General features: G+C 32.3%; 1 protein-coding gene across 1 annotated transcript; it reads left to right on the top strand.

Annotated features, from left to right (window-relative positions):
* The first annotated feature begins 21051 nt into the window (after positions 1 to 21051).
* Positions 21052 to 53279, top strand: LOC139497520 (adhesive plaque matrix protein 2-like). The gene is made up of 13 exons (XM_071285747.1): positions 21052 to 21493; positions 22914 to 23021; positions 24588 to 24701; positions 25471 to 25584; positions 28384 to 28632; positions 29524 to 29637; positions 30566 to 30679; positions 31069 to 31182; positions 31965 to 32078; positions 41376 to 41467; positions 47119 to 47245; positions 48427 to 48584; positions 53196 to 53279. Exons 1-13 carry the CDS (start codon positions 21052 to 21054, stop codon positions 53277 to 53279), a joined length of 1944 nt encoding a protein of 647 aa, XP_071141848.1.
* Positions 53280 to 72089: the final 18810 nt, after the last annotated feature.

Genomic DNA, 72089 nt, shown 5'->3' with positions numbered 1-72089 from the left:
CTTTCGCTTTGTAAACAACACCGCGATAAAATTCTCGATATATCTATGCTTAGCGAAGACTCCAAGATGTACACAAATGGCTGTTTAAATATGCCTCCCACGTAAATCCACATGTATCGTAACCTATGTGTAAACGGTTGTGGATTTCGCTGTGTTAACAATTATAATTGAATAAAACCCTACAGAACATTTATTCTGATTCTAATGCATAACAAAAAGAATTTACACATTAGAGAACGGAAAAATGGACAAAAACAAAACAAATTAAAATTCCGCCAAATTCCAGTAATGATTTTTGCGCATTAACGTCATTTTAAAACATGACGTCATACGAATGAAAACGTCCAAGCTGAAGGTTTTTCTATTGCGTTTACCTTCTAAACTCGGATACAATTGCATTAAAATAAAGTATTGACGTAGGTGATGCTTTTTTCTGTTCTATTGCAATATTCGCACATTTATTAATTTCAGCAAGTCAACATGGCGGCTTCTTGGTTACACAATGTCAACAGTGAATTTGACGGTAGCTTACGATAAAAAATGCAAATCTAAAATTGCGAATGTTGGGTTTACTGAGAAGTAAAAAATGTAATCACATTTTTTCTAGCGGTTAGTTAAGAAATCATTCATGCAGGTTTATTAGATTTGTTTTACATTTATCGAACAGTGGGTAAAATAGAACAGCCACACACACGGTATACCCATCATCGCTTCAGTTTTTTAATGATCGTATTTGTCCTATTAGAATCGAAATAATTCATGGAAGCCATAGATTTGTTGTAAATTTACACATGGCCGTGATATTCGTTAATTTTATCCCTCGCTAACGCTCAGGATAAAATTCGAATATCACGGCCCAGGCCATGTGTAAATTTCCAACAAATCTATGGCTTCCATGAATTATTTCTTAAATAAAACAGGATATGAAGCTTAAGGTTAATCATGTGGTATTTCAGTTTTTATTGCCACTCTTAACATTTGACAAAATTGTACATCCTCTACTAACCACGGAGCGTTTAATAGTTATTGCTGTCATTTAAATTCATTCATTGTATAGGGCAAATTAAGTCAAGAGATTTCTCCCACAGAACAGTAGCTCTTCTAAGTGTTCTTTATTCTAAAAGTAGTACAAACGATGTCATGTTATAAATAATGTAGGTTCAGGTTTGTTTGCTTTATACTACTTTAAACGATACACTTTACAAGTGTAATTTTACCGATTTAAAAGTGACAGTAATAAAAAGTATCTGAAAAGTAGACTTGAGACTGTTAAACCTTAGTTTAATTCCGTAAATAGATGACTTTAACTCAAATTTCATTATAATTCAATCGTTTTTAGAATGGCTTTTAATTTCAAAACTAGAATATTCAAGAAGAAGAAGAACAAAAAAGAGAACGTTTGCGTACACTGGCAACACCATGGCTAACAATTAAATTGACAAACGGACAAACTATTGAATAGTACTTAAAGTTCAACATAGAAAAATTACAATTAAAAACGTATTAAGGAAACAGAATTATCTTCTTTTCATCAAGAAAGATAAACGGTGACACACTGAGAGTAGTCTTATACTAATTTTCAAGTAATAAATATAAAAATTTTAACGCACGTGTTTGCAGGGATTAAAAAGCCCTTATAAGGGAGAAGATATGCCAAGGCTATCTCCGAATGTGTGATTATGTGTCAATAAAGTCTACACTTATTAGTGTATATATCTTTTTGAGTGAAGCTGTTGTTGGCATTGTGACTAAAACATTCGTTTAAAACAGTCATTTCAGGTCAATTATGTGCATTTTGACATAAATATTACGAAGTACTGATATAATAAGAGACCCTTGAAATTTTACTGTTCAGTGTGTATAACGTGTTAGTTCATCTATCAAATTAATCAAGTTTGTTTATTTTCTTAACATCAGAATGTAGTAACTGCTCTTATCGCCCCTTCGTTTTTAGTGTGGGTTTTTTCCAAGTCGACAACATAAGTAGTGAAATCTTGAAACGATTATCGTACGAAACTTGAGGAAATAACCTATCTTCTATTATTTATTTCCTGTTAACGACCGATGAAGGCAATTATTGTATACTGTTATTATTAGTATTGATCATACACCATTAAAAATAGGTGGCGTTAATACAACTGCTGTATCTTTATTTTTGGTACATTATTTTTTTTAACAATTGAAGTATGTTATTTGATAGATTTATACCACTTTGTAGTTTCGAGAAACCAAAAAAATGGGTTTTTCATGCATGTCAATTCAGCAGTAATAAAATGGAAATTTTACTTTGAAAGGACGATTTTATTACTTGTAAAAATGGAAAATTTCAACATTCATGTTCCTTATTTTTATATTTTGTTGTAAAGTTTGTGATACCGTTTTGTTAACACTTAACCTTGTATAAATGGATACTCTGCAACTATTTAATTGACATGATTGAATAATACATGCCAAAATGATTATAATCTTTTAAGCCTAAATAAATAAGTGTTTTGTGGATTTTTCTTCATATTTTTGGGGGAAGGAGGAAGTAAGGATTTTTCCTTCTTTTCTTTTTATGTATCCAAATCTCATTGTATTACGTATATTTGAGTTTTTGCGTTCTTTTTGAATTATAATAAGATCTTTTGCTATATCAAATTTATTCTTATCATCGACTAATGCAAAACGAAAATATTGCAGTTTTGTATTCTTTTGCTCTGGATATACCATACATACCCTCCTTGCCTTTGAAATCTGTTCAAATGACTTTTTCATGTTAATTTATTTTCCAAATGTTATTGTTGTCTTAGATTACGGCAGTACATGTTTGATTTGTTTGCCTGATTTATTTCATTGTAAACTTGTAGACTTGGCTTTTCAAGTAATTTCCAAGTTATGGCGTGATCGTAAGTTTCCCTGGAATTCTTCTCTAACTAGTGCTAGGGTCCGCCTAAAAATTCAGTTTGTGCACTCGGTATTGAAGAACTCATGTGACTTTAAGAAAAAACAATAGTAATAAAATCTCTATTCCGTTCTTTTTTGTGTGTGTGTTTTTTGTTGGGTTTTTTTCCTGTGCATATAATGAGTTTGTCACAAATAGATATCCCGTATCCTTACTTCTATCAAGTGTAATTTTTTTTCAATATTACATTATTGCTTAAATACTTTTTGGATTTTCGTGTATAAATTCAATCTTTGATACCCGGGATAAATGTGAACGACAATTCAGTTGGCCAGTACAAAATTCATGTATTTTATCCAAAAAAAAATGGAAACAATGGATTTTTTAAGCTATTTTTTTGTCATCGATTCCGGAAACCCTTTTTTTCTTTTCGAAAATTATATGCAATACAATAAACTATGATCATTTATGTTTTACTTTATAGATTCACCATGTGAAGGAACTGGTTGTCTGAACAATGGAACATCTATTGTGTCGAAAGAAAACATAGTGTGTAAATGTATCGATGGTTTAGTGGAAGAAGATGCGAGAGTGGGTATTAATAAGTGTCTTATTTTATGTTGACGATTTTTATCTGATGCTTTTAAATACTTGATCATAGGGCTAATAGTTCTGACAGTAAAATCATTTGAAGTCTACGGATTAATATTGCAAGTGATAAGATAAATCTACAAATCTTAGTTCATTCCCGTATAAGTCATTTCTCATTGCACTATACGCTTACGTTGATATTCTTTTAAATTGTGATAAAATGAGGACTTGTTCTGATGTACAGTAGTTGTCGTCTGTTCATGTGGTTCATACGTGTTTCTCGTATCTCGTTTTTATATAGATTAGACCGTTGGTTTTCCCTTTTGAATGATTTTACATTACTAATTTGTTGGGCCCTTATAGCTTGCTGTTCGGTGTAGTCAACAACAACAATTTTAAGCAATAAGAATGATATGGTATTCCAAACTTATGAATGATGAGCCTTAAGGTTGCGTTTAGTAAATGTGTTTTGGATATTCATTTTAACGTTTTGTTGGGGACTTTTCGTTTTGGGGATCGCGTGGTTCGGTGATTTTTTTATTTTACTATTTTTCCATCTACAGTAAACTAACGTTCAAATGAAACAATTCGATTTGCAAATTTTCTTATTGAAGTAAAACTTTATTTACATTCATTTTATAACTCGTTACAGAAAATTATATTAAGCATATTTATTGCCGAAAATAGCTTTTGCTAGTGGTCTAACAGACATTAAAAAGGTATATTTTTGGATTAGAATTCGAATGTATATGTATCACTGGGTTCATAGAGGATGATTGTAAAAGTATTCATTCTGCCTAATAATGACATGTCCTTTAGTGTAACTTAGAAATCTATTGATCAGTGAGCATTTCTGTTAAGGTGATACCTAACACTACAGGGAGATAATCAGCTAAACGTTTTAATAAAGTTGTGTTGTAAAAGGAATATTTATCTTCTCAATGATCAAAATTGGAGTTTGTCAAATTGCTATACAACCAGTGTATTTTTTCTGACAAAACGGTTGGTTCAAACAAATTTAAATTTTTATATTTTTATCAAAGTCTCAAAGTAAATACTTTGACGAAATTTTATGAAAATTAAACAAACCAAATTAATTTTAGTGAAAGTGTTGGCTGCCACCTTAAGGGCAAGGTTTGGCTAGCCAGGTTCAACCCACATTTTTTTTCTAAAAATGTCCTGTACTTAGTTAGGAATATGGCAGTTGCTATCAAATATTTCGTTACTATCTATGTTACATTACCGTGTGTTTTTGTTACACTTCATTGTTTCTGTTGATATTTTCCTTTAATGCTTGATTTGTGTGCCTCGGTTTAAGTTTGTAATCTGGATTTGTTTTCTCTCAATCGATTTATGGCTTTCTAACAGTGGTATAATATTGTTGACTGCTATCCGAATGTTAAGTGGTGCCATGCTACTTAATGCCATCTTTTCGTTAGCCTCTTTCTCTTCTTTTCTCAACGTATCTTTTAATAACCACAAACGATATTTAATGTACCACACTATCTTAAGTAATAAACATGTTTAAGTTTGCCTTTATTATTGTTTGAAAAATCTGAATGACAGATTTAGAACCTTAATTAATTGTCGTCTGTATTAATCCAGATAAAACAAATTCTTCTGTTGCGAATTAACACTGCGTTGTCGTGTTTAGATCCGTTTTAATACTTTAATTTTGTATTTGTATTCAGGTCCGAAATATAGTTTTCGAGTACAAAAGATTATCTACGAAATACGTTACTTGAAACTGAAATCAATATAATTATATTTTCATTTGATAGGTATTTCTTTTACACAATAACCATATATTGCAAAAATAGTTATGTATTGAAATATATAAACCCTTTTTTTGTTTTCTTATTTGTTTAGGTGAGATCAATAATTAAAATGAAAATAGTTAAATTTTAGCTGAATGCAAATTGTGAATTCCAAAACTGAGAATGGAAAATGGGAAATGTGTTAAAGATACAACAACCCGACCAAAGAGCAGACAACAGCCGTAGGGCACCAATCGGTCTCCACACGGAGGTGTTCTTCATCTGACCCCTAAAGAATATGTATACTAGGTCAGTGATAATTGACGTCGTACTCAAATAATATACACAAAAAACTAACATAAAAAATCAACCAAGACTAACAAAGGCCAGCGGCTCCTGTCTGTTGATAGGCGCAAAAATGCGACGGGGTAAAACATGTTTTTGGAAATATCAACCCTCCCCCTATACCTCTAGCTAATGAAGACAAAAGCAGTTACTGAAAAAACAGCTCCAGACCTCAATGAAACTGATTAAACGATTACGTCTTCATCATATGAATATCAAGTACAATCCTATTTTGGGGGTTTAGTATTGTCTCATCATAAAATATATAAAAAGAACATAACCCGTATCATTCTAAAACTGGTTTTAGAATAAATGTGTGTTTTTCCGATGCAAAGACCCTATAAGTGAATTAATTTTGAAAGCAAACAATACAATTTTTGATGATCTGACAACTGTATCGCAACAATATCCCTACTTGATAAGGTTTGTTGTAAGGTTTTGTTAGCTTTTTATGTGACTGCAGACAATTTTGTGTTTTGTAAGGAATATTATCAACATTAAAAATTGGATGATGAATACCTGAATGTATCAGATGTCTGCATGTTGAATTATATTTAAGAAATAATTGATGCCAGCTATACTTTATTGTAGTTTTAACATGGGTAGGCATTATATTCGTGATTATTTTTGCCAGAGCGATAGCGAGGGCTAAAATAACACGAATATAATGCCTACCCATGTTAAAACTAAAATAAAGTATAGCTGGCATCAATTATTTCGATTCTGATTAGGACAATTACGGTAATTTCTATGTTCGCTGTGTATAAGTGTACGATCTTCGTGTAGGCCCTTCCATCAACCTCGCTGTCGATTTTTATCCAACTAGTTCAAACCAGTTTAATTTCGCAAAGTTGTAGGTTTCTAAAATTCAAAATTGAAACAGAAATTAACAAATTAATTTATCAGCCTAACTAAAACAATATTTGAGTCACAATATAACAGAAAATTTATATTACAACAGTCTTTTCCTTTGAGGTCAATTTCTGACACGCACATTTTCAAGTCAGTTGTCAATGGTGGTGGACGCACAAGGAGAATCGGGTAGGTCTTTATTTTACTAAATTAATCGTAAATATTTCGCCGGTTAATAGTGTAGCATTGGTAAATATGTTTATATTTGATAGAGGATTCCTTGATAAAGTTGTGCTGACATTTGAGACTTGGAAGGAGGGGCCCTTTGACAGAGATCCATTTATACTTGCGGTGGCTACACCTTGTAAAGTTGATCAAAGGGCACGCCTTTGTGCATCTGACGATTTCAAATGCTGTATTACATGATGATTAAAATTAATACTGGGTGACAATCTTGTTGCATTTGTAAAATGGATTGGAAACCTTGGTGGTATATTGGTAATTACGCCTATTTTTTTTTTATAGGAGAATGGGGTTCGATTCCCTGCTAGGGTCAATCCATTAAACCATTTTATCAGAAATATATGAAACAATTTTGTCATTTCAGTACAACAGTAATAATAACCTATACTTGATTTTATATTTTATCATCGGAACATATGTTTCAATGAAATTATTCTATACAATGACATGCCTTTTTAAAAGGAGAGATGAAACGTATTTTTCAGAGGGATGGGTTTTGAAGTTAGAACAGCCAACATGAACGATGCGGTATCTAGGTCAAATATGTCAATTACGAATTGTAACACATTGTTGTCATTGTAAAAGTATAAGGAACAAAATGTGTATCATTTTAGTGTTTGAAAGTGGTTTAATTTAAGGAAATACATTAAATGCATATCAATTTGACGAAATTCATTTTTCTGCCGTAGTCAATATACGCATGTGCAAACTAATTTTATTGGATAATAAAGTATGGTTTCTTTACAAAGCTTAAGAAGCACGTCATATTAGAATTACAAATGATGTCCTTGTACCGATGATAAAATGAGGTTTACAATAAGTTCTATTCGTTCGTGCATGATTTAACCTTGTTATATATCTGTATTAATATTTAATCTTATGCAAACATATCCTGCTTTCACTTTTAATTCGGATGTATCTGTAACACTCAATTCATTACAGATTACAAGTACGACGTTGAAAATAAGCTTAACCAAACCTGTTTTCTAGAACAGGACTTGTGGAGTGATGATACAGATTGGATTCGTTGGCGGGTATTTGTTATAATACATATACACTTATAACCATTCATAAATTCTGCCTCATCGATTCGTTCGAATTCAGAATATTTCTAATATATCAACATGACTAAATAAGAGGAGGAAATAGGTTGGCTCGCAATAACTTATAATTTTCTGAAAAACAGGAATGCACAAAGATGATTATTCAAAATCCGTTGACTTTTTCGATTGTTTCGGTTCTAATGCATCCTTAGCTTTCTATATTGCCTACTGAAGTAAAATATAAAAAAGCACTACAGATGTAATAGCACCATTGGTTTTCCCTTATTAGTCCTTGTTCAATTTGCACTTTTCAAATTTTCGTTCAGACTTTCTCTTTATTTTAAATACAGAAATAATTCGCATGTGTGAAGGTTTTCTTTTCAAATACTATAGTTAAAATTTGACATAACATTTCTTTGCATATAAGAACATAACCATCACTGGCAGTCAACTTGTCAATTTTTAACCTCTTTTTTTATCTGTCTATCAGCTTTAGAAAGCATGTAAGCTGAAGTTTCCAATATATTCTACAGAATGACCAAATGATAAAAGTGTTGTGCTTTTAAATACCCAAGATATATGTTAATCATCCATTTATTTTACTGCAATAAAATGTAAGATTGATTGCCTCAGTGTTCAACTGTGAATTAAATTGAAGGGAATATTTATATTTCGTATTTAACCAGATGTAACGTACTATGATTTTGTGGTGTAGCAGCCGTAGAAGAATCATATTTTTACAACCTTTTGTAACTTTTTTTAATGATTTTTTTTATGTTACAGGATAATACGCCATCATCTTCTACCGGGCCATCAAGGGCTGCTGAGGGCCTATTTTACTTCTATTTTCAAAATTATGGCTGTCAGTTTTCATCAGAAGCAAGATTTTTTTCCCAAACTTTGGCAACTTGTAAAGTGCATTTGATGTTTCCTATTACTGATCAAAACAGAAGCATTATGATATACGCTCTGTTCTTTCTGCCAACACGTCTAACAAAATATTGCGGCTCTTTTTGGTCTTTTTCATTGAAAATTATATATTTGAGGATATAACCTTTCGATTACAAATGATATACTCTAAGTTTATCACAAAAAGAATATGCAAAATCATCAAAAATATTTTAACACCACAACAGGACACACAAGCCATCAACACCCGATTTCTAAAAACAATATAACAGACACCAAAGAAAACTACAAGTTTTTTTTCGTTATTTTTTTTTACATGAATAAGACCGTTAGTTTTCTCGTTTGAATTTGATTTATATTGTCTTATTGGGGCCTTCTATAGCTGACTATGCGGTATGGGCTTTGTTCATTGTTGAAGGCCATACGGTGGCCTATAGTTGTTAATGTCTGTGTCATTTTGGTCTTTTGTGGATAGTTGTCTCATTGGCAATCATACCACATCTTTTTTTATATTACAAGTTCAACATTGTCTGACTTAGTTTGTTTCATAACATATCTTTGAAAAATTTTACCACCGCACAAACCCTCCTGGGTTTCTATCTATATCATAAATCAAATAACTTTAAACATGCGATAAATAAAACTGCTTATTACAATAGAGTGCTTGGAGCTACTTACGAAGATTTGAATTTATGAGGAAAGTACAAAATCAAAATAATGAAGTATCTTTTAAAACTTTTGTTGAAACGTACATTTTTTGTAAAGAACAGATATTATTAGAAAACGTCATATCATATCAGTTTTTCTGAATACATCATGCATGTAGAACTTGCTGGCGAACGATGTGACGAAATGCCAAGTTTGAATTTTTAATTGTCAGTGTTTGGTTTATGAATGGTATATGTTAAACAAAAACAAAACTTTCAATCACGCTAACATTATGTTAATTTAAATCAGCTTTATTCGAACATATTCTAGATAACGTTTACATTTGGAGGTGTACATATCAAAGCATTAAGAACAAATTTTGCCTTACAAAATACGGAAACAAGCTATTAAGCTTTCCATTTTTAAGCTTGGTTCTTGTTGATCAGCCCCTTCTTTACTTTTTCGTTTTGTGAATTTGTCTTTGTTGTCGTTGTATTTCGTTTAATACCAAAACATATGTCCACAAATGCTGTACACCAAAAAATTTAGGTTTCTAAATAAACAAAATTGATTGTTATTCTTACCTGTTCAAGCTGCATCTTTTTTTATCAAATATTTCATTGTTGATCGAATTTGTGAAATTAAGTGCAGATTTTTTAAATATTCCGCAGATAGTTAACCATTTATTGAAGTTTTATATGTATTGTTTTATTCATGATTATGAATGTTCCTCTGTTCCTTTTGCCCTTCCCTCTTTAAAATGAAAGAAAAATAACAGTCGATTGTGGTAGGTACAAATACATGTGGATCTATTATGTGCATTAGCATGAATTGCATCGTAAACAATCAAATGAAAGATTAGAAAAAGATATTAACAGGAATAATTTGCATATCTACGACCAGCGCGATTTTTTTTTATGAAAAATTACAAAACAGCAATAGCGTCATCGGAAGGAAAAATTCGAATACAATTGTTAACATCACGTCAACTTTATAAATAGTTAATCACTTTCAATACATTTGTATGACTTAAAACTGTACTTTGATTGATGTTTTTTTTCTACGTATATTATCTTAACAATTAAGCAAGAATTCAAAATGATATCAATTTGTTGAACGATATCAAATTAATACATTTACTATAACCTACAAGTTAGTTCAACAAGGTTTCTTGTCTTTTTTTTTTAGTTTTAAACAGTTATTTATTCAATACGGTTTTAAGCTTGAATAAGAAGAATTGAATACTATTTGGTTCTATTAACGAATACTTTGAAAGTATCCAATTTACACTCTTTACATAGTGTGAAGGGATATGAAAAGCATATCATATTAATAGTCTCAGAAATCGAGATTTTGGAATTACACTCATTAATCATATACATATATATAAATTTACATTTCAGAAGGAAGAAGACCTAGATGCTTCAGATGCCTGAAGTTTCTGTCTATCATATGACAATTGTCTGTTATTTTATTTTCATGGTTCATTGCCTGCTTCATTAAAAAAAATAAACAGCGTTTTTCAAGTTTAATACATACTTATTGCTAGCAATATGATGTCCATCGGGTAGGGTTCATCTATTTCTGGCCCTATCTTTTTAATCATTGATAAAGGTAAGACTTACATGATCAAGTCCCTATGCCAGATACTTTCAGCAATAAGAAAACTATATTTGAAGTATAGAATGATTGTAAGGCGTACAAGTCTGAGAGTCACGTTTCAACTGACATTGACCTTTATTTCATATTTTATTGTTACACAATGAATTATGATTATTTTATGGTACAATTTTCTGCTTCTTTAAACAGCATTGCCACTGTATTACTGTATGGAAAGAATGTAAGGCGTACATATTTAACTGGCCGGTTTCATCTGACCTTGACGTCATTTTCATGGTCTATTAAGGATGTTAACTTCTATGTATCAGAAACTATTAGTAAAAGGTCAATTGTATTTGGTTTAATGAATGATTGTAAGGTGTTCATGTCTATTTGGTTGGTTTGATTGCAAAATGATAAGTAGTTTTGATGTTAAAAAGATGGTAACATGTACTATTCCACTGCTGGGATTCATCTAAACCTTGACCTCATTTCGTGGTTCATTCGTGTTTTTGCGATTTGTTGTTTTTCTCAAATACTATAAGAAATGGGTCAATGATAGTTGTATTGTGATTGTAAGGTGTACATGTCTGTTTGGTTGGTTTAATATAACCTTTTATAACCTCTTAATTTCATGAATATCGTGTCAATGATAAGATTGTGGGATTTTATCTGCATCTCAGATACTTTAAGCTGTAAAACCACTATAATTGAATGAAATGATGGTCAGATGTGCAGATCTGTTTTTCGGACTGTTGCTTGGTTTTCATATAAAATTGATAATTTTATGTTAATGTGATTCTTGTGGTAAACATTCATATAACAGACTCTTAACATAAATGCGATTATAGATAAAGCAGGCGTAACATTCCAACATTATTTACCATACTGATTCTCATTCGTTTTTATCTCATTTCTTTCAGGTTATAACAAATGTTTGTCTTTTAACTATCACATGTATGGATCAACAATTGGAAAACTATCGGTATATCAGGATAAAGAACCAGATTGGTACAAATCAGGAAATCAAGGCGACAAATGGCATTTCCAACAGATTTTAATTTTTTCATCTATTTCAAGGGTATGCAATTGTTATTTCAAATGACTATTAATATATGAAAAAGGATAAGGCAAAACTGATTTTTATTTTATCGGTAATCAAATCATGTCGGAAAAAAACTATGTTGTCGTCAAAATCCGTATAAACTCGTTTCCTCCTACCTTTGATAACGCATGGATAACTTGAGTTGTAATTACAAAAGATAAATTAGTCCAGGTGAAATATTTCAGAGCAAACGTCAATTGTTAATTTTAAAAGTTCACTTCATATTTTAATCCAGTGTTCATCGGTAATATTTTCCCTATACTTGTGGATATATATTTGTATTATTAAATGAGAACACCTAATTTTTCTGTCGCTCCCCTTCTTTCCACATTAAACTTATTATCATGCCCCTGTGTCTTATTGGCACTTGAAATCCTAAAAATTGTCTGACTCAGACTAAAAACCATAGCCTCCCCCTTTCAGTAAAATGGTTGCTCTCTTCAAAAATGATTTATGCAAGCCATAGTGTTGTTGGTTATATTGGAATTCATCCCGAGTGTAAGCACAAATATAACGACCCAGGCCATGGAAAAATAAAAACAAGTCATGGAATGTAAGATTTTTTTCTATTCTTATATGGTAAAGTAACCTCTTAGAGATTTCTAAAAAGTCAACCCCTTATTGAGTTTTACGCCGTTTCCAGATTTCAGTAAAATATGACTGTTTTAAATGGTGAAACATATAATTTTATTGACATCAATTCATGTTTAAGATACTTTTGATACCTTTCCTGAAATTTGCCGGTGACAAAATCTTTTTTTTTTTAATTTATCCAACAACAGTTTGTATACGTTCAACAACGCTCTGAATCTCCGCGATTTGAAGGTGGGTTATAGTGTTTTTTATTCTAAAAGGATAATGCGCTGTACTGAAAGAAATCAGTTATATGAAGAAAATTTTAAAAAAAAATCATTATTTGACTAAAATATGAGAGTGATCCAAAATATTACACGGGATTTTTCCTAGGAATGTGATAACCCAAAATTTAGTTATATTAATAACATGTATAAGTCACGCATTTTTGTTTTATTTTATTATTTGGAAATTTAAATAAATCTTAGAAAATGGTTTTATATTTAAAAATCCAACAGTAAATGTATTACAAAATTGATTTTCAGAACTTTTTATCTAGGAAATAAGACTTTTTTCTTATTTTTTTTTATATATTTAGTATTCTGTTTTTTTTTATAATTAAGAATTTGCAGGAGTGTTCGAAATACATTAGTTGGTTTTTTTTTTGATTTTTTGTAAAATAGGCGACAGAAAGATTAATACAATTCTTATATTGACTTTTTTCCTTCAACAATGTATCCTATAAAAATATTGTCATGAACTGGATTTTCTTGGACATACAGTAAAATTGGGGGGTTATTTTTACTTCCGAACAGAATTTTCTTTTACATGATCACCCTAAATTATGGATTGTTGTTCAAGGAAAACAAAAAACCCGAAGTACATATCATGAATTCAGTTTAAGGCGAGGTGTACTCCACAAATTTTTTTTTTAATTTACATGTATATTCTGCTTGTCAAAGTACATTAGAATATAAAATGAAATAGGGGGAAACCGTTTTCGTTTTTCATATACAAGATGTTTAAACTTACAGCATGATCCGCCAGAAATACAGAGGATACATGTATATAGGGAAAATCATAAAAAAAACGGCAGATATATATTCGTTGGTTAACTGAATAGTTTTTTTTTATATCGAACTACGATTCAAAAATAAACGACGAATCAAAGATAAACAAGGAATCCATTGATGCAAAGTACGTTCTAAGCAACCGTGCTATTTTTCAAGCTATATCCTCTTGAAGTGCCCATTTTAGCAGAAAATTAGAAAATATTCGACGACGTTATTGATGTCTACTTAAACGTCACCACAAATTTTATTCTATTACGATAGTATACCCATTGTACCGTACAGTATCGCAATCGAAATCGTGGGTGTGTGTAACACATTTTCCTTAGAATTGGAAATGCTAGGAAGTAAAGCGTAATCGATTTAAAAGGAAGTAAACTGAACAAAAAAACTGTTTAAGGGTATATCTGCTGCCCAAAATAAATGCAAATTAGCAAATAAATATACTGCAAGTGATAGAAAGTTACTGCATATACTTTAATTCAATATTTTATTGATAAGCCATGGTTCCACATTATTTGTTTTCTTCTATATATATAATAATTATGAATCGAATATCGAGTTGTCCATTTTAGCACAAAGTGATTTTATACATATTTAAAAATTCGATTATAATATTGGGATCGGGTCTTTTAAACATCACTATTTCCGGCGCTATTTGAGGTATTGCATACTAAACCCATTATGTTTGTCAGGTTCACACACTTGCACGTGATTGTACAATTTTACTTGAAAAATGTCCTGTCTCGATCGCTTTTCCTTTTCTTTAACTACACGACAAAGCATACTAAAAGGTTTGCTGAAAATTCAGTAACAAAGGAAATATTCTATTGTACCATTATTTGTTAAAGGACTTGGTACGATAAGCCCCGTTTTGGCCCCAATATTTTCTCATTTTCCATATTTTGTTTTGGAAAGATACTTATCATGTTAAAATATTCCCTGATGAACTTCAAATTCATAGATTTCATCAACTTGGTGAATTGAGGGGATTAACTTTCCGTTATTTTTCAGATATTGTAATTTTAATTGCCTTTGAAGTTACAATGATTTTTTTGTTTTTAAGTCCCTGCGCCAACATGACCCAGATTTTTTTTATACCAATGTCATTCTCACTGCTTTTGCTGTTAAAATCACTATTATGATCTCCGGCTCGCGTAGGCGTACGCTATTAAATTGCATGAAACACAGGCCAAAAATCGTTATTTTCACAACTTATGGCGGTTTTGGTATCGTTCATACTTTTCTCACAAATATAAATTATACTAAAATGTTCAATTGCATAAAAAAACGGGACATGCCAACACTTTTCTAGTTCAACACACACATTTACATGTTAGTAATTATTCGTTATCCTAAAATTAACGCTACACTGACAGTGGCACTGAACTATGACTTTTCAAATAATATTGCGGGGTCAATTCTGGCTTGATTTTCACGAGCATGATACGACTAACAGCAGAATTGTGACAGGTTTCTTTGTTTATTTTTTAACAAGTCATTAAATTATGATTTCCCTTTCATGTGTCCGTTTCCTGTTCTTGAAATAGGGAAGATAACTCGCGTAACTTACGACGCACGTTTTGTATTCCGAATTCCGCTAGAGGCGTGCAATTACGTATGATTCGCAGTAATATAAGTTGAGCTTTTGTTATCTGGTTACCTCAGATTACTTATAAGGTTTTATATTTGTGTTGAGCAATTGACATTAATCTTGAAATGAGAAGATTGCAATTTGGTAATTTGACAGCTCCTTTTTGATGTCAGATAAATACGCAGTTTTTTTCACTTTTTGTATAGAGGCGACCTAAAAGGGTCAGGTATACTTGTTACTTTTTTTTAATGCAAAATTGAGCCGTTTTTTTTTTATTTATTTACATCGGATTTGAACGCCGTCTTCTACTTTGATATTGTGGTAACATTTTTCTAGTACATCTACCTATGAATACTGAGTAAAGTGGTTTGTAGTTACTACTCCCAAGTATTTCGTATTTTCACCATTTTACAAGGGAATACGATGGCATCAGAACGAAATGGTTGATTCATACATACATGTATATCATTTCATATTGAATTCAGGCGAAATGTATCTTAGTCTAGCATGATATAAACTGAAGTTGGTGAGTACTGAACATCAATACTATCTACAGTGAGGCGTGTCAATTGGGTTAATTTGTATATAAAAAATATAACTTCAAATTTAACCAAATCCGTAATACATTACGACCTCCTATGGTTGAGCAAAGAAAGATCAAAATCAAGTTGAAATAGTGCTTACATTTTAACTCTATTGGTCTGCGTAAAACAAAATATCTGAAATAACCACAAAAAGTGATAAGGGATATTTTTATCTTTTAATAGTCATCATCGAACCAAAAAAATATCCAGATCAGAAATTTTAACGCTGAAAAATCTCATCTTTTCTTTCCCTTAAACCTTTTGCTGATTCTCGCTTCATTTAAACGCATTTTAAAACATTCTTTCGAAACAGCAAATCAGTGAAAAGTTTCTGTATCTCCCATCTCAAAGCGTGAATTTCGACTTAAACGTTGTACTTATGATATTTTCAATTTTGTTTTAAACTAGTTTTATATTTGTTATATTTAATAGTAATTACCTTTAGTTGTAAAACCTGTTTTTGCAAACCTTGTTATGCTGTTCTCTGTCTCTTAGGTTACTTTTGAAGCACGGAGGGGAAATCGTTCTCAGAGCGACATCGCTATTGTCAATATAACGATTACGCCAGGTGTATGATGATCTTACACTTAAATAATAGTTATTGGATGACTTTATTGTTCAAATACAAAATTTAAATCCTGGTAATCATGGTGAGTTTATTCATTTCACGGAATCTGCCATCTGAGTATTTTCTTTATTTCATTCATGATTTTTTAATTTTTTTATGAACAAATGACATGTGGTATAAAAGCTAGGGAGACACCTATTCAATAGAATTAAAATAATTTTAATAAAATAAAATTGAGAATGGATATGGAGAATATATCAAAGGAACAATTACCCGACCAAAGAGCAGACAACAGCCGAAGGCCACCAATGGATCTTCAACGCAGCGTAAAAATCCCACATTCGGAGATTGGCCTCAGCGGACCCCTAATTAAAAATGAATACTAGTTCAGTGAAAATGGACGTCATACAAAACTCCAAAACATATGATTGGACACAATTTTAAACAAATATATACAAGAATAACGTTTATTTTCGACATATATCTTAAATGTCCCTTTGATATAATTTATATTTCTTTTACATACCCTAATTGGCTGCTTTCTTTTTCTAGTGGATACTTAGTTCAAGAGAAAATCATCCGCTCAGTAGCATACATTGCATAACATTACTAATATCTAACAGATACTGGCGCGCATGTAGATCGATATAAAAAGGCCAGAAACAGACGTAACCATTGACACAGTGTCGTCGTAATTGACATGTGTTTCAAAATTATACGGAATGAATAAACCGTGAATATGGCACATTCAGATCCACATACAATGAAAATACAAATTTCGTATAGGGCCTTGTTCAGTTCTACGAAAAGAAATGGTTTACTTAAATCACTTTGAAAAACATTGTCTCATTTCCAAATCTAAAACAAAAAAACTGCAAAACTTTATTAACAGATGCTTAATTTACTAGAAATTTTAGTAACAAATCTTAAAAAAGCTATGATGATCTGAATTGTAAATCATTCATTCTCGTGTATGGATTAGTGGACTGTATATGTTGGTGAAACAAAAGGATGAACTTATGAGTGTTTGTGAAGCCATATATTTTGTTTTATCGTTATTTAGTGCATTTTTCCATTGATCTTTTTTTTTATTATTTTTCATATCATGCTACTCGCTTGAGATGGAAAATTATCGCTAGAAACTAAGGAGGCACATGGCGTTGCTAATGAAATTGACATGAAATTGACACGTCATAGGTTAAATCGCGATAAACAGATTATCATTGGTAATCTCAACTCGATTGTTTTTTTCGCTTGATCCGGGACATCAATCTCGTTGAGATGATTAACGATTATCTATAAATAACTATGCATTTGACATTCACCATCATTTAGATCGGTACAACCATTTATTCCTTTCTATGAAATTTGAATCATCGAAAATATATGACTAACAATCCTCATCTTGCAACACCTTTCCGTAAAAACGGAAGATGAGGATTGTTATTCATGTGGTAAATTGTTTTGATGACACGAACTTGCATATAAAAAATGGAATGATCTGACCGATTGAATTGTTGGTAAATAATGCCAGCTATTATCTCGACTCTAAAGTTCGGAATTGCATTAATTTTTTTTTTATTCTGTGGTGTATGTCGTTGAATAGGTTTGTTGTTATTCTTCGGTTTGCATGTTGTGTCATATTATATTATTTGTTTGTGCGTTTCTGTTATGAATGTTCGTTTGAGTGTGTGTGCTTTATTTTTAACGCGGAGTATTTTACAACACTGTCATAAAGAGGGAGGTTTTGCATGCCATTAAACCAGGTTCAATCCCTTATTTTTTTTCTTTATATGTCCTCTACCAAGTCCGAAATATGGCAGTTATTGTCAAACAGTACCGTTTTTATGAGTGTTTCTGTTTATTTTTGTTGCACTTCGGTATTCCTGATGTTCCTTTGGTTTTCCTCTTATAGTTAATGTGTTACCATCGATTTTGGTTTGTAACCCGGACTTGTTTTTTCTATCAATCGATTCATGACTTTTGAACAGTAGATTACTTCTGTTGCCTTTATCTGTTACCAGTTTACCACAAGTTCGCATTGGAAACAATGAAAAGGATAAAAAAAACATTTACAAATTATCTTTTCCAACCAAGGTTTTATGCCAACAGGTCGACCAATATTCTTCATCATACACCAATTCTCTGGACATGACCTTCCTACTGTGCCTATAATATCTTATACCTATATCAAACCAATTGCAACTAAAATGTTTAATAAAAGCCACGTGTTGAATGATATTAATTTTGATGACTTAATGTCTAACCCCGATGACATTACTTCAATACTACCGCGGCTAACTGTTTAAGGAAGTCCTAAACAATGTCAATTTATCTACGAAATCAAATACCATGATGATCGAGAGCATAATCTAATATTCAAAAACATAACGTCAAAAAACTGAATGATTCAGTCCAGGGTGTGTCCGTGGAATGAACAAAAGTAAAAAAGAAGACGTAGATACTGCTTTCAATGGATTAAGGTTGTGTAGTTGGCAAAAAAAAATACACTCACCATATTTTGAATTGTAACATCGCTGTCCCCGGTTAAGGGAGAGTTTGTTGCCCGCTAACATGTTTATTCATGCCACATTCTGAATTTGCATGTTCCAAATCAGGACCTTATTTTTTGACAGTTGTTGTCGTGTATTGCAGTATATCATAGTTGTATAACCGTAATATTTTTTTTTAAATAGGCTATAGACTTATGACTCGAATTTGACATACACAGTCATCTGAGTACCGAAATCTATGACAAACGAGACGATTTTAATTTTTGAAATTATCAATTTCTCCCACCTTAGTAGCAATATACCAACTTCACCTGCATATGGGATTTACATTTCCCAAGTTATTCGATATTCAGGAGCTCTTATTCAGACTTTGTAAAACGTCACCAGTGTCTGAGCAGAAAATTGATGAACCAGGGGTATGTCAAAAAACGTCTCGTCCTTCTTTTAAGTTCATCGGAAGGTACCAAGACCATGTTGATAAATATTCCGTATCAACTTCACAAATAATACATGATGGTCTTGATGTATAGATTCTGATTACTGACTGTCATTTAAAAGCGTGTTATATTGTTCTTTCATTTGTCTTTGTTCTATTATTGATATTGCTATTACTCTTGGTCTGTTTTCTGTGATATCCATTAGACGTGGCTCGGTTTTTTCATTTTTGCTCGTGTGTTTTGTATGTGCGACTTTTTGTGTTTCTTTTATTCATATGACGTGACTCTGTACTTTAATAGATCCCACCAATTTGTTATTGTTCTAATATATGTCATTATGTTATTGTTCTATTAGAAAGTTGAAAATACTTTGAATGACAAAATTATTTTATTCGCGTCGGGGTATTAACCATATATGGATTAATTCTTAAAAATACTAAAGAACTTCTGGATATTTTTTAATGTCGGTCTGTTTCTGAAATTCGTTCGAACATACTTCTGATATTTGAACCCTGTCAACCACCATTCCTCAGGTGCAATTATAATTTTTTTTTTGCAAAACATTCAACGGCAAAATCATTTTATAATTTTTTTCATATGAAACGTTTACATTTTTTTGACGTCAAACACGCGAAGCAATGCATATGGTTTTGAAATTTGAAAGATGCTTCTCTGGTATTCATGATGAGTTTATTTGGTGTTTTTTTTTTTTTAATATTTGTTTGTTTTAAGATTCTAACACACTGATGACTGCTGTACCAATATTTTGACTATACTACCTTTTATAAAAAAAAAAAAAGATGTGGTATGATTGCCAATGAGACAACTCTCCACAAGAGACTAAAATGACACATATTAACTACTAGAGGTCACCGTAGAGCTTTCAACAATGGGCAAAACCCACACCGCATAATCTATAAAAGGCCCCGAAATGACAATGTAAAACAATTCAAACGAGAAAATTAACGGCCTGATTTATGTACATAAAATGCACGAAAAAAATATGTAACACATAAACAAACGACAACCACAGTTGTCTGTTCTGTTAACGCATCGTTGTACATATAATGGAATTCGATGCGACTGTCATACAAGTGAGAGGTTAAGTGCTATAAAACCAGGTTCAATCCACCATTTTCTACATTTGAAAATGTCTGTACCAAGTCAGGAACATGACAGTTGTTATCCATTCTTTTGATTTGTTTTATCATTGATTTTGCCATTTGAATTTTCGTCGGAGTTTAGTATTTTTGTGATTTTACTTTCTACTTTATAGTAACAACCCCGTTATTTTTTTTATAGTTGAATAAAACAAAAATTAAAGATAGGTGTGTGATATATTACAGTTATTATCATCAATCTTAACATTTGACAAAAAGTATGTGGACTATACCCCAGGGTCTGTCTAGTGTTTATTACTGTCATAATAATTTATCTGTTTTATTAGGCAATTTACTTGTAGCTTTCGTTCCCAAAAAGCAGTAGATCTTCTGTGTTTACCACATAATAAAGTGGTACATGATAAGCAGTGTAATAAATAATTAAGGTGCAAGTTTGTTTGTTATTTCTGCACTTAAAAACGAAACAAATCTTACAAGTGTAATTCATCCAGTTTAAAAGTAAAAGTCATAAAAAGGAAATTGCACGGTAAACGAAATTTATTAGCCTGAAATTAGTATTGCAATAGATGGGTTACTAATGTATAGACCGTTACTCTATAATTTGATTATTTCAGCATGCCTATAAACCTCAATACTAAAAAAGTTAAAGCGAAATACAGAAACGAACATGATTATATTAACACAGTAATAACTACAAGTGCTGCCTCCAGTGATCACGTTCAAGTTAGCGAAAACGAACAACCCCATTATGCAATTATCCATGATGTCGATTTAGATTTAAAACACCAGAAGGCGAAACCAATCAAATATTCAAATGGGAAACAGAGACAGAAAACGCAGAAACCAATTCATACATATGTCAATAGTGAACAATTAATTGATAATGTGAAACATGAAACGACAATTGAACGTACGGATTCAAGTAAACCAATTGTACCTTTAACAAAAGAATCTAGAAATAAAATTTTCAAGATTGGGTTTGGTATTTTAGCTGTGAGCTGGGTAGGATTAGCATCTGCACTGTTATCGGTTGTGGTAGTCATGTCATCTTTGACAGGTAAGAATTTATTTGCTATATATCTGTTTAATTCTTTTATGTCATTTAAAGGTTCTCCTGAAATACCGGTTTCTCTATTTTTTGTGCAATTTTCACATTTTTTGATTGGTGTCAGAAAAATATTTCTCCTTACTAGTGAAAAATCTGTTCTCAGCAAATAATTGATCGAATTTTAAAATGACTTTTCTTGGTATCTTTTGGATTTTCCTATTGTGACGTCGTAGAAAACGGGGACCATGCCTGATGACTTCACATAAAAAGTACACAACCTTCTTCACATTTTCGAAAAGGAAGGATGAAAATCATAAGAGAAACAGATTCTACCAATAAACTTGTGTTTTACGATATTTCTCCACTCTCATCATTTAAATTTTAATTATTTAAAAAGATCGGCAGGCCTCGCGCTTTAAATATAAAAATTTAAATGTCTCGAATGGAGAAATATTGTTACACACTTGTTGTATTGTGGGAATCTATATGTATCATTCTTTGTAGGGATTCTTGTGCAATTTAGATAATCAATTAACAAACAGAAAGTGCCAATCGTTTTTTTGGAAGTAAAAGCGTAAAAACAGAGACAGAAGAATTTCTTGGGTATTGTTACACGCGTTTAGTGTGAAGTGTGCAGGTGTAAACATTGGATTCAAATCATCAAAGCCAACATCATATAAGAAGTCAGGCTATATTGCGATAAGAAGTGTCACGGTACTTGTCTATCTCAAATTCATGTATTTGGTTTTGATGTTATATTTGTTATTCTCGTGGGATTTTGTCTGATGCTTGGTCCGTTTCTGTGTGTGTTACATTTTAGTGTTGTGTCGTTGTTCTCCTCTTATACTTAATGCGTTTCTCTCGGTTTTAGTTTTTTACCCCGATTTTGTTTTTTGTCCATTGATTTATGAGTTTTGAACAGCGGTGTACTACTGTTGCCTTTATTTATCTTTCAGATACGAATCAATTTGTGTTCGTTCAGAATGTAAATTCATGCAAAACAGTTCAAACTCATGCACAATTTTATTGTTTTTTATTAGTTCCATCTATAGTGAATAAAATACATTTTTTAAGGATCGCCATGTGAGGGTGTAGGGTGTTTGAATAATGGAACCTGCAGTGTGGTGGAAGAAAACGTTGTATGCAGATGTCTGAATGGTTTTAGCGGTTTGAGATGCGAGAGTAAGTTTCAGCTACTGTCGTTTTATATTTGCATTACTTCAGATTCTTCCACTATCTGTTATTAGTTTAGAATGATATACTAATTATACCTTCTTTTCTACAAAACGACAATTTGAAATTTACATCTTTTCTCATTGACGTGTTTTATATTTCTGAATTTAGTTTTCATCATATAATTAGAAGATAAAGTTTATATAATGCGTATAAATAATAGTATAATTATTTTATATATTAATATTTTTTGTAGTTACTCCTTGTGAAAACAACTTTTGTGAACATGGCGGTACATGTTATGTGAAAGACTTTAAATCGGAATGTGCATGTCCAAATGGCTTTTACGGAGCAAATTGTACAAGTGAGTCATACCATTGAAAAAATGTTGGAATTGTATACTTCAGTTAATAGAAACTAAATACCTGGGTCTACCAGTTTTCCAAATGATAAATATTTAACGTATAAATTACTATTAATAATTGTGGTATTTTTTTATTTATGAGGCTGTCGAAATAAACAATATATCATTTTTATTAATGATCAATATAAAAAAGAAGATGTAGTATGATTGCCAATGAGACAACTCTGCACAGTAGTCCAAATGACACAGAAATTAACAACTATAAGTCATCGTACGGCCTTAAACAATGAGCAATGCCCATATTGCATAATCAGCTATAAAAGTCCCCGCAAGTCGTAAAAAATATTATTGAACCGAGTCATTTGTCTGACTTCTGGTAATTTTCAGTTAGGTCATCTTCTTTTAAGTTAACACCAATTTTGAAATATGTACTACTCTGGTATGTTATTTTTATGCCGAACCCAAATTAGTGGTGTTACATCGTCTAGACAAAAAAAGAAATTAATTATTTGTCAATTGTTTGCAGAATTTTTACTAGTTTTAATAGAGTTGCGTTGGACTTGGTGATCAAAAAAACATGCTTGCTTAAAAATGTATCTTCTTAGACTATTTGCTCTAAAATGTATGTGCATACTTATTTCATATTCGCATACTTATAATCAAGCTAAAATATAACACAGTTTCATGACTTTAATCCGATTTTTTTATATGCCTCTATTTTGTGGCAATTGCAGCGTCAGTTTATGAGTTTGAGTGTCCCATTGATATCTTCGTCTCTCTATTTTCAGTAACACCTTGTTCTAGCGATCCGTGTTTTTATGACGGGACATGTCTGTACCATGTTAACAGCTCGGATCATGAATGTACATGTCTGCAAGGATTCTCTGGTGAAAACTGTCAAGGTGAATCAATTCCTATGTATATCGAGTTGAACAAAAATTCGAATAATATTCTCATTTTGTTTTTATCTTAAAAGAAGTGGTAGTAGAAATATAAGTTCCACAACTGCAACAAGTGTATAACGATATCACTCCACTCAAGACAGTAAAGTTTAAATATTTAAAGCGCGAGCAATTAAATTTCGACCAATCATTTGCCGAGAACAAATTTTTCACTAGTGAGGAGAAAAACAATTCTCACACCGATCAGGAAATGTGAAAATAGCGCAAAAATTAGAGAACTTGATTTTTGTAATAAGCAATAAACGTGATAAAAATCAAATGGTCTGGCGCTTACAGATAATACTGTTTAACTGTTACAGAAAATATTACTGCGATTTAAATGTATTTTTATCTAAGTGAAGGATTATAATCTTATGTACATATCTTATATGCAATTTTATTTGGCAATGCAAAGACATTTCCTAGTAAATTATTAGTGTACAAGCGGGTACGCGTATTTCTCTACGAGAGATATAATGTTTACACTAATTCGTTCTATATAATGCAATTCTATTCATTGTATAGTAATATCACCATATCTATGTTTGCTTACCTCTATCGTATTTAATGGAATATAAAAAGAAAATTACATGCTAACTTCCCTTCACTCAATATATAATTCTAGTAACTAAATGTGCAAGTAGTCCCTGTCAAAATAATGGAGAATGTGGATATACCTTCCATTATCCATATTACAAGTGTCACTGTCCATCTGGTTCTTCGGGAGGAGAATGTGAAGGTAACAATTTAAAAAGATATATATTTAAGTTTTTGTAAAGATCTATAGATAATAATGATTTTTGAATTGCGATGTGGGTACACAATCTAAAAGCTGTTCCTGTGTAAACGTTAAAGTTGAAAACAAATTTATATCACTTCCTAAAAAACAACTTTAGCTACAATAAGATAGAATCACCTTAAAGGATTTATAACGTCCGTACTTTTCTTAAAAAGAAGCCATGAATGTAGTTTTTACGCAATCAATACGGAACTTTGGGTGATATGATGTACTTATGTTTGTTTGTAATTATAGTAAAAATTATAAGTAAAATTGAGAATGGAAATGGGGAATGTACCAAAGAGACAACAAACCGACCATAAAAAAAACAACAGCAGAAGGTCACCGACAGGTCTTCAATGTAGAGAGAAATTCCCGCACCCGGAGGCGTCCTTCAGCTGGCCCCTAAACAAATATATACTAGTTCAGTGATAATGAACGCCATACTAATTTCCAAATTGTACACAAGAAACTAAAATTAAAATAATACAAGACTAACAAAGGCCAGAGGCTCCTGACTTGGGACAGGCGCAAAAATGCGGCGGGGTTAAACATGTTTGTGAGATCTAAACCCTCCCCCTATACCTCTAGCCAATGTAGAAAAGTAAACGCATAAGTAAACGTTTTCATAATTCACAAATATGCTCACAATGAAGATTGAACACTTTCAAATTTTAAGATTCTTTCGTTTTTATAATTTTTGTATTGATCACCTCACACAATTTTGTAGTTACTCCATGTACAAGTAATCCTTGTCAAAATTATGGACAATGCGAGTATGATTTGAAGTATCCATATTACAAGTGCTTCTGTCTATCTGGGTCATCAGGCGAAAAATGTGAAGGTAATGTTAATAGCCTAAATCATGACCTATATTCCTAAAAGTGCACACCATATGTTACATGTATTAAACAAAAATAAGACAACTTATACATAACTTTCTTGTTACGCTGATATATTTTGAAAAAACTAGTTTATCGTTCATTGTTGAATATGAATAAGATCGGCTATCGAATGTGTTTTTTACGGGAAAAAATCGTAATAATTGATTAAATGTCTATTTCCGAACTTCTATACCTTTTTTGGGAAGTTCAAATATCATCATTATTTCTTTATTGTCTTAAAAAATGAAGTTTCATAAATTATTTATTCATCGATCATCCCGATACATATGTTAAAGATTGTCAGAACTGCATCAGAACCCATATATGCATAATGGTGTACCATTTAATTATAAGAAACTCACTATAACTACCATTATTAAAACTTGTGTACAACAGACGCGCGTTTCCTCTACAAAAGTGACGCACGAATCAAACGATTAGTTGATTCTTATTGTAAATTTGATTAACCATTTATTGCACCATTGACTGGTAAGATGTGTTTTCTGATGAAACAATTCAGAGTGGGCATGTAATAGCACATGAAAATGACCCGTATTTTTTTTCATTATTTCTTACATACAATATTGTGTTGTTCAAAGTAACGGAGAAAATTGAAACTGCTTCTTAATTTACGATCAATGGTTGTTTACTCTGCAATACAGTAAAATAATGCATAACTGAATATAAACATTTTCTACTTAAAGTCTTGTAAAAGTAATGCAACTGGTATGTACGTCCTATATGAATTTATTGTCTACCCAATTTCATCATACGAATTGAACTATTAGGGACGCTTTTATTTAATTGTGTGTTTCAATCTTATTAACTCTGTTAATGCTTACTTTTAAGATGTATGCTTCATATCATTCCGAAGTTGGTATACAAAACCTATTTGTTCAACGTGTTCATACACTTTTAATTTTGTAGTTTCGCCTTGCACAAATAATTCATGTCTGCATGATGGACAGTGTGAATATTCAAGGGATGCGCCATATTACAAGTGCACATGTTTGGACGGTTCGGCAGGAGAAAAATGTGAAGGTAGAGCTGACATTTACATTTGATCTTAAAAAAAAAATTGAGTCTTATTTGTTCGTTGATAAAACAAAAGAAAATAAAGAAATTTGTCATACTTTTTTAGAATTAATTTTTAAAATTTTGTTTTTCCGGCTAATATCGGAATCAACATGTGGGTCTATAAAGTGAACATAATTGTTTTCCAAATAGTTCACTCGTATATATAAAACAGACATGGAAACAAAGATAAGAAATTACCTTGCTAGTTTTGAAGCGTTTTTTTGTTTTTTGGAACATGTTTATCTTTGAATAATGAGAGTTTTTCTATGTAATTGTAGAAACTCCCTTTACATATCACTGGGTGTACGACATTACATTCAATTTAGATAATACAAGGGTTTAAGAAAAGGTTTGTCTGAACTTGTGTGATATATTTTGTCACTGGACGTTAAGCACCCAATAATCAATCAATTAATCGTTTCAATATCATAATGAATCAACGGTTATTTTAATGAATATAATTCGGAAGATATCAATGCATTATTAACAAAATTATGTTCCCAGTACACGAATACCCCACTCGCACTATCATTTTCTATGTTCAGTGGACCGTGACATTTGGTTAAAAACTCTAATTTGTCATTAAAATTAGATAGAGCATATCATAGGAAACATGTGTACTAAGTTTTAAGTCGATTGGACTTCAACTTCATCAAAAACTACCTTGACTAAAAACTTTAACCTGAAGTGGGACAGACGGACGAACGAACGAACGGACGGACCAACGGACGGATGAACGGACGGACGAACGGACGCACAGACCAGAAAACATAAAAATTATACATGTAAAGTCGTTTAGTGTGACGACTCTAGTACTTTTTAATATTAACACAATTTTATATTATAAATTATTATACTGATATTCATTTGATATCTCAGAAAAAGATATAAAACCAGCATGACTGGAAAGAAATATGGATCTCAGTTGTGTCGTAATTGATATAGTGCGTCCTTCATTTACGCGTCATACGGAGTCGTAATCCCCAGTGGTCAACATTAACAAAGCATCATATCATAATTGTGTTACAAAACAGTTGTTGCTTTTTGGAATTGCATAACAGAGTTAAACATATCTTTAGTGGTTTTAAAGCTACAAATGTATGCACGATGACGACCATATATTGTGTGAAGTGATAATTTCAACTCATGTGCTTCAATAACATTAATTGGGTACTTTTAAAAGTTAATATTCGTTAGTAAAATGTGTAAATACATTACACTTAGGGGTAAAAATATTATCATTTACGTTGCCAAAGCCCCAGTCCCACTAGACCACGTTCGCACCACGCTCACCGCGATCTAAAATAAATTCAGATCGTGGTAAGGTCGCAGTATGAGCGGCATGAAAATGTAAATTTCCATTGCTTTCACGATGCTACTACGTCCTCAGTACGCTTCTACAACGATCCCGCTACGATTTTACGACGTTTTCACGGCGCTTATTCTGCGACCTCACTACGCTTATCAAGATCTTTCTACGCTCATCACGTTCTCACTACGACCATACCATGAGTTATCCGATTGCAACACGATCTTACCACGTTTCTACTGCGTTTATAGCACGTTCTTACCACGATTATACTACGTTCATACTGCGATCTTACTAAGTTCTCAGCAAAAACGTCAACATCGTGTTCCATATCAATACAGTTCCATTCCTTCTGTTTCTGATTAATACGTAGATTTCTCTGAAACAATACAGTCATGCTACCAAAATCTACTAGAACACGTGGGTGTGGTGGTAGGAGTTGATGTAGAGGTAAAGGGAGTTCTGATAGTAACGAATCCTGATCCAGCAGAGATGACGGACCGATCAATGCAACCTAAATTACAACCTATTGCTGGTTCATCAAACTCAAATGACGATATTTTAGTGAACGATAGCAGAGATGACACACATGTGTCAATATTAGTAGGTATAGGAAGATATTGTATGTGTCAATGCAACAACTCTCCATCCAAGTCACAATTTATAAAAGTAAACCATTCTAGGTCAAGGTACGGCCTTCAACACGGAACATTTGCTCACATCGAACAGCAAACTATAAAGGGCCCCAAAATTACTAGTGTGAAACCATTCAAACGGGAAACCCAACGGTTTAATCTATATAAAAACGAGAAGCATGGTTGGGAAATAGTCCTTATTACAAACAGACAAACAAAATCTTGAGAGATTTCATATATTTTATGTGAAAATGACAAAAAGAATGAAAGTCGTAGTATGAACGTAGTGAGGTCGTAAGAAGAGCGTCATGAGGACGGCAAGGGCGTGCTAGAATCGTACTGTGGTCTTGAACAGCGTGGTGTAAACGTGGTATGGTCGTAGTGGAAGCGTAGTTGGTAGGCGTTGATAACGTGATGGTCGTAGTGAGGTCGTAATAACGTCGCTGTGAGATCGTAGCGCAGTCTCTCCGAATAGAATCACGCTTTCGCTACGATGGCAGAGCGACCTTTACGATCATTCCACGACCTTAGTGCGCTCTCACTACGCTTCTACTACGACCTGTTTTCATCACGACCGTACCACGATTGTTATGAACATGTTCAAAGTTGGCCACGCTCATCACGATCTTGAAAACCTCACCACGACCGTGCTACGACCTTACTGCGATGTACACGATCGTACTGCGATCATCAAAATTTGCATTTTTTTCGCAGATCGTAGTGCGATCGTGGCCTAGTCGACCTGGGGTATTAACGCGTGTTATCATTCAGGGATTGTGTTTACTAGCTTTATTACGAACATTGTTCAAACTGTAATGATATCAATTTGTCCTGTATACCTAAATCTATATAATACTATTCTTTATATTCCATATCAGTAACACAATGTACAAGTTTACCATGTCAGAATAATGGAGAGTGTGAATATACCTTGAATAATCCATACTACAAGTGCAATTGTCGACCGGGTTCTTCTGGACAAAAATGTGAAGGTATTGTCTTATTAGCACATGTTATCTGGTATGCGTTTGTGTCAGAAAAGTAAATTTGAAAGTATGAATAGTGTTTTTTGCATAACATGAGGCACTACTGTTAATGTAAAGTATTTATAGGAATTAAACATTGATCATATTTTGTCTTAATAAATCTTCGACAAAAAACAAAAGACAATAAAGGTCAAATACTTACTTCCTATTCCAAGGGCTTCTGTCTATCTGGTTCTTCGGAAGGAAAACGCGAAGGGATCACCACGGCCCATTATCACGGAAATTTGAATCCTTGCCATGACAATAATACAAAGAGGACTTATGCAATAGGTTCATTGCTTCTGTTCGACCTACAATAAACCATTTTTCGGTTACTTAACTTGCCAGTCATTTCTGAAAATTTCTTAATATACTTAACATTATCTATGTAACAATACAAACCATGCATCTTTTGTGCTTATATGCATATATTGTAGGTACTCAATGTAAAACTAATACGTGTCGAAACAATGGAATGTGTGAATTTTCATTAAATGTTCCATATTATACGTGCAAATGCTTAGAGGGTTCTACTGGATACAATTGTGAAGGTAATGTTTGTTTAGTGAATCACATATTTCAAAGTCGTTTCTATTTGACATTTTTCTATTTGAGCCTCGTAAATTTATACTTATATTTTCATACAAAATTTACAATTTTGCAGTATCAGTAGCACATATTAGTTATTCGTTGTCCAATTAAGACGGTTGTCATTGAAACGACTATCCACCAGAGACCAAGTGAAGTGAATAAAAGTAACATTGCATGCAAATGAATACTATATATATATATAGTACCGTGCATTACCGTTTGCTGATAGTCTAGTGGAAGTTAAAATACATATGTACACAAACAGATTGTATTTGCCCAGCGATTTTTTTATTTTATTTTGTAGATACTCCATGCACGAGTAATCCATGTCAGAATGATGGACAATGTGAATATAATATGCGTGCTCCATATTATATGTGTAAATGCTTAAATGGTTCTTCAGGAGAACAATGTGAAGGTAAAACTTGCAAAATGGTTTAGATTCAAATTCTAGTGTTCCACCACTCTGTTGAAAATGTACAAAACAGAACATAAACGTATGAACACAAATAGTATACAAATAGTATATAGCTAATTACTTACCTAACTTATTTTGGTATCTTATATGCTGAGTTCAATATTTAAATATTCCACGGCAAGGACCAAGATGTGCAACACTACCATTTATAGCCATCAAATGCATACTCGTTTTTTTTATTTTTTTCATATGTGTTTGTTGTTGAGCAGCGTAGCATTTTTTTTATCAAATTATTGCATATTGGTTAATTTTATGCACATTAATCTTCACTTTCTTGATACATTTATGTAATGTTAGTATTTTAACTGCTTCTAATTTGTTATGTTTAGTTACTTCATGTTTGATTAATCCATGTCGTAATAACGGCTATTGCGAATATTCGACGGAGGCTCCATATTACCTTTGTAATTGCTTAGATGGTTCTACAGGACTAAACTGTGAAGGTAAGTTTACACTGATTTTTTAAATCAAATATTAAGTTCAATTCACAACCAACATGGATAGAAATTGAGAAACGCATTGACTGTTAATAGTTATAATCTCATTTTTATTAACCTTTTCTTTAATTTTTGCAGTTATAGATAATGTAAATATATTAACACTTTCATCTGTCGTTGAAACAATGGGAACGGTTTCATGTATATTCTACTGGTTCACTTATTCATGTTATTTGCCTCCAATGTTAAAAAATTATTGTGTTTATTATATACATCTCGTCGGTTTCGCTTATACATAAATCATCTCTTAAAATATTACAGGTTCTGTTTTGTTTATTATGTACTAGTCTTAAGACGATTAATAGTTTTGAATCTAAACGAATAAAGCAATACAGATTTCCTTGGTTATCTTTTCTTTAGAATATGAATAAAGAGGAACTGAAAAACTGTTTTTTAATTGGTGTTTAGCACCATTAGCATCGAAAATCATGAAAGAATATCACAAGATTGCAGCAAGTTAATACAAAAAGATATCGACCAATGGCAATGATACAGATATCAAACTGTTTATCGTAATAATGTTGTTCATTGTGATATGTGATTGAATATCTACATTATACTGACACTCCCATCGAATATCTTGCCGTAACACACTCACATAGCATTACAGTATATAGTCTTACACACGAAATTGCAATTATACGTTACTTCTTCTAATCTAGTGCATTGTGTGAAAAAGTCTCATTGGTTGCATATAACAAATGTACTTTGTATATTCAATTATGTAGTTACTTCATGCACAAGTAATCCTTGTCTAAGTCATGGAGACTGTGAATATGTACTGGATGATCCGTATTACAAATGCAATTGTTCAGATGGTTCTTCGGGAGAACATTGTGAAGGTAACACTTTCGTATAATCTATATAAAGATTCTTAAAAAATAAAGAAGATGGAGGTATCACTGCAATTGATACCAGTCCATTTTAAGTTAGAGGAATCAACTATAAAGTCTTTAACAATGAGAAACGCTATAACACTACATCCCAATTTGTAACATGTATTTTTGTGTTAAAAAATTAAAACAAAATATAATAAAGCGATGAACAAAATGATAATTGAAACACAGCATCCTACAACATAAACAAACACGATTGAATAACATAATTTTCACAGGTTAATATATAATGTGGCGGGTTTAAACATATTTGTGAGTGCTCAACCCTTCCCTAATCAGACACAGGCAGATGTATAAAGATAAGTATTTAATAGAAAATATAAAGATATGGTATGAGTGCCAATGGTAAAACTCTCCACCCTAGTAACAATGTGTTAAAAGTAAACAACAATAGGTAAAAGTATTGCCTTCCACACGGAGCCTTTTCTAACATCGAAAAGCAAGTTATAAAGGGAGTTAAATTACTAGTGTAAACCAATTCAACAAGGAAAACCAACAGCATAATCATGATATAAAAACTAGAAACAAGAAACACTATTGAACTAATTTAAGAAACGACAACCACTGAACGAGCTCTTGACTTGGGATATATGCACACAAATCAGCGAATTTAAAAGTTTTAACAAGTGCGAACCATTTTAACATGCTTTCCCGCGATCAACTCTCCCTCAAATATGAAATAGTGGTGTAAATTAAATTAAAATACTCGTCAGCACAACATAAAATAAACAGCAAAAATTCAGTCAGAAACGGTTTGACTGAACAGATTATACTAACATTCCTATTTCAAAAAAAAATAATGATAAAATACACAAATGAACGATATAATAGAAAATGCTACTTGTACTTCTGGACCATCAAATTTCAAATCATTGGTATCTGTTCTTTCCTAAACTTAGATATTTTATAATATTGCAACTTTCCTATCTTATTGAACTGCTTTTGTAGTTACTACGTGTACAAGTAATCCATGTTCAATCTATGGACAGTGTGAATATAGTTTGTATTATCCGTATTACAAGTGCCGTTGCCAGTGTGGTTTTTCAGGAGATAAATGTGAAGGTACTTATGGTGGTATTCATAACTTCAACTGAAAGTTGTATAATTATGTTTATCATATACTTAGCATTAATATGATAGCTTTTGCATATGTGTAATGGGCGGAAGTGCACAAGCCATATCTTCCCACCCAGGCTGATAACCCATATCAAGTGCCTCTCTTGCAAAAAACCCATATCAGTGCCTCTCGTGCAAGTTACTTCCGGTGTTTCCGGTATCGGTTGTTTACTTTTCCATTGTGACGTCAGATGTTATTTATGACGACGTCAAAATTTACGGGAACTTTTGTGGGGATAGTTTAATACTTGCTAACAAATGCAATTGACAATTATGAATCATTTTATAGTACAACAAACATGGAGTAGTAATGATCGTAAAACTCTTCCAAATTTTCAATATTTCAAAATGCCTCTATATGATATGTTACCATAAATATATAAGGAGTTAATGATGCTGTTGGACAACTATAGTATATTTGATTCATAATTTTAATTTTCTTTATAAAGTGTTTGGCTGTTTTAGTTATTGCATTAGTTTATTTGCCTTACATAAAACTGTTGTCGGAAGTATATGATAAAGCGATTAATACATGACCTTTTCCATATCAGCCTGGGTATCATCCCTCGACCCATATCAGCACCTCGACTCCGTCTCGGGCTGATATGGGGGTTTCGGGATGATACCCAGGCTGATATGGAAAAGGCCATGTATTAATCTCTATTTATTACCTTAATTTTTCTTATTCTTTTATAGTTTTTCTACTGCATTAGCTTTATAAAAACACCAAAAAAATTTGCTGTATAAATTTCTGATTGTATCTTATTATGAGCATTTGTCATATTTTATGCAAAACTGGAGTACTGCATATCATTGTTTTCCTATTCAAAAATATGTATGATCAATAAAAATTCGAATTTTTCCTCCATCGAATTATCATAAGGACTGTGAAACACTCCACTAGTGCATTTTAAAGATAACTTAGTATTGGTTTGTGGTCGGTTGATTTATTGTTTTTGTTTTTTCATAAATTCATATATTTTCCTCAAGTCTATACGTATGAGTTTAGTCATTAGTGATAAACCTTATTTAACATAAACATCATATAAATGAATGCTCTATACTGTATACATATAAACGTATGAAAAAATACTTGTTTTATGTTGAACATATTATATCATGGCAAATTTCTTTTGATAATAGAATGAAATTCAAAACAGTGTGGCTGTGGCCATTGATTGACACATAAAATTCATCCATTGACTGGGACAATTTACGTGAACGTTTGTCTGTAACGACGATGGAATGTGTCTGAAGCTGCTGCTTTTCATAATTAGTAAAAGGAAATTGACGTTCATATAATATTTTTGTTTATATAATTGCACTTCATCTTCTCGAAATAACTTCGAGGTATGGGTATTGCTAGGTTTCTATCTCTAAGGAAACTTCTAGCCGTAACGATTTCTGAATTTATCATGTGTAAAGAGAGGTATATACATCAAGTATTTAATTAAAACATATCGACAGCTATTATAACATACTGGAATGATTTATTTAAAGTAATCATTTCGTTGTGATTTTTTAAAGAAAATATGTTATTACTAAATGATTCGAAACTATTGTTTTGCTCATTCATCATTATCAAAATAATGGAATATATGGGACTGTCATATACTTCAGAGGTTTGCGGGATTAATCTGGGTTTGTTTTGTTTGGGGTTTTTTTAGGAGGGGGGGGTTAAGATTTATCCGTTGCTATATGATGTTATCGGATATTTAAGTCTCCCAAACAAAGTTTAGAGACTTATTGTTTTTGGTCAGTTCTTTTTTTTATTATTCTTCCTCTTCCTCTTCCTCTTCTTCTTCCGTCACTTTAAAAATGAACTTGTCCTCAGCGGTTCTCCTAAACGGCTTGTCAGATTTACTTAGGATTTTACAATATGTTAGAGTAACATGTCTGGGTGAGCCATCAATCTTTCGTTTGTGCATTGGGGTCTGTTAAGGGGTATTTTGGGGGGTAGAAAGGATGGAGGGGTTTACTATAGAACCCTATGGGATTTTATTTTCTAAAATTTTCAAATGAATATAACTTGAAAACTGTAAGTGATAGATACATGCAGTCTTCAGAAATGATTATAAGACAATAAAACAAATCACATGAAATATAGGGGGAGTCCTTGGGGGTCATCCCTATCCCCTTCAATTTGAGAATGAGCTTTTATCTTGTAAACGGTCCAGATCCCCACCCCTAAACCATATATATTCTTGAATGGGACGATAAAGCAAATCACATAAAATATAGGGGGAGTCCCTAGTGGCTCACTCCATCCCCTCTTGTTTGAAAACTTGTAAACGGTCAACATCCCCACCCCTAAACCATATCTATTCTTGAATGGGACAATAAAACTAATCAAATAAAATTAAATGGAAGTTCCTGGGGGTCACCCCACCACGTTCAATTTAAGAATGTACTATTATCTTGTAAACGGTCCAGATCCCCACCCCTAAACCATATATATTCTTCAATGGGACGATGAAACAAATCAAATGAAATTAAAGGGAAGTCCCGAGGGAGTCACCCCAACCCCTCTTGTTTGAAAACTTGTAAACGGTCAACATCCCCACCCTTAAACCACATATATTCTTGTATGTGACAATAAAACAAATGAAATGAAATAAAAGTGATGTCTCTAGGGGCTCACCCATCCCCTCTTGTTTGAAAACTTGTAAACGGTCAACATCCCCACCCCTAAACCATATCTATTTTGGTATGGGACAATAAAACTAATCAAATGAAATTAAATGGAAGTTCCTGGGGGTTGCCCCCACCCCGTTCAATTTGAGAATGTGCTATTATCTTGTAAATAATCCAGATCCCCACCCCTAAACCATGTATATTCTTGCAGGGGACAATAAAACAAATGAAATGAAATAAAAGGGAAGTCCCGAGGGAGTCACCCCGACCCCTCTTGTTTGAAAACTTGTAAACGGTCAACATCACCTACCCTAAACCACATATATTCTTGTATGTGACAATAAAACAAATGAAATGAAATAAAAGTGATGTCTCTAGGGGCTCACCCCACCCCCTCTTGTTTGTAAACTTGTAAACGGTCAACATCCCCAACCCTAAAACATTATCTTGTAAACGGTCCAGATCCCCACCCCTATACCATATATATTCTTGTAGGGGACAATAAAACAAATTAAATGAAATAAAAGTGATGTCCCTAGGGCTCACCCCACCCCCTTTTTTTTGAAAACTTGTAAAGGGTCAACATCCCCACCCCTAAACCATATCTATTCTTATATGGGACAATAAAACTAATCAAATGAAATTAAATGGAAGTTCCTGGGGGTCACCCCCACCCCGTTCACTTTGAGAATGTTCTATTATCTTGTAAACGGTCCAGATCCCCACCCCTAAACCATATATATTCTTCAATGGGACGATGAAACAAATCAAATGAAATTAAAGGGAAGTCCCCGGGGGGTCATCCCCACCACGTTCAATTTGAGAATGTGCTATTATCTTATAAACGGTCCAGATCCCCACCCCTAAACCATATATATTCTTGTAGGGGACAATAAAACAAATGAAATGAAATAAAAGTGATGTCCCTAGGGGCTCACCCACCCCCTCTTGTTTGAAAACTTGAAAACGGTCAACATCCCCACCCCTAAACCATATCTATTCTTGTATGGGACAATAAAACTAATCAAATGAAATTAAATGGAAGTTCCTGGGGGTTGCCCCCACCCCGTTCAATTTGAAAATGTGCTATTATCTTGTAAATGGTCCAGATCCCCACCCCTAAACCATATATATTCTTGCAGGGGACAATAAAACAAATGAACAAAAAGTGAAGTCCCGAGGGAGTCACCCCACCTTTTTTGAAAACTTGTAAACGGTCAACATCCCCACCCCTAAACCATATATATTCTTGTAGAGGACAATAAAACAAATGAAATGAAATAAAAGTGATGTCTCTAGGGGCTCACCCCACCCCCTCTTGTTTGAAAACTTGTAAACGGTCAACATCCCCACCCCTAAACCATATCTTTTCTTGTATGGGACAATAAAACAAATCAAATGAAATGTAGGTAAAGTCCCTGGGGTCACCACCACCTCCTACTCTTTGAATACTTGTAAATGGTGGAGATCCCCACCCGTAAGCCATATATATTCTTGCATTGGACAAAAAATCAAATCAAATGAACATGGGCCCATATAAATGGCGAGTTATGGGAGCTTTGTTTGGGAGACTTAGTAACAGCATCCTGTTACAATTACTTCTTGTTTCCTAATGTCACAATACCGTTCCCTTTTCACAAGTTTGACCCACCGAATTAGGTTATTTATCGGATATGCAATAAAATCAGCAACACGGCAAATGCCAGATGTGGAGCAGGATGTGCTTACCCTTCCGGAGCACCTCTGATCATCAGCAGAGGTTCGTGTTGATTTGTCTTTATTTATCTATGTTGTGTCTTGTGTACTATTTTTTTTCTGGTGTTTGTTTGTTTTTTAGCCCTGGCGTTGTCATTTTTTTATTTACGGGTTTGAATACCCTCTGGAATCTTTCGTCCCTCTTCTACTTTGTTTTTACTTTTTTCTAATCAATTGGTGTATTTTATAACCTATTATATATAATTTTACAGTAACTCCATGCTCGAGTAATTTATGTGAAAACAATGGATCCTGTGAATATACTTGGAATGCTCCATATTACATTTGTAAATGTAGAACGGGTTTTTCTGGTGGAAAATGCGAAGGTAATTTTCAAACAGTTTGATTTCAAGGAAACATTAAGTCAACACACAGCCTTTCTTGGAAATTAAGTAACATTTTATAAGTAAGTAATACACCTTATCGCTATTTAATCCATTCTGGGAAAAACAGTCATTTTTACAACTACCTGTTTGAGGTCAACGGCCGAAAAATGGAGGTCATCAGTAGTGAGCTGAGGAAGAAAAAACTTTAGAAAGTGATCATCAAGAAACTTTGATATTGTATGATCCATTTTTTCGAAATTAAAATTGAAGTAAAAAAATATTTTGTTTGAAGTATTTACGGTAGTTTAAACAGGTCTCATTAAAAAGTATCATGCATGGTGAATTGTTTAAACAGGGTCCCAGATAGCTTCAACTGGATGAAAAAGTTGTGTAATTTTAGAACTTATCCGGAATGGAATAAAAAGCGATTAGGTGTATCCATTTCTAGTATACTTTGGATTTGTTAATTGTCTTATATTGAAGGAAAAAAATCATGGATACTTGACATCGTCGTTTGCACGAAATGGCATATTCAAGTCTAGTTGATTATTACCTTTTATGGTTTTATTTTTACCAATTACAACTATTTTTATATCCCACAGTGTGTATTGGGTATGTAAGACGTTTAAAAATATTTCAGTCTGTAATCAAGATCTAAGGATCTTAATACATATGCAAATGTAAGTAATTTAAGTTACAACAAATCAAAACCAAGGAGTAAAAACAAAGACTGGTAAAACCAAAAGACATTTACATCAACAGTTATAAATAATAAATAAGAAACACAACGAACTCCACTAAAAACCGGGAGTGAAATCAGGTGCTCCGGAAGGGTAAACATTTCCTGCACCGTATACGGCACCCGTCGTGTTATTTCTAAGTTCAGTTCGGTAATGATGGAAGGGTTTTATGACTGAGGAAGAATATCAGATATGATTTCTGACACACTTTTGTCTTAATGGCCAATCAGCTCATGATTGCGACCATAAAATTTCTTGAGTTGTGACCTTAATTTGATTGATTCATAGCCCTGTCTTAGAGACTTTTTTTAACTTTTGAGAAAGCAGTATTCCTCGTTCAACTAAATCAACGTACTTTGAGCCAGCTCTAGAGTAACGTAATAATTAAGACACATATACTCCATATGCTAGTGCCGCTGTGATTCCTGTTATAAAATACAGAACCACTATATTATTCAACGATAAAATAATTCAAACTAATGTTTTGTTTTTGTGTTATTGCCTTAAAAAACGCTAAAAATCAATACTCTCGAATTTGTAGTTTTCTGGAGACGAACATTGATCATCTCTTATATCAATTAATCAACAAAGTTTTAAAAAGTGTCTGTCAAAAAGTTGAACAATAAGATTATCCGCGGAAATATAAGTAACCTCAAGGGATATACAGACCAGGCAACTGTTCTGATATTTTTATATCTATACCTATTAAAGTATGTATCTCACGAGTTATGTAATTCGAGACTCACTCCTTTGTGATAGTGATTAGAACATTGAGTAGCCGTTATTTACTCGTTCTTCAAACACAATGTATTTTATGTTTATAGTTACGCCATGTACGAGTAATCCATGTCAAAATAATGGACAATGTTTTTATTCTTCGTATTCTCCATATTACAACTGCTCTTGTCTGAATGGTTTTTCTGGACAAAAATGCGAAGGTAATGATTAAATTATATTAATATTGCAATAGATTAACATAGACCATTGTATATAGCAAAACATGTGTGCGTCCCTTTTTCTGAATTACTTTCTGAGTTTCCATACGATTTGTTTATCTTCTTAAGAGATTTATGATATCCAAACACCGGTAAAGTACTTGTGTCTCTAATTTACACTTCTTATATGCATACACGTTATAAACAGAGCGAAAATATATTCAAATTTTGAAAAGATATGAATGAAGAAATTACTCTTTCTCTCTCTATAAAAAGCACAGAAATATCAATGGGACAGGATTTGGCTTATAGTTTATATCTGACATCTGTTTGCATAGTTCATGATTTAACAAAAAACAAAGTGAACATTTCACGAAATATTCTTAGACATTTAGGTATTATCGATTGGAAATTGTGTAACAAACTATTTACAAAAATATTTTTTTGATAAATTACTTACTGTTTTTGTATTTTCTCATCTTTATGAATATATTTTCTCATTACTGACATATAAAAACATTGGATATGTATAACAAGATATTCTTGTTCAGAACATTCCTTGGTCAGTTGTAAATTAGGTCTGTATAGGGTTTTTTAGATCCTCAAATATTATATTTAATCTGTCCTATTCGATGAAACTAGGTAATTGTTTTAGTGAATACAGTGAAACCTGTTTAAACCGAACCTCTTCTGGACTTAAGATTTTGTTCGGTTTTGGCCAATATTCGGTTTTACTAGGTTCACAACTACAAATTGATATGGCAGTGCTTAAGAACATGTTTGGTATATACAGGATTTCGGTTTATGCAGGATTCGGTTTAGCCAGGTTTCACTGTATCAGTATGAGTACTGTTTAAATATCATTAAAGGTAACTCCTATTTTAACTCGGCCATTTAAGGAAATAAGGTTTGTATATTCTATTTTATTTTTGGGGGGAGGAGTTTTCGGCGGTCTGTAAGTCAAAAACAATTCTAATACAAACTTATGTTTGTATAAAAGACCTCTTCACAAAAAGGGCTCATCAAATCACCTCGCCATTTCGGAAAGGGGATTGTTAAGACCCTTTCTTTTTTGGTATCTTTGCGAATCTAGTTTACGTTTCTTTGTACTTTACTTTTTACATAATATACAATAACAAACAAAATTTTATTGAATATTTATTTAGTGACGCCATGTAGCAGCACTCCCTGTGCGAATAATGGTATATGCACAGTTAATGGATCGGTGTACACGTGTACATGTATTAATGGATTAACCGGACGGTATTGCACAGGTATTGATAAAGCATAATTTGTGCCATCTCTATCTAAATTTAAACCTTAGGATTTTTTTTTATCATTCTTTTTTAAAATCCTAGGTTATTCTCGTTAACAATGATAAACTTTTTAGCATGGTCCTTACTTCTTTTCTTTATTTTTTGTTAATCTTTATTCAATAATTCTTTCATCGACGTATTATTTTCTAAAATATTTACTCGTTTCATTCGATTTTGACCAGCTTGTTTTATTCATTGATATATCAATTTGATTTTTTTTACCTTTAATTTAAAATTAAACAAAAAGCATACATGTTTCAAAGGTAGTGTCACAAATACTATTTTTGATTCTGTTCTTCACATTTGTATGAGGGATTTTATCGTTCTTGAAATCATGCACATTGTAATTTATGCGGTAAACTGTATATTCTTTATCAATGCTTATATTTCTAATGTATCACTGACATCATTATTTTTATAGATTACAAATGCGATGCTGAACTCATTAATGACCCTAACTGTTTTCTTGAACAAGATGTATGGAGTGACGATAAAGACTGGATCCGATGGTGGGTAAGTTTTTAAAAACAACATTCATATCTCATTACACTAAAAATAAAACGTTACCGTAACTAATACTTTTAAGTAAAAAAATTATCATATATGAAAACGTTATTTTAATCTTTTGAATTTGATATCAATGATTTTGTATCTATATTAGCTTTAATTTCAACAAGGGGTTTAAACGTTGATGACAAGATATAATGTGAGCGCATCTCGTGAATCTTCGTATTGGTTGTAACGGTCTTTCATGTTTTTCCTATGATGCGTTATCTCTGTTTCTACATTTTTTTAGACTGCATCAACATTAAAGCCTTTACATTAAAGAGGGGTGAAAGATACTAGAGGGACATACAAACACATTGATTGATAATAAACTGACGCCGCAATGGCTAAAAAAAGAAAAAGACAAACAGAAAAACGAAAGTAAATAAGACTCAACATAGAAAACTAAAGACTAAGTAACACGAAGCCCACGGAAAACTGGGTATGATCTCAGGTGCCCCGGAAGGGTAAGCAGATCCTGCCCAACATGAAGCAACCGTTGCGTTACTAATGTTATTATAATTACATCCCCGGTAAATGGTCTAATTCGGTAAACTTATTCGTAAAAGTAGAACGGGATTGTAGTTACGACATTAGAAAAATATCCGTTATCATATATGAAACAGATTTTCCATAATGGTGAATCAACTCGTGATGGCATTCGTTAAATTTACGACAGAATGATTTCAACTTCACCATATGGACTTGGTTTAATAACTTCCTTTTTAGCAGCAACACTCTATCAAGATAACTATGATATGAAATGCAAGCCCTGGAACATCGAATCAATTCGGAGATATATACCCAGTATGCAGGCGTTGCTGGAATGTTGCTACATAGAAATGGAAAGTTCACAATTGGGAAGCTGAAATCATCTCTTTTGTCGTAAAGATTAGTTTTCAACCGACCCTCAATTTTTAGTTGTTAGTCAATATTTGAGTCAAACATAACTTACATAAGGGAGGTAACGATTCTCTCAAGTGTACCATTGACCTCTTTTGACTCCTTAGCATGTACTTAACTAATTTTTTTTTTATATAAAGAAGATATGATTTGTTTGCATATAATATGCTTGATTTACTGGTAAACATTTTTGTGTGGTGACTTAAACGATAAAATTAAATTTTTAATGCACCCACCTAACAAACAGCTAAATTATATAATCGTATTGACTTTTGTGCAATTTCCGTCAAATCAATATCAAGTTCAAGGACGATAAAGTGCATATTTTCCAAGATGTCAGCTGTAGTATATTATGACTTCTATATAATAAATTCACGTATGCAAACAATATAAACTTTTAGCACATAGATTAACAGTCATTAATCAAATCATTTTTAGCTCACCTGGCCCAGGCGTCCGTCGTCGTTAACTTTTACAAAAATCTTCTCCTCTGAAACTACAGTGCCAAATTTAACCAAACTTGGCCACAATTATCATTGGAGTATCTTGTTTAAAAAATGTGTCCGGTGACCCGCCAACCAATCAAGATGGCCGCCATGGCTTAAAATAGAACATAGGGGTAAAATGTAGATTTTAGCTTATAACTCTGAAACCAAAGCATTTAGAGTAAATCTGACAGGGGTTAAATTGTTTATCGAGTCAATATCTATTTGCCCTGAAATTTTTAGATGAATCGGACAACCGGTTGTTGGGTTGATGCCCCTGAATTGGTAATTTTAAAGAAATTTTGTCGTTTTTGATTATTATCTTGAATACTTTTATAGATAGAGTTGAACTGTAAACAGCAATAATGTTCAGCAAAGTAAGATCTACAAATAAGTCTCATAACCAAAATGGTCAGTTAACCCCTTAAGGAGTTATTGCCCTTTATAATAATGTTTTACCAATTTTTCATAAATTTTTGTAACCTTTTGCAAAAATCTTCTACTCTGAAACCACAATGCGAATTTAACCAAACCTGGCCACTATTTAAAAAATGTGTGCGGTGCCCCAGCCAACCAACCAAGATGGCCGGTATGTCTAAAAATAGAACAATGGGGTAAAATGTAGATTTTAGCTTATAACTCTGAAACCAAAGCATTTAGAGTAAATCTGACAGGGGTTAAATTGTTTATCGAGTTAATATCTATTTGCCCTGAAATTTTCAGATGAATTGAGCAACCGGTTTTTGGGTCACATCAACTCTTACAGTTGCCCAAAATACCATAATCTGCTGAAGCATAGCTTTTAAGCTCTTTTTTTTCTAAACATTTAATGTGGTCAATAAAAGATTAAGCAAACTAATTCTCAAGAAGTTGAAAAATTTAAAATAAAAATGTATGTGCCAGCATCATACTATTGCTTGAAATACAGGGGTCGAAAATGCGAGATTGCAATCTGCATTGTAACTACCAGACTGAAACATACATCTTTCGACATTTTCTAAATGTTTGATTTGCAGTTTCATTATACATGTAAGCATGGATGTAGTGAAAGAGGCCTTTTATTATGCACCACCTACGATAGTAGAGGAGCATTATGTTTTCTGGTCAGTGCGTCCGTTCGTCCGTCTGTCCCGCTTCAGGTTAAAGTTTTTGATGAAGTTGGAGTCCAATCAACTTCAAACTTATTATACATGTTCTTTATGATATGATCTTTCTAATTTTAATGCCAAATAAGAGTTTTTACCCTAATTTCACGGTCCACTGAACATAGAAAATGATAGTTTATTTTATATGAACCATAAAAAATGAATTGAAAATTAAGACAAAAATAAATGAAAAATAGCTTGATGAAAATTGAAATTTAAAAAAAAAATCGAAAAGCAGTAAACGCATTATTAAACCCGTCTTCTTGAATGCTTTACTTGCATTGATTATTGTTTAAATGCATAAATTCATCAACAAAGAATAATTTTGAAGAACAAATACCATTATTGCGCAACGAGTCTAGTTAAATCCTGAATAGCTTGGTTGACTTGTTCATTTTTTATACGAGGCTGAATCGTGCAAGATCTTCTGATGACGACTGAAAATAAGCTATCATTATCTTGAAATTTCACTTTTCACTATATAGATAATGTCCTCTCACTTAATTGTGCAAAGCTTGTAACAATGTTGAACGCATATTTTCCATTAAAATTCATAATTCAAAATTCAACAGATACAGTAAACTCTATCACATATCTTGAAATCGACGATGAGAGTCGGTTGAGAACAAATTTTACAACGAAAGAGTTGATTTCAGTAACCCAATTGTAAACTTTTCATTTCTATGTAGCACCATCACAGCAACGTTTGCATATCTATACTACTCAAGGTAAATATCGATTTCATTGAGCCGCAACACCTCTGAAACCATACGAAGTCGGACATATTTATATGACGTATAAATGTAGTGTTCTGTATTTCCTAAGTTTGTCTTTGCAAGCTCAATCGACGTACTGCCCACGAAATTAAAAACAAACTCTTTGTTCAAACACTTGTCCAATCATAACGCGATTTCGCGGCATCTTCCTGTAGAGTATAAATCTCCAAGTTGATACAATGTTCAAGAACATGCATTTACTTTCACGATTTTCTTGATAGTGGTTTTAAAACTGCTCACAATAAAGCTATTTAATAAAGGCAACTATATAGTATGCAACTATTCAATAGTCATAAATCTTTTTAACTGAAACAAATCAGGGTCAAAAATGAAAACCGATGGAAATGCATCAACTACATGTATAAGAGGAAAACAACGGAATAACAGAAACATTAAACTGCTAAAACAATAAACATCAAAGTACATAGAAACAGACTATTCGATAACAGTTACGAAATATTTGATTCGCCAGATGTCGACTGATAAGTTCCAATCGACGTAACCAAAATACCGTCATATCTGCCTTGAATGTCACCTAACGAATAAGGTTTGTCACCAAGTAAGGAATAACATGAGCCACGAGTTCACCTCAAATAGTTTTGTGGTTTGTGATACTAAATCTTTATTGTTGTATATGTTGTGATGTGAATACTTTGTATACTGTTGCTTGTCTTGTTCGTTTTTTACCCCGGCTTTCGTTTTCAAATTATGAGTATGATATCCTGTTGATATCTTTGGTCTCTCTGTAAGTAGTCAAAGTCTTAAAAATTGAAGTTAAATGTAACATGGTAACGATTTGGCCATAATATATTATCGTCAGTGAACTTGTTTTCACGGATATTTGTCTTATTTGCGTTTAATCTTCTTCACATTACTGTGAGGCGATTTTTTTGCCGATTTTCATTACTACAACCTAATGTCCCTAAAGTAAAATGATACCAAAGGGACAATCAATTACAAACAATGAATCAAAGAAACTTAAATAAAACCATGAACAAAATTAAATTAATTCCAAGAGACAAAAAAAAGTCCACAAAACACAGCACAGCATGAAAACGATCACTGCATAAAACAGCGAATGATTTTATGGGGTCAGGAAGCGTATTTTATCCTTTTTCATTTATAAATAACACAACTGCCTAGAATGTTTGACAGACCCAAATACCTGCATTTGTATTTTAAAAGGTTATGCTGAAAACACTCAAAGCATCTTTCATTCGAATAAGGGTTAGCACGTTTTTAAACATGATAAAAAGCTGCAGCATTATATTTAATTCGTTCACATCCCGGTTTAGACAACCAAGTGTTTTAAATGATGGTAACTTATTTCAATGTTGCCCACGATTAAGTCTCAAATTCGTGTTTGCATTTTAACATGATTACAAAAAAGTAAATAAGTTTTAAAAAAGTCGAAAAAAAATCCCATATTTTTACCTCAATAATACCCCTTCTTTTATTATGGAAAATCATTCTCCTCCCTGATATTGACAATTAGCGATGTGTTATCTTAACATAGAATAATAAAATGATTGCAGATGGCAGATTTTTAGGCAAATGCAAACACTTCAATAGAAGGCTGTTCTATGAACACTAGTTAATAATTGCATCTAAAAATTATAAAACAAATATTCCATGAAACATATACATTTATCTATTTTTAAAGCATACACATATCGATCCCCCAGATATATTTTGCTTTTGAAACATTTTTTTCATTTTTTAGGATTTGTTATGTCTTTCAATTTTCGGGAAATTATGAAAGTATTCTCTTATTTTTTTATTGATTTGGATAATGTATCATGTTATATAAAGTTTATATGATTTTTTTTGAAAACTTTATTGTACAAGAATAAGAAAATGGCTTTTTGTTTATTAATTGCAAAACAAAATGGATGTTTATGCAGGACCTTTGACCTTGATTTAACAGAAAATGCACCGTACAATTTTGTTTACGACCGGGCAAAACAGAAATTACAGATCATAAGTTTTAGAATGATACATGATATAGTCTAGTATTAGTTGGGTGCATAAAAGTCGTCAAATAGATGTCTTTTTTTAAATATGTCACTTGCCTATTAGTTCTGTACCGTATTGATCATGATGAATATATATTTTAATTTCTATTGAAAAGACGAAACAAAACCTCATTAAATTATACATGTTATTATTCGAATAGTAAAACAATTAACAACTAAAATGCCATTACCATTTAACTTACAACCTGGTTTCAACAATCACTTAGCCATAAGTTGCTAGTTTCCTAGAAAGGGGGTTAATTGAAAGTGATGATTAATAATTTTTTGTTGTAGAATGATACGCCTACAATATTTACTGGTCCTTCTTGGGCTGCTGAAGGCAATTTTTACTTCTTTTTTGATAGCAGTGGCTTTTTACCATTTGCAACAGCAAGATTTGTTTCAAAAACCTTGGCAACAGGTACAGGTCCTTTTTTATATTATAATACTTATGCATATTATATAGATAGTATAAAAAAGAAGATGTGGTATGATTGCCAATGAGACAACTATCCACAAAAGACCAAAATGACACAGACATTAACAACTATAGGTCACCGCACGGCCTTCAAAAATTAGCAAAGGCCATACCGCATAGTCAGCTATAAAAGGCCCCGATAAGACAATGTAAAACAATTCAAACGAGAAAATTAACGGCCTTATTTATGTAAAAAAAAAATATGTAACACATAAACAAACGACAACCATTGAATTACAGGCTCCTGACTTGGGACAGGCACATACATGTACATAAATAATGTGGCGGGGTTAAACATGTTAGCGGGATCCCAACCCTCCTCCTAACCTGGGACAGTGGTATAACAGTACAACATAAGAACGAACTATAAAAATCAGTTGAAAAAGGCTTAACTCATCAGATGGACAAAAATACAAGTGGACGTGGTCCGGTACTTATAAATTCCGACACAAAAAGACATAGATGTCATGTATGTATACATGAATTAAAAGGCTGACAATAGTTAATCAATAAATTGCATTGTAAGCTTTGAATATAATTTAGAATAAAGCAAAGTTCATTTTAAACCAACGTTACGTGTACTAGTATTCAAATTGAAGAATGGTGAAGTACAGACTGTTAACATTTGGTACAGGTTTGCATGCGCTGCCACGCGTGTTAGTTTTATGTTATATATAAAATTTTACTCTTCTATTACACATGTTATATGATTTGAATTCTGAATTTTATCAATTTAATTTATTTCCTTAGCGTAGAACGTTTACTTATAAAAAGGATAGTTGCTTAATCCAATCAAGGGATGTTTTTGTTTTACAAGTTTGTTCATATAATTAGTCATAACTAAATTGGGAAATTAGTTTCATGTTATAATAATTTAATTATGGATGTAAAGTATCTTCTGATTGGCTGACAGACTAATTTCAAAGAAATAATTTGGTCATGTGACCATGACATCATTAACGGTTTTTCGTTATTTACTCACGCTTAAAATGGAATCTATTTAGAATAAACCTCTTCGCGGGTTATTTAGTGGGCACAACATTTTTGATGTTATTTCTTCATAGACAGAACAAATAATACAGTCATTCCTTAAATTAATTAAATTGCACCTTAATATATTGCAGGTTATAACAAATGTTTGTCATTTAACTACCACATGTATGGATCAACGATGGGAAATTTAACAGTATATGAGAATACTACAACTTTATGGAAAAGGTCTGGTAATCAACACAATTCGTGGAAATTTCAACAAATAGATATTGATTCCTCTATTTCAAGGGTATGATTCCTTATTTATCCAAATGAACATCGAATAATAATAAAAGCGAAATTGACGTATTGTTTATACACCTAACTATTGTATATTGAAGCTGATAAATAAACTCAACATAGATCGATACCAGGATTGAAATCTATTAGTGGTGCCTGTCGGGCACTTGGTCTATAAAAGACTCATCAGTGACAATCGAATCACTGAAATAGCAAACTTCATGTTCATATTTGTAAAGTTGACGTCATCTCAATTTCGAAAAAGTTTGAACGCCGTCACAGTTAGTTGGAGTGTTCTAGAATTTTTTTAAGGAAATGTCCACGCAAAGGTACAAATTGTCTTATCTATAATTCCTCCTTTGTATCGATGATGATTCAATTTGTATCTACAATGCATGTACCACCAGTGGAGTACCCATCCGTCTCACCTGATATAACCCAGTTTTGTGTTTGTTTATCAGCATCCAGTTTTCTGCGTAATGTTTTGTTTGTAAACTATTGATATTTTTTGTCGTTTTCCTCTTATCCCTGAAATTGTCTGTTTCAGTGCATAATTTCGAATGAAAAGTGCCAAATAAGACTATTGTAAAGACAAGAGACTGTATCAGAAAAGTTTCGTATTTTTTTATTTAAACCTCATTTATATCATATATACATTCAATTTGGTAATATTGCAAATGAGACAAATCTCCAAGAGAGATCAAACGACAAACGTGGAATTAACGCCCTAATTCTTTTCAAAATAATTAACGAAGATCAAATATGTAATACAGCAACATACGACAACCTCTGCATTACTGGATCCTGAACTTTGACGGGCACATACAGAATTTGGCGCAGTTGAACTAGTTTGAAGGTGTCCACCCTCTCCTAACCTTATTATATTTTCTAAAGCTAGGCATTCACTTATATCAATTATTATTTTGTATGTTCATTCAAATTTAAAAGTTGCACATTAAACAAGCGACAATTTACAATTTGGACCAATGACCATCTTTTTAAATTGTACGAAGATACTGTATTATTAGCCAAACAGAAAATTAATTACGCAAGAGGGTGCAATATCACAAATAGCAAATTCAACAACAAAATAAAAAGCAAATATATGTAAACGAGAAGGTTTAACACTTTGACATATGTAAAATTAAAAAAAATTCTGATTTTAACAAAATCGGTGCGATAATAAACATGACGGTCTATATATTAAAAAGAAACTTGTACCGATATTTCAAGCAGAACAAACTGCAGTTGAGATGAAACAAATAATAAAAAATTAAAAACAGAGTGTTCATCAGAAAACTGTTGCGTATAACTTTACGCAAGAGTTTATCCCTTAGATCATGATTGTTATAGGCTATGAGACTGATGCCCCTTTAGAAACATCGCAAATGTTGAATATGTTTTTGAAGAATTGGACCGCTAAGGAATCAGTTATAAAGCTTTGGACTGAATCATTATTTCGATTTTATATAACGAAGTATAACATTTATTTTGTCGGCATGCAAATTGTGTCGTAAGTACAACGTATGGATATATTTATCTTATTAACTTCAATAAACACCGATTTCAGGCTTGCTATTTCTTATTTTACAAACCTACTCGTGCATTTTTCTTTGTTATTCAACGCAAAATAATTTTCTAAGAAACCTGGGACGATCTCATTTCACAAAGGATTTCTATTGTCTACGTATTGTACCTCAAACTTATTTACCCGATGTAGGTCTTTAAGTTGAGGTTTAATTTACTTAAAGTTAATCGGGCATGACTAATTAGATACACCCTCTTAAAACCAGGGGGTCCGAAATAGGATCGGAAAAAACACCCAGCAAAATACCTTAATTTACAATTGAAGAATTTGTTTGATTCAAAGTGCTTTTGGTTGCTTAAATATCCCCGATCAATAATCAGGCGGTATTTTGTGGAAATAATAACCTGTCCCGAACCAGGAGATGTTGGCTGCAATAGGAATTTATTTATAAAAAAGTCTATATCTCATTTACTTATAGTGGCCGTTATAGATTTGATCGGACAAAGCTGCGTATTTATATAACCAATAAGCCAAACGAACACACCCATTTAGCAAGGTATACTGTGGGACGTGAGAGGTCCAGAGATGTCAATATTTCTATACCCAAGCGAATCATTTGGTTTTGAATAAAAAGAGATAAAGGTATTAATACAATAATGCGACAGCAACCCAAAGACACAGATAAATAAAAATATTTAGAATCAACATTCGGTCCTTTTTTTTATAGAAAGATGCGTATACAGAATAATAAGCTCAAAACCGACCCATGACTAAATAATAGTTATACGGAGTTAATTAAATAATAGTTTCCGTCAAATATTATATATATTCGAAAAGGCACATTTGATTTAATATTATTTACCGTCAAAGATATCCCAACAATCACAAGTGTTTGGTTGAAAAATTTCCCCTGCCATATTTTAATTTTGATCGGTGAAAATTTAAGAAGTTGTAATATAAACCAGTAAAAGAAAAACACTTCACTGTACAATATAACGGTAAAATAAATCATGATAGTGGATGACGACCAGCGGCAAATAAAATTAATATTTAGGACGATTAGATGTAAATAAAATAAGAGTATTAACCCCGTGTTTTACCAGACTGACAAGCTGAGTCGGTTTTTTTTTATTGTGTAAGTTCACAAGATATTATTTCGCAGGAAGAAAAGTCACGCGACCCGGACACATTTCCGACTCTTAGCCGGTCAGTCTTTAACGTCTTTGTTTGCCCCGTTTTTTTTTAACAAATAACCTCCCGCTCTCGAGGCGAACACCCCACACGAGACCAACCAGGAGAGCGGTAGTGATCGGTAGTACAGAATATCATACCAAAAACTTAAGTACAATACACAATACAGTTTCACAAAATTCTCACAGTTACTAAAGCGAGCTAAAAGTATATATCTAACCGAAATTGGATGCGTGAAATGATATTGTAAACTACACGTTAACATGGATGATCGACTTCAGGGTAGATTTGATCGATCAACGCTCTCGGAAAATTAAAAACTCTTACTACTATAATTCGAGTGGTCCGAATATTGCCAGCTGTTTCAAGTCTAAATTACTGTCCTTATTCAATATACCCTCATTTTCCAGTGGTATTCTAAAGTTTAACGCCAAACCTCACTGTCGACCTCCTATTGCACGACCTACCTATTGTATTCAAAATTTATGTGTTATAGTCATGAACATGCATGAAATATTTGCTACTGGACGTAAAGCAAACAACAATCAATCAACTTAATTGATTTCTCTGTACTAGTACTTAGCACACAAAGACAAGATCTTGTAAAATGCTATAATTTACAATTTTCATTTAAATTTTTATATTTTGTTTTTTTTCGGGGGGGGGGGGGTCTTTTCAGTTTATCACATAACTGACTGCTTATTAAAAAGTTTTTAATATTTTTTACTATGGTTCTTATCTTCTGTTTTAATACGATTTATAACATATGATTTTTTTTTGTCAGGTAAAGATAAAACTAAGAAAGATAAAGTTTTTTTCAGGTGTTTTTGCTTCATTTAGACATGAAAAGGTAATAACGGAGGACTAGATAAAAGAGATTGTTTTCATATAATGCATTGAACTTTCAAATATATCTCACCTCTCGCGTTTTGATCGGGCCAGTGAAACCTTAGCTAGTTTAATACGGTTTTTTTCATTGAAGTTTGCATGCATAGTTTTTATTTTTTTTAAAACACAAATATAGCAATAACTATTAATTAATTGGACTTAATAAACAAAACTTATTATTTTGCATTCGCATGTAACGTAATGAAGAACATTACCAAATCAGAAACAAAAGGAACATTTACCGGATGAATATTGTGAAGGACCTTATGCATCTAGGTCTGCCCGATTAGATGTTCCGAAACAAGCAGTTTAAAAAGCTAATTGTTGGAAGAGTTTACTTACTGTTTTCTTAGGTCTGATCTTTACGAATCTATTTCATGATTACTGACAGATCAAAAACATCAAGTATATATAGCATGAAGTTGGTGGGCATAATATTCATTGGTCAGTTATAAATGAGGTCTGTATGGGGTTTTGATTACCTGATTTATTAATCGTTATTTTGAAAAGTTGGCTAAAACAATATAAATGTACCCCCTAATTTTGTAAAACTATTATTTAGTGTTATTTAGATGCTATTTTTTTTTTATCATAAATAAATAATTATATGATGTAATGCCATTAAATCGGCCCGTTTGCATTTTAATTTGGTAACTGTTAATTGTATATATCAGTCTGAGTACTGTTTATCATTTTAGTTGAACATAATTAGACTCGTCCAGTTCAGGGGAATTAGGTTTCAGCATGTGCTTTTTATGTACTTTTCTTATATATTTTGACGGTTTGTAAGTCAGTAAAAGTTCAATGATTAAGTTAATATTGACATTAAAAGACCTCCTCACAAAAAGGGCTGTTCTAATCACCTCGCCCTTCGGGCTCGGGGATCTGAACACCCCTTTTGGTTCGGAGGTCTTTTAATATCAATATTAACTTATCATTGAACTTTTACTATTACTAATCTTTAATTATTATAGTTGAGCTTTATTTTATTTTTAAGTGTACTTTGTCTTACAGATAACTTTTGAAGCTCGAAGAGGATCTGGTATATACAGTGACATTGCTATTGACAATATAACGATTACAAGGAATGCATGTTGAAAACTATACAAATGATCTTGCTAGTTAGTAATGTAATTATATTGTCGTGATTTCGAGAATGTGTGTTAACTTGATCAAATTTTACAATTTATTTTATCGTAATCAGACTTATTCTATCAGTGGTTTTATAGACACTTTGAATATAACATGGTTTTAGCTAGTAAATTATTTTTTTTCTTTCCAGTGCTTTGGCACATAGGCGTTTTGTTTGTTGTACATCGTTAATCATTGTAATTTAATCGGAACCATTCAAAGGTATAGAATGTTTGATGATTAGTGCATTAGAATGACAACAGCCTAACCTAAGATCAGAAAACAGCCCAAGACATCAATGGGTCTTCAACACAGCGACATAGTCGTGGTTCAGCTGGCACCTTATAAAAATGTGAACTAGTAAAGTGATAACGGACGTCAAACTAAACTTCTAAAATTAAAAATCTTATAAGACTAACAAAGGCAAAAGGCTCCTGACTTGGGACAGACGCAACAATTACGCAAGGTTAATCATGTTTGTTAAATCTTAACCCTTTCTCTATACCTCTAGCCAATGTAGAAAAACAAACAGACAGCAATACGTACAGTAAAAGAAGTCCAAGTCCGAATAGGTAACATAATAAACTAATAAACAAAATGAAAAAGATACATAAATTAACAAAGGACAATTGGCATTTACTGACATGTTAGCTCCAGACTTCAATTAAACTGATTGAAAGATTATGTATTGATCATATGAATATCAAGTTTCTAATCTTTGCATAATTATTAATAAATGAAACAAATCTGTTTACGAGATGTTTATATATGACACTATTTAGTATTTTGGTTATTTGCATTTTGATCTTGATATTTCTAATTGTCGTTCTTGGACTATTGATTTTCTTGAATAATTGCTTTATGTCGTGCTCTCGAACGACTCTTTATTTGAATAATATATCTTCTGTGAAATTTTTTGTGAACTGTGTTGGTTACGACTTGTGACTGTATCTTTGTTCATCAGAAAAGTTCCGTCTAAATTTCATTCATTTGGGTACATCATTATAACATTTACCTCAACCCGTTACTTGTATGTATTATTGCTTTATATGGAGAGGAATTCTTTAATAGTAGTATTGCTTTGAGTAGTTACGTCTACTCATATATCAGAAACTTGCGTGGTTATTGTAGGGGTTTGTGTGTGCATTGTGCCAATCGTATGTGTCCGGTCGTTCTCAGCCCACTTTAACATTCTGTTTTATGTCATATTGTAACACATATTTTCCAGGTTTTTATTAGTGAAGACTTGAGTGTGCATAGCCATGTTAACTTCAGCCACTGTTGATATAAATTATTGTAAAAGTCCAAAGCATGTTATCTATGATTGTCGTTGGTTTTGATTTTCAAATTCATTGATGTCAGAGCATGTATTTCTCATGTAAGGGATTAGTTCCACGCATTATTGAAGAGACTGTATGGTGACATTTTGTTATTTACATCCTTGCATTCTGGTTTCTGACAGTTATTTGTCACGTGTGCAATCATTACACATTCCTTAATTTCAATCAATAAATATCTTGAATGATTTACCAAGTCAGGAATATGGCAGTTGTCATCCACAGTGCCATCAAAGGAAATATAAAACAAATTGTTTTAACAATTACACTTAGGAACGAGAAAATTGCAAACAAAAATGCTGAGTATGTATATATTACATGTATTACCAGGGGAAAAACACCGAAAAGGAAATACAAGTATAATTAAAGCTAGAATCCATTTAAATGTGATTATTCAATCTAAGGTTTGGCATACCTAATGTTCTATCATATAGTAATTGTTATTTTTAGACATGAGATTGAAAAAAAACACGGAACAAACAAACAAATTTAAAAATGTTAGGAGGTCAGTTTTTTTTTAATTTTTATGAAACAATTTAACTGATACCAACATTTAGGAACAAAAAATAAGATTCATAAAAACAAATGTCATTTTTTATTAAGGAGGATAAAAACATGATTTATGTATTAATGAAGGATACGGTTGTGAATATTTTGGAAATATATCGATTACATATCTAAACAAAATAACTGATATTTAAATCAATATAAACTTATTGGATATACAGAGGGTAGCCAAAGGTGATCGTCAAGTATTGCGGTCTTGTAAACAAAGCTTTGACTGCATCATAACCTAAAACTAATATTACGCAATGAATGAATATTAATAAAGCAACTTATTAATTTATTTCTTAGAAAGGTTTCCACTAATAACATACATGATTTTCTAGGAACTGAGTCAAGTTTCTTATGTATTTTTACTTTTTTTTATTTTGCAAGATGCAAAAACTTTCTTAACTGTACAATTCATGCTTTATATCAATTCTGTACAATCAAAACTGAAGTTTTCTTATAATACACAACCATTCACTTTCAAACACATTCATACTGAGTGTTCTGACAAAAAAAATATATAAGAGTGTTTTCGCAACGAAAACTTTCAAATTGGTTATTTTTGCTCCCGCATTGTAATCATAAAAATAGATTATCATCAAGCTTGTTGGTATACTTGTCAGCATATGTGTATCGCTCAACCTTCAAAAGTGTCCCAACACTTTAATGTGAAATACATCCACACAGAATAATTTTGAACGTACGGCTACTTCTACTTTGCATTTAGTCCGGTCTCCAGCCTTCCCCTCGCTCTGTATGTGTCTTTGTATTTGTGATATTATGCGCTGAATTTTACCTACCTTGATAACAATTTCTTTTCTTCTGTATATTCCTGGCTAAAATCTATGATCCATTATACGTCGTCGCATGGCTTGTTTAAACATGTGAACATCCCATGTACATTAAACATTGGAGTTATGCTGAGAGAGGCGTTCTCTGATTTAGTTCTACCATTTTTATCAACTGAAGATAGTCCTTGATCTCGGACAATTTATATTGCGCCAGTATCTTGAAAAGTTCTGATATTGTGAAATAGTTTAAGCCTAGGTTGTTGTAATATTCCTGCAATGTCAATTGTTTTTCTCCATTCATATTTGATTCTGCTGTAAGTCTTAAAATATTCACTGACAGTTCCTCCTCTTTCTAACCCATAACAAACTTGCAGCTGACGACAATTTGACGTTTTCTGTCACGTGACAAAAACATCCTTTTTATAATTGGAAATCTGAACTTCTCCTAGTCAAAATAATGATGAGGTTCTGAAATTCTTTTTTTTTGCGCCTTACATCGACGTTACAACGCCGAACTAATATATCCAGTTGAACTTTCAGAGGGATTTTACTGTTTTATTTCAAACGTTCAGCTGATTTCTCCTTAAGATGCTTCCTTTAAGGAGTATAAAATATATGTTTGCACCAAACTCGGTAAAATTTGACTGACCTGAATTTCCAGATAATGTAAAACAATCGTTCCAGAACTTCGGGTCTGTCAAAATTTACCGAGGTTGGTGTAAATATTTATTTTACTCTCCTAAAAATAAATCCGATAAACGCGTTTTTAAAAAAATTAGAAGATAAACCTCCGCCTCGAATAGAATTAAACTTATTTTATCATTACTTAAGGGAATTATTGGAAATATTTTCCACAAACAAACACTTAAAAGGTAATGATTTGTATATATGCAAATATGTCTCGCCTTCAATGAAAACTTTAGGGCTAAATTGGGTTTCCAACCAAAAAAGGTTGCCTCAGAGATATGACGTTGATGTAGGGCGTCAGAGAAAAAAAGAATAATCGCTTAACAAGACGTCATAATTATTTGGACTAAACTTCACCATGCTGTTAATAAAAAAATTAATGAAATTGATGTTTAAATTCATATCTTTATATTTTTGTCTTAATTCTATATTTGACAGATACTTTTTGTCATCCTGTTCTTCATGTGTATGTTTCGGGTTGGACAAAAAAATTAATGTCACAAGTACTCTGCTTGTACGTATTTGCGATATGTACAACTAAAAAAGAGAAATGTCACGTAATCTACAGTTGAATTAGGTCGTAACATACTTTATAATATTGTCTTCTGTACATTTATCCCTAGTTAACATATATAAGCTACCTACCGCTATGTGTGATTGGATACGATCAAGGGAATTGTTATATTAAAGATGAAAAATGTCTACCAAACATTGAATACTGTATCACTGATAAAAGCGTCATGCCTTAATTTTCAAATATCTTTATTTAGTCTGTTCACATAAAGGTATATACTTTGCATTAGTTCGTTTTACCATCGAATTTAACATATATTGTTAGATTAAAAGGTATAAAAATGGTATCAGTTAATTGTGTTTTAGTCCGTATGTACATAATCACTTTTAGGATGAATGCAGCTCTAATTATATGTCACATGGTTTCCAAGGGAGATGTGTATACTAATAGAGAAATAAATTAATGAATTACGGAAATACTTGTTTTCATTTTTTATTAAGGATATCTCAAAAAATATAAACTATAAACTGCACACAATTTGTCAAACGAAAAATAAACGAATATATCAACGATAATGTTTTTACACACATCCGGTAGGAGCACTAGTAGATGAACAACAAGGTATGATTTTTCTTTACAGGAGAGGGGAATGCTGCATATGAAAAAAATATCCTTAAATATCAAAATAATACCCGAAATAAAGGACAATGTCTCCTATTTATTTAAGCAATAAAAACATTGACATATTTTATGATATGAATATAGTCAGTGAAATCACGATGCTTGTCAGATAAAAACTTTATTGTTGCTAACAAATATTATAATTATTAAAATATAAACAAATAAAATATTAGATCATAAATATTATGTAGCATTTAAAATATCCATATCGTAAAATTTGAAATATCAATATCGTAAAATTTGAAATATTACCTTTTCGATTGGTCAATTGTATACATTTTGTTATCTCAACTTTCTTCAGCGCTGACAAGGAAGAGAAATTTCATCTTAGGAATACTGTTTACTTTAATATCTGAAACAATGGCTATTGGGCTAAAACAGATCAAACTAAAGTCGAAATACCAGCCGGAAGATTTTTATGAAAACACTGCTTTTTCTACGACAAACAAAGTTGAGACCGAGAAACATGATGACACAGAACAACCATATTATGAGGATGTGGATGAAGATGAAAATCACAAAGCCAAGCCAAACGAATACTCGGAATATCCGGATAAGTCACAACTCTATATGAACAATGAGAATGTTAGGAAGGAAGTTCTGAATGAAAACGAAGTTAAACACCTTGAAACAAAATTACCAAAGCCGGCTGTTGGGAAATATGATTTGGATAGGATGGATAGGAAGTGGAAGTTAGCAACTATTATATTAGCAGCACTCTGCCTAGCAACAGGATCTGCACTAATATCTGTAACAACTGTGATGCTACTGAAAAATGGTAAGACGAGGGAGATCATATTTTTGATAGTTCGTCAAACTGCGATTATTACACCCTTATTCATACCTCTGACTGCTTGTTCTGATTAGGGTATATTTTGTCCTTTATTCATTTCGTTAGTTTTTGTTGTGTGTTTTTCGTTTTATCAGCACTTCCATATGTGTTAAAGATTTTTGATTTCAATGTCGGTCTCAAACAACAGTAAATACATATGTATTGTCGAAATGTAAATGAATTGCATTAAAATGGATAATTTTAATGTTATTCAAACAGCATTAACCAACATCGGAAAAATTTTGAATAACTTTTCACAAAATATCTGATTAATACTAACGAAGAGTAATGATAAAAAGAAAGCCTCAGTAATAATAGTTAATTTCATCTTGATTATGTATACATGTATAACGATTACAGGTGTTTGTTTTTCGGATTTTTTTTTATTTACAAGTTTAAAATTTCGCCTTTATAGATTACATTTTACCGTTTGATTATTTAAGACTGCTTAAGTTTGAATACGAATGTCATTGTTGAAATTGGCTGATATCCATATAACAATATGTTTATTGACAATCGCACTTAGCAGTCGTTTGTGCATTCCAGTAATTTGGTATTGATTTTATACTAGAGAGTTTATAAGTATATTAGATGCCTTGACCATATTATTTGTTACTTATTATCCATGAATATTTTAACTATTTTCGACCATATTGTGATTTCATTTTAAAAAAAAAAGAAGTATAAAAGTGTGTCAACCTTATAAATTTGTCTTTTCAATACAATGTTCGACAGAATGCTGATAAGCCGTTTTAAGAGTTGAAATGTAACCATTTCATGTTTAAAAAAGTCAACGGAATGCATGACGACAAAATATATTATTTTCCATTAATAATATGAACATACATCCCTTAAAAAACGACACGTTTCAATGATCGCTTGCTAAACATTTGTTGTGTGTTATTAGTTAGAAATTGACATTAAAGCCTCGCCGTGAAGCTTGTATATAAAATAGGGTTAAGAATCATGTCTTGTCAGCTTGTAGTCATTTCATTTTGTTCTTAGTTAGGCGTTGTCTTTGCTTTTTATTGCACACTAGTGCATGTTATATCATACCCAATGTATTTGTGTAGTACAATGCAATGTATACTCTTGTGAGCTGTTTATGAAATGTATAAGTTAATTTCGTTTAGTAGTTTGTTAAAAAGCCATTTGCTGTCACACTTAAGTTCGTCGATTGGACAAAAATTCTCTTATTTGATTATAACATACTTAAATGTTATTTGCAGTATAATAAGTACAAACACACACAGTTGTTAATGCATGGACTCACAAGACAGACAACACACATGCAATGATTTAATGAAACATAACTATTTCTATCTGATTTAATCTCATTAATTCTAAAATTTGTAAATCATCGTTAAAGAATGATTTAAATGTTTGAACCATTAGGGGGTTGTATCTACCATTTGCTTCTTTGTCTCACTTTTCAATGTTTTCTAATATCGAATTATGCACATCCAATCTTTTCGGAAACGAATGCAGAATTTCGACAATATGCCCTGACCATATTATTTGTTTTACGGTTATTCAAGAACTGATATAAATATATTGTTGGCGAAATAAAATTTGAATAAGTTTACATATGCTTTCACTTGGTTCACTATCTGCGTTGAATGAAAACAACTGCCATCAGTGAAGTAATTATAAGAAGCCCAACCCACAAACATCTTAACACCAGGTAAATACATACAACTCTGATTTTGATGCGTGAATTTTCAAACCAAATTATTGAAACATTAAAATGTCATCTGTAATCGTAAACTATTGTTTTTAATCTGCCTTGTTTGAAATTATCAGATGTATACCAGTATACAAAAATGGGCTTTCTGTTATTCAATGCTTTATTGAGGAGGAAAAAAAACACATTCAAATACAATCATATGATTTTGAGTGTTTCTTTTTATCAGGTAATCCGTGTGAAAACGGACTTTTTCCGTGTGAAAATGGAGGCGAGTGCTACGTCTTGAATGTGATGCCAAAGTGTGCATGTCTTAATGGGTTTTCAGGCGTAAATTGCAGCTGTGAGTCAATAATAAATGATAAGGATACTGATTATATAATATAAAAATGCATTTAAATTCCTCTCACAATATTCCGAATGTAAATATTGCATATGATCCACAAATTTGAAAATCATCAATATGACTACAAAGCACTGTTTATCATACTACAATATTGGTCATTCGATTTTTTAGTTAGCTAGTGTATAGCCGATAAATGTGTGTACATTAGAGAATGGTTGCAAACTTTAAAAAAAACAAAGATGTGGTAATGATTGCCAATGAGACAACTCTTCACAAGTAACCAAAATAACAGCTGGAATAGCTTATCGATGTGAATATATCATTGGTAGAAAGGAAAACACTTAAAACTAAAACAAAACCATTTTGACCTTATGATTTGCCACACATTTAGGTATAGACATATATTATAGTACCGTGAAAGTAAATAGTATGAAATTCAAAACACTGTAGCTGTGGCCATTGTTTGACACATTAAAATCATTCATTGACTGGGACAATTTAGGTGAACGTTTGTATGTAACGACCAATGCTCACTATGTACTTTTTAAAGACACTTAAACTATGGGGTCACCAAAGGTTCTCAACACCTAAATAAAGTAATTCGAAAAATTAATCAGAAATAACACGATATTTTGATTTATATCAATTATATAAATCAAAACACAAAGGTTATTCCTGATTAATTTTTCGAATTATTTTATAATTAAAGGCGTTAAGAAACCTTTGTTGACCCCACAGTTTAAATGTCTATCGTAGGTACGTCATGAACAGTGGTTGTTACAGACAAACGTTCACGTAAATTGTCCCAGTCAATAGATGATTTTGATGGGTCAATCAATGGCCACAGCTACACTGTTTTGAATTTCATACTATGTAGAATATATATTATAATACTTTAATCATTTAATGTTGGATGAAATGAGTCTTCTGATTGGCTGACGTTGTTTTGTTTTTTAGGTCATAGACATGATTTTGTCATGAGATGGTGACGTCATAAACGTGTTTTATGATTTACTTCGATTTAAAAAAAAATATATAATTAAATGATAAGGAATGATGGTAATATGTTCTAGGTCTATTCGAAATAACATTAAAAACATGTGGTGCTACGTAGGTTATTCAGTGTTCACCAAATTTTTTATGTTATTTCTTCATAGACGGAAAACATATTACAGAATATGCGTTTCATTTAAAAATTAAATTATTAAATTATAATAATATATAGCAAACTTTAATAACATGAATAAGCTATTAGTACATGTTTTACATGTTTTACATTGCTTCAAAGAGAATAACACAATTTTCAGCGGCAAATATTGCATAGGTCAAATAACTGTATGGGCATCTGCACGTTTCCATGAAGGCCATAATTTTATAGTATGGTTTTAATTTACTGAATATAAGAAAATAAAGTATTATGCTAATAAAAACAATATTCAAAGATTGAATTATACTGTTAAATAGGTAACATCTTAGAAAAAAAATGTTTAAAGGATTGATAAGTTTAGCCCGATTGTATTCACTTTTGCTGGCTCGATTAACAACATCGCTGTAAACTTTTTTTTTAAATGCTATATGTACAACCAAACATGAAATTAAATCAAATCTTTGTATCTGTGGAATAATTCAGATGAAGTTTTCAGTACTTGGTGGTAAGGAAATCTCTTAATAATGTGCCATAATTGCATAGGTTTCGCTCATTGAAATCCAAAACGTCTCTACAAACACGAACGAGTTGGGATATATAAACAACTTAAGACGATACAAAAGAACATCACCGTAAAATATATGGTCTTTATGAAGCACAGATAAGAATAGTAATTTATAAGAGTATTTATATATATAAACTAATATACCTATTTATGTATTTGAATTTTTTATATAATATCTTAATTTGAAAATAGTTTTTAACAGTGCAACATTGATCTTTTTAAGCAACTCCTTGTTCAATTGACCCGTGTCAAAATAATGGAGTGTGTTCATACAGTATCAACAGTTCACAACCAGTTTGTGAATGTGTAGATGGATATTTCGGAAATATATGTCAAGGTAATTAAGTAGTGTTAAGACTTAAAAAACGTATTTTATTATATATGTATTTTATTTATATATGTTGCCAAGCTTTCTTTTGCCAAAAAAACATTTAGTAAGGTTGGATTGTTTTCTTATGAGTAATATTGATATATTATATTAGATTATGTCGCAGTTTTAAAACTTTCATTTTTTGTAAAGCAACTTCAAAAGTCTTAGTTAACCTTTCATTTGCTACATAAGAACATGCTTGTACCTAGTCAGTAATATGACAGTTGTTATCCTTTCGTTTGATGTGTTTCCGCTTTCTTTTGCCATTTGATTACTAGGGACTTTTCGTTTTGAATTTTCCTTGGAGTTCAGTATTTTTGTGATTTTACTTTTTTTAAATAAGTATGATATATACCTTTCCCTCTAATTGTAACAACGTTATAACTTAGTTCGAATATAGTATGGGGTTTTTTTCAGTGACTCCGTGCTCCTATGTAGATTGCGAAAACAATGGCACCTGTGTAATAAATGTCAATATAGCAGTCTGTGAATGTGCTAGTGGGTTTAATGGAGAACTGTGTGAAAGTAAGTTTTTTCGTTCTAAAATCACCCAATGCTGACTAATGCAATCATTATGGCAGTTGCAAAATATCTCTTTTCTTAAAAAAAAATATCTATATATTCATAATAATATATCATTGCCGTGTGTCAAATGCTTACACTTTCTAGTTTCTTTGAAATTTGAGGAATTATCTATGTAAATTTCATGGTGCAGCAACCAGCTGTTTATTTGATAAATGTTTGAAATGTCATTGATTTACAATCAAATTAGGTTTGTAAAACATTCAATAAAAGAAAGCAATACAATGTGTGGTTTATGGTAATTATGAATTGTGAGTGAATGTTTCAATATTGCTGGTAATTTGAAGTCCTGTCAAAATGACAAATTCTCGATTGGTCCCGCAAAAATGTATGGATAATTGATTACCAACTTTATTTTCAATCAACACGAAGCAATGATATATTACATAACCTAATTATGGAAAGAACTCGTCACTACTATATGTGCGCTGACAATGTCGGAATAACTTATAATACTCTTGGTTTTGATGGGTTATTTTTTGTAAGCTGTCCAAAAAGATTGTCAGTGTAACATCTGCCTGCAGAAAAGTCACAGTACGAACATGTAAAACTCAAATGTTATATTCTATTTTAGTTACTCCTTGTACAGATTCACCTTGTCAGAACCATGGCATTTGTGTGGTTACGGGATCCAATTACACGTGTTCTTGTTTGGGTTGGTTTTCTGGCATAAACTGCACCGGTAAGTTAAATTTTATTTTCAATTGATGATTTCAAATATAAATGACAAAATAAATGTGATCTTTTACATTAATTTCCATTAAGAAAAATGTTAGCTGAGCTATAAAAGAGGGACGAAAGATACCAAAGGGACAGTCAAACTCATAAATCTAAAACAAACTGACAACGCCATGGCTAAAAATGAAAAAGACAAACAGAAAAACAATAGTACACATGACACAACTTAGAAAACTAAAGAATAAACAAAACGAACCCCACTAAAACTAGGGGTGATCTAAGGTGCTCCGGAAGGGTAAGCAGATCCTGCTCCACATATGGCACCCGTCGTGTTGCTTATGTGATTACAAATCCGGTAAATAGTCTAATTCGGTAGGAAACATTCATTAAAGGGAATGGGATTGTAGTTACGACGTAAGGAACATATCCGATATCATTTGTGAAATGGTTATTCCATAACGGTCAACCAACTCGTGAAAGCGTCCGTAAAATTTACGAAGGGATGATTTCAACTTCACCATTTGGAACTCTATAAGCTATAAGCGTCTTCTTTATCAAAAAAATATCAATAAAAATATCAATTTATTTAATATAAAAAAGAAGATGTGGTATGATTTCCAATAACTAGTTAATTGAGTTTGATGCTGAGTTTTTTTGGGTTCTTAATATTAATTATTTAACGTATCAAATACATTAAAAGACGTTAGTTATCTTTAATTACATTTCAACATTATTTTTTGAATAGCTTATGTTTTCAGATTATGTATGTGACTTTGAAACCAATGATGCACAGGCCTGTATTTTTGATCAAGAAATGTTAAATACAATAAGTTGGAACAGAGTATCTGTAAGTGTTATGCTATTATGTTTGCCAAGTTATCAAAGTAAGATATTATTCTCTAATTATGTTGGTTTCGAAGTTAATGGTTATGGCACACCAGAGTCCTCCGTCTCCGGCGTTTCTCATCCTGATCGAAAATTTGTAAAGTTGTCTGCATGTGTTATATCTAACATGGATTCCTTTTCCAATCTCCATCCGTTTTTAGGATATATATTTGCAGGAAATATCGGTTACTTTATAAATTCCGGAACCGTTTTAACGATGTATCTCCTCTCTACATTGTATACTAGTCCATGTAGTTTGAATTCCAAACAAAGCTAATTCTAATTGCGTGCTATGGTTATCGATAATATGTATAAGGCTAATGGCTATCTGAACAAATATCTTTGGATTTTCTTTCGTTGATTTTTAAAGCGATACGCTGTCTGGTTTTACTTTTGCACGTCATTTTGAAATGTGTTCATCTGGCACTCCGTCTTATCTCATGACACTTGTGTTGTATTTTATCTTGAAATAATTCCCCCTTTTTTTTTCGTTTGTTTCTTTGTCCTATATTTTCTCCCATTTATCTGTTTATTTATTGTAACCCTGTCGTGTAATGTTGTCATTTTAATGCTAGAATTAACACTGCCATTTAAGCGGGAAGTTTGGCATGCCACAAAACCAGGTTCAACCCACCATTTTTTTCATAAAATGCCCTGTACCAAGTCAGGAAAATGGTCATTGTTACATTATAATTCGTTTATGTGTGTGTTACATTTCGGTGTTGTGTCTTTATTGTATCGTAGTTCTCTTATATTTGATACGTTTTCCTCAGTTTTAGTTTGTAACCCGGATACGTTTTTTCTCTATCGATTTATGAATTTTGAACAGCGGTATACTACTGTTGCCTTTATTTAAATACCGAATATTTACTATATTTTTTTATCTTGAGTACGCTACGTGCCCAATATTACTGTTCAGAACATTGTTTTTGTAAAATATATCCCTTTTCCTCAACGAAATATTTGCTACAAATAGTCATCAATAATCACTTCAAAGGACACAGCCATTTTAATAACCTATATAAACACGTCATAATTCGAGGCTTAAAAGGTGTACGACCAACATGCGTTTCGTCTACAAAAGAGTCATCAGTGACGATCAAATAAAACAAAATGACCAATAAAGTACAAAATGGGGACAAACATTTCAACCTGTTTTCATATGCGTATGCATGACGGGTTATACTGTTCGACTTGATTGACGTCAAGATACCTTAACATCTGTCTGGTAATATGAAAGTAAAAACAATACAAAAATATCGATCTCCGTAGAAAATTCTAAACGAAAAGTTCCTAAGTAAATGGCAAAATCAAAAGCTCAAACACATGAAAGAAAAAGGTAACAGCTGTCTTATTCCAGACTTAGTAAAGGCGTTTTCTCTAATGAATTTAACCTGATATTATAAATAGGTACACCTGTCATGTGTATGACCGTCGTTGTTTATTTCTAAGATGTGAACTCATCATAGTTATCTACAATAAACTGTGACCACCACTTGAACTCTTCAAATGGCACTTGTGTTGTATTTTATCTTGAAATAATTCCCCCTCTTTTTAACTAACTGATTCTTAAACCAAATGATTCCCAAACCCTTAAAGAATGGATTAAATAATTTTCGTTTCATATAGAAAAAATGCTTTTCTTTTTCGTATCATATGGAAACATGCTGTAACATTCATACATGCTGTATCATTCGTACCATATGAAAAAGTAAAATAAAAAATACTGAACTCCGAGGAAAGACAGAAACTCCCTAATCAAATGGCAAAATCAAAGCTCAAACACATCAAACGAATGGATAAAAACTTTCACATTCCTGACTTTGTACATCAGTTCTATTATGTAAAAATTGGTGGATTAAACCTGGTATAAAAGCTATCTAAACTTTTCACTTGTATGACAGTCGCGTTGAATTTCAAAGAAACACAAAAAGGCATACAGAAAGACAAGAATACAAAAACATTACAATGGTACAATAACACAATGACGGAATGTAGATGTACATGAGGGAAACATCCAAATGCACACATATTCACATACAAGCTGCATTTCAATATTTGGATTTATAAATGTCTATAAATCTTATCTCCTACAGAGTCGTCGTGATCTAAGGTAAGGAAATGTGCGTCGTTTTTTTAAATAAGTTAATACATTGGTTTTTTTATCCGTCTTGAAAATAAAAGTTCTGTGTAGTTAATTTTATATAACTATGTGCCATTGATTTAGCTATATGTGTCAATTGTCAGATTTTCTTCAAAATGTTACTGTAAAACATCAGCTGCAATTAACAAATTGAATATGAAACTTGTGTGTGAAGTTATTCAAATGATATCGGTGATCAGAACAGCTCAGACGGATATTATCATTTCATTTTATTTGAATAAAAACTCTAAATTTATATTTTAACATGTTTAATACATTTACAGTTTGTAAGTGGTAAGTTGTTCCGTTTAGAAGCCCTTTTGTGATTGTCATATAAAAGCAGCATCAAAACGTTGGCTGTAGAGGACTTTGGATGATGGATAAGCATACCATACGTATTTTTCTCTCATAATTACAGTTATGAATATACTTTACAATTGTAAATGCAATTTGAAAGACTTTGTTTTAGTATTTCCCTGCTTTTATTTCAATTTTTATCCTATATATTTCTAATTAATAGTCTAGTAATCTTCATTCATATGGACCAAGTGGAGCTGCTGATGGAATGTACTACAACTTATTACAAGGAAATCTTATACAGACTAGAATATTTGAAAGATTAGTTTCATGGACTATCATTTCAAGTATGTACAAGTATTTTTTATCAACACCCCTTCATAAAATAAGAGTAAATTATTGTGTTTTTCTTTGAAGAAAGTGATTTTTATTTTCATTTCTTATCTACGTTAACTTTTGTGTGAGGTTCAACATGTTCGAAAACAAAGAAAAAAAACTTCTTTTTCTTAATTCGTCCGGCGTTAATTCAGAAGTGAATACGACAGTGGGTGGTTCATTTTTAATTTACGTTTTTGTTATGTATAAATCATAGTTAAAAGTAGGTAGTGACATTTGATTTATTAATTTTTCATGCCATCTACTTTAATTTAATAAGTTGGATGAAGCTAGACATAAATAGTGTCTTTTGTTCCAGTTAACTCATTTGATTTCTTTGTTTCTTTCGCCTTTTACATCTTAAGTGTATCTTGTTTATGTTATTTAAAGAGATATTTTTCATGCGTATAGGAATCAATAGTTAGTTAAAAATTTGATTCGATTTTCATTAATTCATATCTATTTCCAGATTCTCCTAAATGTTTAACATTTAAGTGTCATCTATATGGTTCATATCTCCAAGTGTATATGGACAATCAGTCTGCATATGTGTTGTATGGTTTTAGCATTATGAGTGCGTGGAATAATATACTTCTTCAAGTTCCTAATAACACTAAAAAGGTAAGTTAAAACTTAATATTTCTTGTGATAAAACATATTCTCTTTCCTTAAGTTTTAACGACATAAGTGATGGCGTATATAGATAACACTACCCTTGTCCGATACCATACCCGGCTGAAAGTCGTCATGGTGTTGTACTTATAATACTTTTAAAATGAATATAAGTTGCCTTTTCGATGAATTCTTTCTGTGAATGAAATTTGTGCTCTTCAATCTTAGTCGCAAAACAAGAACTAGAAACCAAAATATCCAAATTTACAGTATATGTTTTATGATATAAATTCAAATGTTGACGAAGTTGATCTCTCCTTATCCCACCTATATGTTCGAAAATCATCGGACTAGTACTCCATGATATACTGTACGACTTTTCAAAAACGTATAGAATATCAGTAAAAAAATCTAAGTTGGATGTATACCATGAAATCCGATGGAAGATACTAAACCAACTATGATAAATAAGAGAAAAATTCAAAGATCAAAACATTGAATAATATACGCATTGTGAAAAATTGTGTTTTTGTAGCCGTAAGTAATATATGATAAAGTTAAATAGACTCCCATTGTATCGAGTGTGGTGAGATATTGCTTCCTACGCGAGTTATTTGTCAATTTACCCTAGTTTTATATAATAAACATTCTCAAACCGGAAAGTTGTTAAACCCAATTGGTATTTGGCGCCGTATAATTCTGTAGAAAACAATAAATCAAAGTATATGTCTTTTTAAAGTAAAGAAGAACGTCTCAATTTAAATATGCGAGGAAAATATATGTTTAACCCACAACATTCTGTATGAATTTTGTCTGTCCCAAGTCAGGAGCATTTAATTCAGTTTGTCGTTTGTTGCTGTTTTATATCTTTTTTTCGTTCCTTTTTTTGCACATTTAGCCCTGGTCACAACGAACCCATGGCATATCTATGCAGCGCCACGACATGAAATTTGGTCAAATCGTACGACAGTCCCACGATATTTTGAGCATCGTGGAGCCGTCGTGTGTCGTTGAACGAAAATTGAACATGCACCTTTTTTGCTCTACGATTTTTTGTCTTGTTACTGTCTTGTGGCTGTCGTAAGAGTGTCTTACCACAGTCGTGCGATTGTCGTACGACAATCTCACGATACAGACGCACGATTGTCTCACGAATATCAAATTTCGTAAGATGCTGCAACAACATTGATTGTCTGTCGTAGGATAGTGGTACGTCGTGCAACATATTTTCGTTTTCTTTTAGAAGAAAACAATTCGACGAGAATGAAAGTTTGGAAAAACTTACCGTCTGCCATTTAACTTGAGATGATGGCTATTCCATAGGAACGAATACGCTTGGCCCTGCTGAATAGGCGCCTTGCCGGACTCCAACAAAAGCAAAATATGGTCCTGTTAGCGTTGGTTCGAGCCCGTGACCCGTATAAAAACCAGCGAAATCCTTGTTAAATTCTCTGAACAATTACAACATAGACTGATACGAAAAACGTCTTTTACTTGGGCCGAACTTATAATGATAGTGAACAATATTGAAGGCAAATGGAAAATGGCACGCAATAAATCAGAATTTTTTCATATACTAGTAGTTCGGAGTCAAACGCGCGAGTAACCCATGACTGTTGTGCGACAGTCGTACGACAGTTGCATAACAGTCGTACGACAGTGACACGACAGTAACACGCGCATCCCATGATATGAAAACCTGAAGAAAGCCCCAAACAACTTACGATTGACGTACGACTCTCGCATGACCGACTTGCGACAAACCCACGACGGAACAATTAAAAAAATTGTCGTGTACCCATTTTGGAACCAGCAAGGACATGTCGTAGCATATTTTGTTGACCTTTTGCATGACAACTATTTTATAGAGCTCCCACGACAAAAAATTGTATGATCTGTTGTGATCGGGGCTTTAATAAGCCGTTATTTTTCTCGTTTCAATTGTCTTACATTTGTTATTTCGGGGCCTGTAAAAGCTGACTATGCGGTATGAGCTTTGCTCATTGTTGAAGGCCGTATGGTGATCTATTGCTGTTCAATTCTGTGGCGTTTTGTTGAAAGTTGTCTCAATAGCAATCATACAACTTTTTTTTTTATTTCTATTTTTGTTTCTACTATTGTCGAGAGAGTACAAATATCGAATCGCTTGAGATACGATGGTAGAATCTGTTTACTGTTTAAAATGAACGTCTGCACACATGTTGTGTTCCTCTATGCGACATTAGTAGGAATTGTCACCTTTTTCATTGTAGTCAGAATAGTGAAATCATAATATTGCAAGTCACTTGATGGTATGGAATATACATGTTGATGTTCTTCGTCATCAACGTTGTGTCGACTATTATATTATTTGTTTGTGCGTTTCTCTGTGACGAATGTTCTTGTGTTTGTCTGTGCTGTATATTTGTCTCGTAGTGTTGTCATTTAAGCGATATTCTTAAACATTGTCATAAAGCGTTTTGCTAGCCATTAAAACCAGGTCCAACTCACCATTATTCTTAATATGTCCTGTACCAAGTCAAGGCAGTTGTTATGAAATAGTTTTATTTATGTGTTCGTTTGGTTTGTGGCAATTCAATGTTCCTATGTTTTCCTCTTATGGTTAATGTATTTCCCTCGGAATTAGTTTGTAACCCGGAACTGTTTTTTTTCATAATCGATTTATGACTTTTGTACACCGGTCTAATACTGTTTGTTGCCTTTATTTACCTCTTCAACTGCATACGGCGTATTCCTCTTCAAATTGATATGGTATACCAGGGCTTGTGTTTCCTACAATGATCTCCTTGATAAAGGATTGATGTTCATAAAAAGAGCTATTAACCAAAAACTTAAAGATCCAAGTTGTGAAGTTAAAATTGTCTACTCGGAAATTTCACAAACGCCATCACGAGTTGGCTGTTAATAATTGAATACAGTTGGATATGCTCAAATCGTTGTAACCAAAATCCTGTCTTCCTTTCTCCAACGGAACCACCCGAAAATACTTATCACCGAGTTTGTACATTCACGAGTATCCCGACTTCTGCCAAATGTGGAACAGGATCTGCTTGACCTTCCGGAACACCTTATATCATCCACAGTTTTTATGGAGTTCCTGCTGCTTAGTCTATAGTTTTCTTTGTTGTGTGTTGTAAACTGTTGGTTGTCATTTGCCATAACGTTTTCAGTTTATATCGACTTATGAGTCTGTTCGTCTATTTTGTATAGTTTGGCCCTCATGGATTCAATTTAAAACTTATCTTCACGTTTTCCATTTTTATTAGTCGGATCGTGGAATGGAAATTATTCAAAAAAAATTGAAGTGTGTTGGTGATATAGCACATATCGACGAACATCCTTGATTCAGATAGCTATTCATGTAGAGATCATTCTCGTCATTGCTTGCTTTGCAAAGATTATAATGGGAGGGTGAATACTGGTTTATGAAATTGATGCATTACGCCAAAGCTCGTCCATACTATATAAATTAAGATGAGAAGATTTGGTAATGATCGCCAGAGAGACAACTATCCTCCAGCATTTAATTAATTTTGAAGTAATCACTTAGGGCCATCCGAAGACATTAGAATTATAAAAACTCATACCGTAATGCCACCTATACAGCTATATGTCCTTACATAAAAAATGTCAAAAAGCCTTATCAATAAGAACAATTTTTTTCTCGAAAATTGATGCCAAATAGCAGGAGGTTTGGAT

The sequence above is a fragment of the Mytilus edulis genome, chromosome 12 (assembly GCF_963676685.1).
Source record: "Mytilus edulis chromosome 12, xbMytEdul2.2, whole genome shotgun sequence".
NCBI lineage: Eukaryota > Metazoa > Mollusca > Bivalvia > Mytilida > Mytilidae > Mytilus > Mytilus edulis.
The sequence above is the reverse complement of the archived record's forward strand: the minus strand, read 5'-3'. Positions and strand labels throughout refer to the sequence as shown.

What these genes read in the sequence shown, in the direction of transcription:
- LOC139497520 (XM_071285747.1), top strand. Translation starts at nt 21,052, where the DNA reads ATGCCTATAAACCTCAATACTAAAAAAGTTAAAGCGAAATACAGAAAC. An exon ending in TTACGGAGCAAATTGTACAA is followed by an intron (nt 23,022 to 24,587) that starts GTGAGTCATACC and finishes ATATAATTCTAG; the next exon opens with TAACTAAATGTGCAAGTAGT. An exon ending in AAGACTGGATCCGATGGTGG is followed by an intron (nt 41,468 to 47,118) that starts GTAAGTTTTTAA and finishes TTTTTGTTGTAG; the next exon opens with AATGATACGCCTACAATATT.